Here is a 72,089-nt window from a genome sequence, read left to right as displayed (position 1 = left end):
AGGAATTAGCTCAGCCACTGGAGCCAGAAAGGTGCTTATAGGCGTACCCCTGAGGACGCGTTATTACACGAAATGCGTTGGATGGAGCCCTGTTGCTGACCTATAGCCGCCGCTACTGATGAGCAGTGGCCATTTTGGTACATTATTCATTTATTTATTTATTTTATTACTCCACGTGGATACGTTTTTATGTTACTTGCTATTATTACCTTAAATAAAATACTACACTATAAGCACCTATCTGGCTCCTGTGGTAAGCTAATTTCCCCCAGGACTACCAGGCACCCACCCTGACGGATGGACGGATGACCCCGTAGCTGTCAGCATACCACTGCACCCCCAGATGTGCAATGTATTATAATCAATGCGCATTATAATTTACGGTACGCAAATATGTGGCCCCACGGAAAAAAGCCCAGTTCCGTGAGGCCGCAAATATTTGTGCTATGTTGGCGTGAAGGGGTTAAACAAGAATGCATCATTTAAAAATACAAACATACCATTTTAAAAGTAAACGTCATATGGTCTCATCTAGTGTTCACCACTGTATGTTACAGGACAGACAAACTATTCCAGTTATTTACAAGCAGATTTTAACCTCCCCTCCTTTACTTGTCACTTCCTATAATCACTCTTGTCTACCCTTTAGCTTGTTTTGTGCTGCATGCAACAGTCCCTGCTCTGTGAGCATCGTTATATCTCATTCATATATATATATATATATATATATATCATCATTATATATCTTTATGTGTGATAAGAAAACACAGTTTCTCTTTATTAATTTGCATAATTTCTCCATAGGAATGTTATTTTACTGGAAAGCTATTGTGGCGCATTAAAAAAAAAAATCCTGCTTGCTGCATCTTTTGATGTGGTTTTCAGCAAAACACGTTACATTGAATTCAATGGTAATGCATGCCAAAAACCATTGTTGAGTATTCAAACACAGTAAATTGCTCCTAAAATGTGTAGATGTAAACCATAACCCTTAAAGTAGTTGTAAACCTCTGACACAAAAAATGAACAAAGTATATTCCTCTGTAGTGTGTCTCAATCCAGAGAACTAAGTGTCATTTCTGTCTGCTGCCTTGTTCCTCTGCAATTTTCATGAGCCATTTCGACAAGTATTTTTTATTTAATAAATTCTTGATGTATTGTTCAAGGAATTCAGCAATTCAATATAGTACAAAAAGGAAAGAATACATACAGCTCAATATGATCAAGTAAAACTGAGCATTATAGAACTCAACTAATAATGCAGAGTATACCCACTTAAAAGGCGGATGATTGAGCCTGTATAAAGGTCTCTAATACTGACCAGGAGCTGGAAATGTTCAGCAGTAAAAGTCAAATTCCAAGATCATTTTTGTATTTTACATTTATGTAAATAGAGCATACAGCAGATAAATTACAGAAAAGACTAACCCAAGGAGAGGGTCATAGGAAGAAAACAAAAAGGCAGGGAGGAGGGAGGTGGAAAAGCAAATTAAAGAAAAGGAAAAATGTTCTCCCACTTGGACAATGTCGAATACCAGGTTGCGAGATTCAGACACTAGCCACAAGAGCAATTTATGGTTGAGAAGCAAGAGAGGTCTGATCTCTGTAAAAGAAATACAGAGTCCAAACCTTCCAGTAGTTGTAGTACCTTTCCTTCAGAATCATGGTGAGGTTCTCCATTTCCTGAATCTCCTCTATTCTTGCTTTCCAATGGGCTATGGTTGGGTGGCTGAGGTTTTCCTTAAAGCCAGAATACAAGCCTTTGCGGCTGTTAAGAGGTATTTAAGTAGAACATTTTTTAATTTCTGACTAGATAAAGGAATATCATTCAGGAGGTATGCAGCTGGGTTTTTGTCAAGGATCATTCCTTTTAGGGCTTTGATTGTATGTTCTACTTCATCACAGAAAGTGTTAAGCTTTGGGCAGGTCCAAAAGATATGGAGAATTGCCCCCTCAGACTCCCCACTTCGTGAAGCTTTGTGAGAAAAGAGAATTCTTTTCCTTTGGGCTTGTGAGAAAGAAGTATTGAGATCTCGTTCCCATTGACACAAGAATGGGAGTTCCGGCCTATCGTCCCAGTCAGCTAAAAGGGCATAAAAATAAGATAGAGAGTGAGGAAATGATTGACCATCTAGGCATGTATGCTCAAAAAGAGTAGGCTGGCGTAGTGTGAGATGATCAGCAAGGAAGGATCGGAGATGTGCAGTTAATTGAGCACGGTGGAGAAAATCAAGTGAGGAGTGAAATTCGATGTCATGGCTCGACAGAAGTTTGTAGTTATTGGAGAAATGAAAATGTCTATAGTAGTTTTGTCGCAACAGCTCATCAAATTGAGGGTCTCCAATGCCGGGTGGAAAGACAGGGTGCCAAGTACCAGTATTAGAAGACTCAGATGGGGAGAGAGCAGGGGCGGACTGACCATTCGAGCACTTGGGCACTGCCCGAGGGCCCTGGGTCAGTAGGGGGCCCCATGAAATGCCCCTGGTACCTTTTTTATAGGCTTTTTTGAGTGTGGGCAAGGACACAGGGGCCCCATGATCCCCTATTGCCCGGGGGCCCCATGAGTTGTCAGTCCGCCCCTGGGAGAGAGTGAAGAGGTTCAGAAAAGGTATGTGGTAATCCGCAGAGTGGCTCCCTCTGTGAGGTGCTGCCAAACAGTTGCAGGGCAATATTAGGGTAAAGTCCATGGGAGTACCTCTAGGAGCAGGTTTACCATTGTTTGCTCAAGGTCAACCCAAGGTTTGTGATTTTGCATGATGCACCATTCCAGGACTCTAGTCAAATGAAAAGCTTCATAGTATTTCACAGAGTCAACAAAGGCAATCTCTTCCCTTTCCTTAGGTTGTAAAAGGATAGACCTGCAAACTCTTGCTGGTTTGTCTGACCAAATTAAATTGCAAAATCAAGACCAGAAACAATTGAGTACTGTCCGTGATACTTTTTTTATTTGCACTAACATACAATTTTGAGGACAAGCTTTCTGGGAATGTCCCTTCCTTCAGGTCCAAGCAGTACCGATCACAAAGTTTTAGCAGAATGTTAGAAGAGATGTAGGGGATGGGAAAAAAAAGAGAACAGAGATAAGACACTGCAAAAGGAAAGTCTGGGGGGGGGGGGGACAACACTCACAGAGGCAGTCATGCTTGAGGTGATAGTCATAAAACTGTTGGATAATGATTGAGCAATCTCATTTCCAAATTCAGGCCATTATCTCTTGTGTCAAATAGAATTATCATTCTTAGTTCCTCGAAAGCTTGTCCTCAAAATTGTATGTTAGTGCAAATAAAAAAAGTATCACGGACAGTACTCAATTGTTTCTTTTGCAAATGCACTAATACGGCTACAATCACCTCAAGCAAAATCAAGACCGTAAGCCTTTCAAAATGTTTTGGGGTATTTTGATTGGCAACGTTTGGAATAGGTAAAGGACACACGGCATCATGTTTATTTTTAAGATGTTAGTACAGCCAAACCAGCGAAGATCAGATTTTAGCTTACGGAACATGGGCGAGAAGTTGAGTTCAAAGATTCTACAAAGGTTACAAGTGATATTCATCACCAAGTAGCGTATATGAGAGGCGGTCCATTTAAAATTAAAGTTAGAGCTCAATTGGAGCCTCGTCTCGTGACAAATCTCAACACCCATCGCCTCAGACTTAAGTGTAATTTATTTTAAAATTAGAGAGTCGCCCATATCTGCGCAGTTCCGACAAAAGGGAAGGGAGAGTAATGGTTAAAGAGGTAATGAAGAATGCAAAGCTGCAAGCTTATGTCCTTGAGTTTTGGTGGATATACCCTTAATGTCAGGGTTGGTCAGTACAGTTCTCAGAAAAGGTTTGAGAGTAGGCAGAAAAATAAGAGAAGTGAGAAGTCTTCTGACAAGTTTTCCTAACACCATGAGATGAAAAGGTGACAGGGGAGGGAGCTCCAGCACAAAGCCTGTGATTGACAGCCTCAGCTCTCCTCACTGAGCTCTGCAGAGTATACCTTGAGTTCTCTGCCCCCTGCTTTCTGAAAGCTCAGACAAGCTGTATAAATTGTGAACTTTGGCTGTAGAGAGGAGTGGTGCAGATAAACAAGAGCAACTTACGCTATATTGCCAAAAGTATTGGGATACCTGCCTTTAAACGCACATGAAATTTATTGACATCCCAGTCTTAATCCATAGGGTTCAATTTTGATTTGGCCCGCCCTTTGCAGCTATAAAAGCTTCAACTCTTCTGGGAAGGCTGTCCACAAGGTTTAGGAGTGTGTCTATGGGAATGTTTGACCATTCTTCCAGAAGAGCATTTGTGACCGCAGGCATTGATGTCGGACGAGAAGGCCTGGCTCGCAGTCATCCCAAAAGGTGTTCTATCGGGTTGACAGAACAACCCCTCACCATAATCCCCCGTCCACCAAACTGTACACTTGGCACAATGCAGTCAGGCAAGTACCGTTCTCCTGGCAATCGCCAAATCCAGACACATCCATCAGATTGCCAGACAGAGAAGCATGATTCGTCACTCCAGAGCACACGTCTCCACTACTCTAGAGTTCAGTGGCAGTGTGCTTTATACCACTGCATCTGATGCTGTGCATTGCACTTGGTGATGTAGGGCTTGGATGTAGCTGCTTGGTCATGGAAACCCATTCCATGAAGCTCTCTATGCACTGTTGCTGTGCTAATCTGAAGGCCACATGAAGTTTGGAGGTCTTTAGCTATTGACGCTTTAGACAGTTGGCGAATTCTGCGCACTGATGCTGACCTCACTGTGTCATTTTACGTGGCCTACCACTTCTTGGCTGAGTTGCTGTTGTTCCCAATTGCTTCCACTTTGTTATAATACCACTAACAGTTGACCGTGGAATATTTAGTAGTAAGGAAATTTCATGGATGAACTTATTGCACAAGTAGTAACCTATCACGGTGCCACGCTTGAATTCACTGAGCTCCTGAGAGCAGTCTGCATGCCTAGGTGCTTGATTTTATACACCTGTGGCCATGGAGGTGAATGGAACACCTGAATCCAATGAGTTGGAGGGGTGTCCCAATACTTTTCTCAATATAGGATATGTAGGAGGATTTGTTTCATCTATGTGTATCGCCTGAGGATAGTCACATCACTGGGTGTATGTAATGGCTTGCAACCACTTTAATGCTAACTATAACCAATCAACACAACCTTGAACCTTAAAATGCATCTAGACCCCAAAAACAAATATTTAATATATTGCAGCTTAAAAGTCCTTAGATGTCAAGGCTGCATTTAATTTCTTTTTTCTGGCTTTTCCCCCCTATATTTTCACATGGTAATCCTGTAAATAACATACTTCCTGGCTATGCTCACTCCTCCAGTGTATATATGAGGGAGCCATGGTTGATATTTCAAGCTGGACTTCAAACATAGGTAAAAAACTTCAAACATGCCTGCTTATGTTTATCTTCATTACATGGTGATGATGGATTAGTAGTTTTCAGAAGGAAGGTAAGATTGTTTTTGGTTTTAGTGGTGTTCACAGGAAGACAAAAACTTTCTGTACTTTCTGAAAATGTTCTTAGCCTGAAAAAAGAAAACAAATGCAGCTGTCACATCTAAGGACTGAGTAAATAGATGTTATGGTGAGTAAATAGATATTTAACATGTCACACTTTAAAATTGTGCACACTTGTTGAATGGCACCAAACTACAGTACTTGTAAAAGCGTTTACAGGTTATTAGATTACAAATAATAATGTTCAAGCGAGCGCTATTAAATATATAAAACAATATAATAGAGCAGCTAGCAAAAGGAAAAAACCTTTAAATCCTTAAAAATAAACATATAAAAAATTGCAGCGCTAAAATTATAATATTCTCAAATAACAATAATTGGTGATAAAGTGCAACAGCGCTACCACGGAGAGCAATAAAGTGAGAGCAGGATACGACAAGGATCGTAGTTTCAGGTGTGCATTTGGATATTTTTTTTTTCATGCCAGCAGTTAGTTGTGGGGTGGTGTTGCTAATATTCTAGAGTTGAGCTTTGACATATCTATGTAGTATAAACTGCTGTACACAATAAAAAAAAATGAAGATAGCAGAATGAAAACCTAGTATTTATGTTCAAGAATTGAGCAAAATGTAAAGAAGTAAAACAAAAAAAAAGTATCACCTAAAATTTCAGACATGGAAAAGTAGACATACTTTCCTTTAAAAATTCTTCAGAATAAAACAGCACATAACTGTTCATAATTTATTTTGATTCAGTCATTCTAACTAATAAAAGGTCTTTTTTGTAATATTTAAAAAAATTTTTTAAACATGTCAAAATGTTGCTCACTAATCTTCCATTTCCTATAAAGCTGTTTGTAGATCCCTCGAACAATTTTCCATCTGATTTTGCCAAACAGTCTGGGTAATATTTCCCTGTATAAATATTTATGCTAGATAACTTTCTACACGGCTGGCATTTAGAAATGTTTTTTTTGCTACTTCATAAAGGATCGTGCTGTGAAATGTAAGATACTGTAACACACTCAGGTAATGTATAATGTGTTGCTTTTATGGCCGGATGTGAAACTTTGTAGGACAGGTTACTAAAATGTAATTTATTGCACAATATCTTTAGGACACAATAGACACAACACAGTAGGAACTCAAATGTGAATTTAAAATAATCTTTGGGAATGCAGAGATCATGTTGAAGGAATTGTGGCATTTTATAACCACCATGCATGAATTGTTTCATCAATTTAATTTTACTATTTTTAACCACATCAAAACACCAGAACAATCTTTTAATATAGTGCATTTATCAGCCCATGAACTTGTGCAAGAGGACAACTCTCAGCCAGGGGAGGACTGACAACTTATGGGACCCCGGGCAATAGGGGATAATGGGGCCCTTGTGTCCTCGCTCAAACTCAAACCACACCCAAAAAAGCCCATGAAAGGTACCAGGGGCATCTCATGGGGCCATCTACTGACCCACGGGCAGTGCCTGAGTGCTCCAATGGTCAGTCTGCCCCTGCTCTCAGCCTATGACCCACAGGATTGCCTAACTGGACAACCACAGACAGACAGGAGCAGAGCACCAATAAACAGAAGACTGACACAACAGACAGATAGACAGAAGCAACAGTATGCAAATCCCCAAAAAAAGAAGAGTCAAAGTCAATACAGACATACAAACCAAATCAGAAGCCAGAATAACATGGGTCATATCAGGATCAAAAGCCTGTCAATACAGATTAATAGGATCAGAAGACAAAGCCATTACAGGTCAGATAAGCTCACCCCTGAAGGAGCTGCTTACTGTCAGGTCCCCTTCCCTCTGCACAACCAGGCAACATGCATTTTCCACCTTCCATTCAGAGTAAGTAACCAATCCATGAGTTTGTTTTTGTTGTTTTATTAGGTAGGTAAACAACTTGGATAGGGTTCAGGGGTATATGGGATGCCCAACTTGACTTGCAGTAATAACTGAGGACAGACTTCCTAGTTATATACAAAAGAGTAGATTCTGAACTTTCTACTCCAATCTCTTGATAAATCAATAGCACAGTCTTTATGAGGAGCACCTGGTCCAGTATGAGTAAAGTCTCTTCAGACCCCAGTTAGGAAATGCCCATTCACCTGGCTGTAATTCTAGGATATCCCAGAGCAAGAGATTCCAAGAAAGGTCTGCAGCACTGTCCCAGGGAACACTAGTTGGGTATAGCACCTAGCAGCCCACTCTCTCCGGTAGGCCCCAGGGGGAAGAGGTACTTACACTGTCCTTGTATCCTGTAGCTCTTGGTAAACTGCGTTGAGGCCTCTCACTGAGCCAGTGGACTGTAAGGCAGTGAATCTCCCTCTGTTAACCTCTTTTCATTTCCTCCAGCCTGGAAACAGAACCCCTCTTCTCCAGGGTTTCCTTCCAGGCTACACAGCAGCAGCTTCAGTAATGCATCTTCCACCCAACTCCCCTGCTGGCCAAGCTCTCTCATATTTATGGGCTGGTATTCCCACACAGCCAGGACTTTCTTTCTGGGATTGGACAGACTCCCATGAATATGCAGATCCATGTCTCAATCCCTCCGCCCACTAGCTTACGGAAGGTTCCATGAATCTCCAGAACCAGGGGGAGGCGATAGAGGCCCAACCTGCTGAGTCATCCAGCCTAACCTGGACTTGACCCCTACTCAGACATGCTCACTCCAACTGCTGAGCGAGCCATTAAATTTTCCTAACTCTTGAGTACCATTAGAGCAGGGGTGTCCAAACTTTTTTCAAAGAGGGCCAGATTGGATGAAGTGAACATGGTAGAGGGCCGAACATTTTTCCGAACATTCTTTGAACCATTACAATTAAATGCAAATAAATTATTTTATGCCAAGTTAATTGCAAACGACATACTTTTCATTTCATAACATTAAGATCAACTGACAGCTGAGTTTTCACAATGTATTGAAAATAAATTTTAAAAAAACTTACCTGCACTAATGTGAAGGGTGAAACTGAGATCTGGACTGTAGCAAATCGGTTAGATCAGGTACAAAGGCAGTGGTTTTGATGCACAAAATGTCACGCAGATGAGAGTCACTTAGTCTTGTCCTCACACGGTTCTTGTTAAAGTTCATAGCAGAGAATGTCTTCTCACACAAATACGTTGAGCCAAACAAGCTCAGCATTTTCTTAGCCAATGTCCGAATCTCTTGAAACCTGCCCTTATCCAGTTGGCGGTAAAAGTTCACAAGAGAGAGCTGTTGGTGACGACTGCGTAACTCGCTGTCACAATGCAGCTCAATGAGCTCAAGCTGCAGCTCATCTGGAGCATCATCGGGGTCAACAGAGAATGGAGAGGAGAAAAGGCTGATCTCATTTTCAATAGCTGCAAAATCTTGAAAGCGCTGTTTAAACTCTTCAGCCAGAGATGCGATGTCTGCTGCATACCTGCTCATTTGCGCACTGATATTGTCCTGTGAAAAACTGTTCATTACTTCCTGCAATGCTGAAAAATGTATGGTATTGGGCTGTGTTTGTGACAAATGCCTTTGGAAAAGTTGCAGCTTTGTTTCAAAGGCCTTGAGGTGTGAATAAAGCTGGTTTACCACTGCATCTTTTCCCTGAAGACTTGTGTTTAGTACATTCAGATGCTTTGTTATGTCAACTAAAAACCCCAAATCAGCCAGCCAAATAGGATCAGATAGTTCTCACATCGGTTGCCCCTTTGTTTCCAGGAATTCTTTGATTTCCTTTCTGAGAGAGTAAAAACGCTGCAGCGCAGACCCTCGACTGAGCCATCTTACATCGTTGTGATATAAAACATCTTCATATTCAGCCTGGATGTCCAGTAGAAACTGTTTAAACTGGCGGTGGCACAGAGCTTTAGCGCGAATAAAATTAATATTCTTTACAACCGGTTTCATAACATGATCATATTTGAGATATTTAGCACAGAGAACTTGCTGATGAATGATACAATGGAGTTTAATAGCTTTGCCTCCTTCTTCAATCACCTTGTTACAGATTAGGGTTGATAATCCACTTCTTTCACCAACCATAGCAGGTGCCCCATCAGTAATAACCCCAGTAACTTTGTTCCAGGGCAGTTTCATGTCATCTATTGCGGAACTAACAGCAACAAATAAATCTTTTCCTCTTGTTTGATCCGTAAGGCTTTGGAGGTCAAGTAGCTCTTCAGTCACATTTATTTCATCGTCCACCCCTCTCAAAAAAATCAGCAACTGAGCTGTGTCAGATAGGTCTGTGCTTTCATCACAGGCTATTGAAAAGAAGTCAAAATCCTGTCCTTTGGACATCAACTGTCTCTTAATATCTGATGAAATATCTTCAATTCTCCGTGCTACAGTGTTACGACCCAGGCAAATGTTGGCAAACTCTTGCTTCTTCTCGGGAGAGATATTCTCAACCATTTTCATAATGCACTCTTTAATAAATTCACCCTCAACAAAAGACTTGCAATTTTTAGCAATTAACGTTGCCACCTCATAGCTTGCCTTTGTGGCATTTTCATTTGACTCACGGGCTCTTGTGAAAAATCGCTGTTGTGACATTAAAACCGCTTCAAGTTGCTTCAACTTTTTACTGCGGTCGCGCCCTGTTAGTTTGTCGTATGTGCTATGTCTCGTCTGGTAGTGTCTCTTGACATTAAATTCTTTATAAACTGCCACAGTCTCTTGACATATCAGACAAACACAGTGATTCCGTATTTCAGTGAAAAAAAATAGACTTTCCACCTTTCCTGGAAACGGCGGCCCTCACTGTCAACTTTCCTTTTTTTATTTATAGTCGCCATTTTATAAATTGGCCAGAAGGGGAAGAGTGAATGGTGCAGTGCCAGAGTAAAAATGTGGCCCTTCTGGAAATACGTTTATGAGAGTAATATGGCAGGAATTACATTTTGGAGATCTGTTCCTTGTTCATATTTAGCAAGCATAATTCTGCATTATTCTGCTTCTGTTTGACCTTGGCAGGTGTAAGCTGAGTTATTTGACACGGTCAGACTCTCTGGTAGCAGCTCACACACTTCCACCACTCCACAGCGTCACAGATTCTGCTAGGTCAGGGCCCTACCTACCTCTGTCCAGCTCCCTACATCCCAGCCCATGAAATGGCGGTCTGTCTCACACCCCAAATACAGCAGTCCCGCAGAGGAGGTAGCTGGAGCTGAAGTCTCTGCTCGTCAGCCGGGAGGGGAAGAGACACTTCACGCTGGAAGCCCTGACGTCACCGCCCTCTGTCGCTCCCAGCGCGCTGCAGTCAGGCATGCGCACTGCCCTCTGCTCTCAAGCAGACTGTCTGCCATAGAAGGGAGGGCCGTGGGAGGGCCACATTACGCTGGAAGCCCTGACGTCACCGCCCTCTGTCGCTCCCAGCGCGCTGCAGTCAGGCATGCGCACTGCCCTCTGCTCTCAAGCAGACTGTCTGCCATAGAAGGGAGGGCCACATTACACAGAGCAGGGAGGGCTGTTGGAGGGCCGTATTAAACCGACCCCCGGGCCGTAAATGGCCCACGGGCCGGACTTTGGACATGCCTGCATTAGAGGGTGCTACAGTACATACAAGATGCACCTAGCCCAGTGGTGGCTGTTAGGTGCCTGTAGCTAAAGGGCTGCAGGCACTGTTCAGCTGACATTTTTCAGTCTAGCTCCTTTGTCCAAAGCCAACCGAGCAACTGACTTTTGTCAAGCCAGCAGGCTGCCACGATTTCATCCTATTGCTCTGAATCTGCCAGAATTCTAAAAGTGTATGGCCAGCTTAACCCACATGCATCGTTCCTTACCTGTGAGGTAAGAGCCCCTAAATTGCCACAAAAACAGAACAGATGAGACACAGGTGTCTGACTGACAGAACCAGTCTGACAGATAAAGTACACTAGATGTGTGACATTTAAAGGGAAACCATAACAGACATGCGACAAGACCTTACTCATAGACATGCACTGAAATGGGAAAGCAGTAAAATGTAGACATTGTGCAGTAATAATGTGCAGGGCCTGAAAATATAATGTCCTCAAATACATACGTATATATTTATAAACTGCATAGAAACGTACTAAAAATATTAACTTTAGGATGCAACAGTTACACATAAATGTTCATAAAAGCCGTGTAACATAATACCTGAAAAAGTAATCTATGTATATGCTTGTACTTTGTTTGCTTTAGTAATCAAAGTGAATTCAGATTGTCACAGGATGTCACAGGATGCTACAGGTCACGTGGTGTCCACAATCAGCCTATTATGTAAGAACTGTATGTGGCCAGCTCACATGCTGTTATCCACTTCTGTGTCAGCTGCTGAGGTTCGCTATTTTGAAAGCCACAGAGCAAATTTGCTGTAAATTCAAATTACTTATAAATCTATTTAGATACAAGAGAAACTCTTGTGTACATGTTTATTACAATAATGTATTTGTATAATTATATGTTATATATTTTTAGGTACTTATCATTGAATTTGAACCCATAATAACAGCAAAGTAGAGAGCTACAAGACCTTTAACCAACTACAGAATACATGTGAAGGAGAATCCATAAATGCAGATATACAAGGTAACTTTTGATTATATACATGAATTATATGACTGGATTTAATCTTGCTCTTTCTTCTCCGTGGAACTGAACCTACTGTGATTCTGACAGATTTATGTCAATCTACCAGTTTGTGTGTAGTGTAAAGAGGATAGATAAATATTATCTTAAACATTTATTTAGATTTTCAAACTACATATTTTTTGGTGAAACAAAATCAGACTGTGTCTTGGCACCTCAATGTATATGTCAGGGCACCACATGTAGAGGACAGACTGTTTTAGGATACTGCATATGGACACTCCATTCTACTTTTCCTCCTGCTGCTGCATTTGTCATACAGACAGCACAGCAGAAAGGAGTTTTGGGTGAGCAGAGCCTGATGGGGATTTAAAGACACTAGATCCCCATCAGATCCACTTCCCTTGTGATTGAGAGAAGACAGTTGGCGTATCCTTAGCCAATAGACAGCCTGCTCCCCCCTCTGAGTGTCACTGGTTGTTAGGAGGCTGTCAGCTGTGAAGCCGACAGCATCCTTAACTACCAGTGACAGGTGGAGTGGGGTGGAGATGGCAGCGGCAAACATGCTGCCTTGCTACACAGCATATAGAGACAGGCACTCTGCCTGTCTCTGTTTGCCAAGTTAGAGTTGGTCTTAATTACCTCCAGTTTCATTATCTACAAACATCAGGCACTTGTATTTAAATTTGGTGCATTAGTAAGCACCACTTTGTAACAGTGGTGCTATTAAGAACTACCTGAATCTGCCACATATGGCAGTAAAACTACCAAAATGGGTGAAGGGGATCTTTGATTCTGGCACAGGCCATTTTAAATGGCCATAGTGCCAGAAAAGTGTTGTTAGGAATTGACTAAATTCCTCCAAATGTCTTTTCAAGACCATAACCACTAACTGCTCCCAGCAGGAATTTGACAAACCTTTGCCAATATCACAGGGAGTAAGAAAAGCTGTTTATAACTACAGGAGTGAGGCAAAAGAAAAACAATATAATTTGGACATGCTCTAGAGTGGGATAGTGAGGTTTTGGGGTATTTTTGGGCAATGCCTAGATATAAACTTTATCTTTAATTATTACAAGCTACTGTATAAAGTATGCACTGTTTATGTTCTCATTGACTTTAGTATGGTAAGGAACGAAAAGCTAGTTAGTAACTATTTCAAAAGCCTTGTTATATACAGTATGTTAGAAGTGCTAATATGCTATATTGGATAAGTTCCATTCATTAACTCTAAAGAGAACTCTATGGTCCCAAGGAAACAATACAGTTTTGTTAACAGTTGCATATAACATTTGGATTGAAATAGGAAGACAGCCCAGAAACTTGAACAGATCACAACCACAGCAAGGCCCTTGTTAATATAGCATTTAACAATGTTAGGGTTATTAGTCAAGAATTTATTGGACTTGCAGTCTTGTGATCTCTGAGGCTGTTATCAGAAAATAGAGTATGTTTGACTGGGACCTTTGTGTCAGTGAATATACATAATGTTCTTATGAGCTGTTTGATGTATATTAACCCCTTGGTGCCGGCGCCTCCCGGCCCTTTAAGGGTTCCAGGCAGGGCAGGGTTTTAGGGTCATGTGACTCGCTGTCACGGCGGTCACATGATCGGGAAAGGTAGATCGAAAGAGATCGGGACCTTTCCGTGAGTACCGAACGTGTGTGCTGGGAGCGCACAGGGCACGCGCTCTCAGCACATATGTTTTTTTAATAGAACGCAAATGTGCGGCAGCTCGGCGTCTAGGCCCAGACGCTGGGAGGCCACACATTTGCGTTCGGCCGGCGCCAAGAGGTTAACATATACATATTAGTCTATCTATCTATCTATAATAACAGGATTATTCAATTTAATCTTATATTCATTTTTTAATGTAAGCTTTAAAAATGATGCTGGGGCTGATTGGTTGCTATAAGCAACAAATTATTTTCCTCTAAGCTATTCATAAATTAGTCCATATACTAAAAATGTAATTTAGACTACATGAATACAAACATTTTTATGCATAAAATATGCCTAGCTGTCATGCACCTGTGTGCAGAGTTCAAGATGACGAGGGTGGCATCTTGCACAGTCGCCATCCTAGCACCCCTGGAAGTTGAGACAGGGTCTGCGGGGCGATGGAAGGGCACAAGTGACATGGTTCAGACACTGGAGAGTTGAATTTGGAAATGCTGATGTCGGTTGATCAGGGGAACAGCTGGTGTCACACCGTGTATACTCCAAGTCCAGTTATAAGTGGAGTTATGCCACTAGTCAGTGAGCAAAAAAGCATTGAATCATGGGCAGGAACAGAGTCAGGAATAAGCAGAGGTTAGTAATGGCAGACAGAAAGTTGCTGGGCAGAATTTGGGTCAAAAGTCGAGGCCAAGGTCAAAAGATGGGCTGTAAACCTTGGCAGACAAGTGTACTCCCAAAGCAGGTAAGGTGGAAGCCAGGTCAATAACAAGGTTAGTACAAGTTTCAGGATCAGGAACAGAGGAGCAAAGACCATTAAATCTGTGCAGAATTCAGATTTAAATAGCAACTTGTTGGCAGTGGATGCATGCCCACTCATATGCTGTGATGCGTGCGTTGCTGGTGTGCGTATGTGTGCACAACATTGTGCATTTAGTTAGGCTTCTATGCACATTGGCCTGATGGTTGGCATGACGTTCCTGACACTAATGTCCTTACTAATGTAAGGTAAAGCATACAGCCAGCAAGCCAGCCATAGAAATGAATGACTGTCTGACTGCCCCAAATTATGTAGGCAAAAGACACACACACCTGCCACTCTCCCAGTTGTGTGGACTATGAAGAATTAAAATACATAAAATGATTGCTTAAGCCTATCAGTGCTTTTTTCATCATTACTTTACCCTTTCATCTTACTTTCCAAAATAGCAAATGCAATAATTTAGAGGTTGGGACTTTGCTTCCCTCAACAGAAGAAAGCTATACATTCACTTCTGGCCTAGTCCAAAGAAACATAAAGAATGTAAACAAAAATTCCATGAATTTTGAAAAAAACAGAGAATGTATATGTAAAAAATATAGTTTCAACCAAACCAGACATCAGTTGATTATGCTTTGAGGTTTATTAAAGTGGCAGGCTTTAATATGTTTTTTATCTTTGCATACTGCCTATCTAAATATATGATTAATAAATTGCTAAAGCCAATCAATGAGAAAGCAATCTGAGCTGTAGCATAATTATAATAATGTTAAGAAGACAACATTGATAATGTGACTTTTGAGCTGTTGGAAAGACTGTATCATACAAATATAGCAGGGTGGAGTTCCTTGTAGGCAGGATTCTCCACCCTTGGGAGTGATGTATGCTGCCACTCATCAGTTTTGGCTGGGAGGTATTTTAAGGACGTGCAAGGTGGAGGAAAGGTTTGCGTGGGGCCAGAGAAAGAGAGATGTAGTGTACAAAGAAGGTAAATTCACGTTCCCCTTCAGGGAAAGCTGGAACGTAGTATGTTGCTTAGTTAAAAGAAAAATTAGTATAGTGTCACTTGCTTGAAGTTTCTTCAGAAAATATTGTTAGTACTGGAGAACTCCTCCTGTAGCACTTGACAATAGGATTTTAATTTTAATACATATTTAAGCTTTACCATATATTTGGAAAAAAGACAATGGAAACAATTGACTGCTTATTAATGTGCTAAATTATTTAAACAAAAATCAGTAAATGTTATAAAGCATTGTACCTCTGATATAATATATTACCAAAAGTATTGGGACGCCTGCCTTTACACGCACATGAACGTTAATGGCATCCCAGTCTTAGTCCGTAGGGTTCAATATTGAGTTGGCCCACCCTTTGCAGCTATAAACAGCTTCAACTGTTCTGGGAAGGCTGTCCACAAGGTTTAGGGCTTTTTTTCTCAGAGAATAGGTACAGGAACTCTCTCTTTCCAAGTCATCCCTCATCTTCACCCCTTACCCACCTTCGAGCACTGCTCCTTGGATCCACCCTCTACCCACCTCCCAACAAATATAGAACCAAGTATCATTTTGTGATAAGTAATTTGTATGGAATTTGGTAATGATAACAAGAAAAGCATATCCTCAGCAACAATGGACCACCTTCAGCAAAATACCCCTTCAGCAACAATAGACCACTAGCATCAACAGAGCTCCCCACAGCCAGCATCAATAGACCATCTAGCAGTCAGCAACAATAGACCCGTCCCTCAACAGTAGATTCCCCACCAGCAACAATAAACCCCCCCACAAAAATAGATCCGCTCAAGCAACAATAGATCCCCCAGCAGCCATCATAAATAGACCCTGCAGCACACATCCCTTGACATTAGATACACTCATTGCTGGAGGTGCCGGAACTGCATTCCCCCCGTGTTCCCACTGAAAAAAAGTCCTGAGTGTGTCTATGGGAATGTTGGACCTTTCTTACAAAAGCGCATTTGTGATGTCAGGTACTGTTGTTGGACGAGAAGGCCTGGGTCGCAGTCTCCACTATAATTAATTCCAAAGGTGTTCTATCGGGTTGAGGTCAGGACTTTGTCCTGTGCAGGCCAATTGAGTTCCTCCACCACAAACGCGTTCATCCATGTCCATGTCCATGTCTATATGGACCTTGCTTTGTGCATTGGTGCGCAGTCATGTTGGAACAGGAAGGGGCCATCCCTAAACTGTTACCACAAAGTTGGGAGCACGAAATTATCCAAAATGCCTTGGTATGCTGACACCTTAAGAGTTCCCTTCACTGGAACTAAGGGGCAAAGCCCAACCCCTGAAAAGTAACCCCACACCATAATCCCCCCACTCCACCAAACTTTTCACTTGGCACAATGCAATCAGGCAAGTACTCCTAGAAACCACCAAACCCAGACACATCCATCAGATTGCCAGACAGAGAAGCGTGATTCGTCACTCCAGAGAACACGTCTCCACTGCTCTAGAGTTCAGTGGTGATGTGCTTTACACCACTGCGTCTGACGCTTTGCATTGCACTTGGTGATGTAAGACTTGGATGCAGCTCCTCTGCTATGGAAATCCATTCCATGAAGTTCTCTATGAACTTTTGTGCTAATCTGAAGGACACATGAGGTTTGGAGGTCTTTAGCTATTGACTCTGCAGACAGTTGGCGATTTCTACGCACAATGCTTCAGCATGCGCTGACAGCGCTCTGTCACTTTGTGGCTGAGTTACTGTTGTTCCCAGTTGCTTCCACTTTGTTATATACCACTAATAGTTGACTGTGGAATAAAGTGATACATCGGTTGACGAACTTAATTCGTTCCACGACTCTGGTCACGAACCAAATTGCTCATGAACCAAGGCAAATTTCCCCATAAGGTTCAATGTAAATCAGGTTAATCCGTTCTGAACTTCATGGCACTCATTCCATTTTTCCATAATGGATTTTATGGCATCGCTTCTAACCTCCTCCCTGTCTTCCTTTTCCTTAGTGGGATGCTCATCAATAAGCACATTTCTGCTGCTCACTGTGGAGTTCACAAAGTTCTTCCGTGGTTAGCTCCTCCTTATGTTCCTCAACAAGCTCCTCTATCTCTGCACCATCGATGTCCAGACGCATACTCTTGCCCATGGACACAATCTCCTCCACTACCTCTGCATCAGACCCTTCAAAGTCACGTTCCGTAACACATTCTGGCCACAGTTTGCTCCAGGCTGATTTTAAAGTATGTGACATTTTCCCAGGCTTTGTCAAGGAGGTTGAGAAGAGCAGTGGAGAACATTGAAATGTTTCTTCCAGAATTCTTTCACTCAAGGACATCTCTTCAGTGACATTAAAACACCTAGTGAACAGTGCCTTTGTGTACAGCTTCTTGAAGTTGCAGATCATTTGCTGGTCCATGGGCTGCAGAAGAGGTGTCGTGTTGGGGGGGAGGAACTTTACCTTTATGAAGTCATACTCAGCGTCCATATCATCCACCAAGGCTGGAGGGTGTGCCGGGGCATTGTCTATCAGTAGAAGGCACCTTTCAGGCAGTTGGTGTCAGAAAGATATTTTTTTTTTTACGGTGGGTGCAAACACCTCGTGCAGCCATTCCATGAACAATTGCCTTGTGACAAGCTTGTGCATTGGCCCTCCACATGACAGGCAGTCTGGCCTTGTTCACATTCTGTTCCCTGAATGCACGAGGGGTCTGGGAATGGTACACTAGTAGTGGCTTAATCTTCAGATCAGCGTTTGCATTCCCACACAAAATAGGGTCAATCTGTCCTTCATGGGCTTGTGCCCCGGCAGTGCCTTTTCCTCCTGAGTGATATAGATTCTGTTTCTGCATCTTTTTTTATAAAAGAGCCCTGTTTCATCACAGTTGAACATTTGTTGAGCAATGTATCCTTCTGCCTTCATGAATTCCACAAATTTTTTCTTGTAGGCTTCTGCAGCAGCCTTGTCAGAACTGGAAGCCTCACCATGTATCATCACACTGTGGATGCCACTTCTCTTGCGGAATGCTGTACTTGTAGAGGTTTTTTTTGCAGTAAATCACTGTGCAATTTTCCGGCTTTTTCACAGATCATAGCTTCTCTAACGCTATCACCTGTCAGCTGTTTCTCATTCAACCACTCTAACAAATGTTTTTCCACCTCTTCTAGCACTTGCGTCCTCTGCTTGGTTAACATTGTTACTCCTTTTCCCACATCAGTTCCTTTGATGGCAGCTTTCTTCTTCAAAATAGTCGAGATTGTCGACTTTGCCATCTTGTACTCCGAGGCCAGATCAGTCACACGAATACCATGGTCATGCTTTTATACAATTTCCTTCTTTAACTCATTTTTTAATTTTCTTCACAACCTTATTCTTACCATGCTTGCTCTGCACTTTCTTTTTACCACCATGCTTGCTCTGCATATTCTTGTCACCTTCATTACTGCTCTGCATGTTCTTGTCACCTTCATTGCAGCTCTGCATATTCTTGTCACCTTCATTACCACTCTGCATGTTCTTGTCACCTTCATTGCCTCTCTGCACTTTCTTGTCACCTTCATTACTGCTCTGCACATTCTTGTCACCTTCATTATCACTCTGTACATTCTGGTCACCTTCATTACCACTCTGCACTTTTTTACCACCATGCTTGCTCTGCACATTCTTGTCTCCTTCATTACTGCTTTGCATGTTCTTGTCACTTTCATTGCTGCTCTGCACTTTCTTCTTATCACCATGCTTGCTCTGAATTTTCTTTGAAGCCATACTGGATCTCCAGTACAGTATGTGCTAAAAAGCACACAAAGAAGCTTTACAGTAAGTGTGCACAGGGATGTACAGTACAGTACTGTACAGTATGTGCTAAAAAGCACACCAAAAGCTTCTCAGTACTGTAAGTGCCTTCACAGTACACTTTCAGTGTCTGTCTGTGACCGCGATTTCGCCTACAGGAAGTCACGATCACGTGTCAGAGCAGGGAAGATATCCACGGCTCATGTTCGCTAACTGAAGTGGAGTTCGCAAACTGAAGCAAATTTTTGCAAACTGTTCTGTTCGTGAACCAAGCTGATCATGAACAGCAGCATTCGTGAACCAAGGTATCACTGTATTTAGTAGCAAGGAAATTTCATGGATGGGCTCCTTGCATAGGTGGCAACCTATCACGGTACCACGCTTAAATTCACTGAACTCCTAAGAGCGACCCATTCTTTCACAAACGTTTGTAGAAGCAGTCTGCATGCCTAGGTGCTTGATTTTATACACCTGTGGTCATGGATGTGATTGGAATACCTGAATCCTATGATTGGGAGGGGTGTCCCAATACTTTTGGCAATATAGTGTATGTTTGGTGGGGACTACCAGCACGAATAGGTAGAGTCAGCATGGTGAGAATCTACATGCACCGAAAAAAAGGTTCTGTTGAGGCTGATACCATAAATGCTGGACTGGGTATTTTTTTTTTTAAGAATGTAACAATATAGCAAATAATTGAGGATTGTGTAATTTAGAGTTTATTGAATCCCCTCACTCTTGGTGCTCTATGGCAACTCCATGTATATGGTCCTCTCAATTCTACAATCTGGAACAACTAGGCTAACCCCAAATCTACCCACTAATGGCAAAATCACTGACCAAAAAGGTTTACCCATGCATTACCAGACATTAACTCTTAATTACACAGCATGAACATAATATAAGGGCACCTGCCAACACACTTTTTGTGGTTTAGAGATTGGTTGGATCACTTTGATTCCAATTTTAGAACAACATGAATTATTTAGGTGCCTCTTTACCTTTGCATTGCCTATTACAATTTTAGGAGGGCCTCTTATTTAAATAATACAGACAACTGATTTAATCATTCTTTAATTCTTATGAGTTTGTGGTTTTGGTATCACGTATTATGCATGATTTATTAAAGTAATCAATTCACTTTTTTGAATTGTACTTTATTATAATCATGTTTTATTAATGCCAGCATTATAATATTTGCCTTTTACAGAGCTATCAGTGAACAAATACAAGGATTCGGGTATATGGTATTATCTAAATGCGGCAAAGGGTTTGATACCTAAGTTCTGGCATAGCTCAGAGGTGCCAAGAGAAGAGGATTGGGTGGAAAGAGTGAATCAGATATGTAGGAAAGAAAAACTGTATTATATGCAAGAAGACAAGATGGGGTTATATTATAGGAGGTGGGGAAAGTGGGAAGACTTTGTGCCTAAGGTGAAATATATGAAGCAGTAGAGTGGGATATGTGAAAGTACCCCTTACTTAGGAAAAGATGTAATGGAGAATTGCAGAGTGGGTGGTTTTATTTTTTGGGGCAGGGGGGTAGGTCTTAGGGTGGGAGGGGGTATTAAATAGGAGGGGGGGGGGGTAATGGGAATAATGTTAGAAAGGGATATAAGTGATGGTTTTGTATGTTATATGAGATTAATGATGGAACATGTTTTTTATATGGAAAATGAATAAATATTTAAATAAAAAAAATATATATAATATTCGCCTTTTTTAAATTGCATTTACCTAATATACTTTAAACATATTCAGGAAATTGTTTTTAGAATATCTAAGATTAATCGGTCTGCATTGATTAGGAGTTAACGAATTGTTTTAACTCTGAATTATTTGAAAATTAGATTTTATCATTTTTTTTAGCAGGAATGTAGGGAAATGCAGTTCTGGCACCTCCACCACTAAACATACAGTCATGGCCGAAATTGTTGGCACCCTTGATATTTCTCCAGGAAATCATGTATTTCTCACGAAACGTATTGCATTAACACATGTTTTGCTATACACATGTTTATTCCCTTTGTGTGTATTGGGACAAAACAAAAAAAGGGAGGAAAGAAAGCAAATTCGACATAATGTCACACAAACCTCCAAAAATGGGCTGGACAAAAGTATTGGCACCCTTTCACAACTGCGGATAAATAAGAATGTTACAAGCATGTGATGCTCCTGTAAACTCACCTGGGGCAAGTAACAGGTGTGGGCAATATAGAAATCACACCTGAAAGCAGATAAAAAGGAGAGACGTTCACTTAACCTTTGCATTGTGTGTCTGTCTGTGCCACACTAAGCATGGACAACAGAAAGAGGAGACGAGAACTGTCTGAGGACCTGAGAACCAAAATTGTGGCAAAATATCAACAATCTCAAGGTTACAAGTCCATCTCCAGAGAACTAGATTTGCCTTTGTCCACAGTGCGCAACATTATCAAGAAGTTTGCAACCCATGGCACTGTAGCTAATCTCCCTGGTCGTGGACGGATGAGGAAAATTGATGAAAGATTGCAACGCAGAATAGTCCGGATGGTGGATAAGCAGCCCCAAACATGTTCCAAAGACATTCAAGCTGTCCTGCAGGCTCAGGGAGCATCAGTGTCAGCGCGAACTATCCGTCGACATTTAAATGAAATGAAACGCTATGGCAGGAGACCCAGGAGGACCCCACTGCTGACACAGAGACATAAAAAAGCAAGACTACAGTTTGCCAAAATGTACTTGAGTAAGCCAAAAGCCTTCTGGGAAAACGTCTTGTGGACAGATGAGACCAAGATAGAGCTTTTCGGTAAAGCACATCATTCTACTGTTTACCGAAAACGGAATGAGGCCTACAAAGAACAAAACACAGTACCTACGGTAAAATATGGTGGAGGTTCAATGATGTTTTGGGGTTGTTTTGCTGCCTCTGGCACTGGGTGCCTTGACTGTGTGCAAGGCATCATGAAATCTGAGGATTACCAAAGGATTTTGGGTCGCACTGTAGGGCCCAGTGTCAGAAAGCTGGGTTTGCGTCCAAGATCCTGGGTCTTCCAGCAGGACAATGACCCCAAACATACGTCAAAAAGCACTCAGAAATGGATGGCAAAGAAGCGCTGGAGAGTTCTGAAGTGGCCAGCAATGAGCCCAGATCTAAATCCCATTGAACACCTGTGGAGAGATCTTAAAATTGCTGTTGGGAAAAGGTGTCCTTCCAATAAGAGAGACCTGGAGCTGTTTGCAAAGGAAGAGTGGTCCAAAATTCCGGGTGAGAGGTGTCAGAAGCTTATTGATGGTTATAGGAAGCGACTGATTTCAGTTATGTTTTCCAAAGGGTGTGCAACCAAATATTAAGTTAAGGGTGCCAATACTTTTGTCCAGCCCATTTTTGGGGTTTTGTGTGACATTATGTCATATTTGCTTTTCTGCCTCTGTTTTATATTTGTTCCAATACATACAAAGGGAATAAACATGTGTATAGCAAAACATGTGTTAATGCAATACCTTTTTTGTGTGAAATACTTGATTTTCAGGAAAAATATCAAGGGTGCCAACAATTTCGGCCATGACTGTATGTAATGAAAGGGTTCTGGAGGATCTATTAATGCTGGATGCTGGGTGGTCTATTGTTACTGGAGGGGATCTATTTTTGCATGGTGTTCTATTGTTGCGGCAGAGGTCCATTGTTGCTGATGGGGAATCTATTGTTGCTGGGGGTCAATTATTGCTTCAAGGGATCTACTGTTGAGTTTGGGGCTTATTGTTGCTGGCTGCTAGAGAGTCCATTGATGCTGGCTGCTGGGAAATCTGTTGCTGCTAACGGGGTCTATTGTTACTGGGGGTGGAATATATTGTTGCTAGGGGGATATATTGTTGTGGAGGGGGTCTATTGCTGCTAGCTGGAGGAGATCTATTTTACTACTTTTCTTGTTATCATTTATAAATTCCATACAAATTACTTAGCACAACAAAATGATATTTGGCTATGTATTTTCTAAAAGGGGAGGTCAGGACAGACCATTTGGAAACTCGGGCACTGCCCGAGGGCCCGGGGACAGTAGGGGGCCCCATGAGATGCCCCTGGTACCTTTTTCATAGGCTTTTTTGAGTTTGGGCAAGGACACAGCGGCCCCATGATCCCCTATTGCCCGGGGGCCCCATGAGTTGTCAGTCCACCCATGGGGGAGGTACTGGGAGGTGGGTAGCTGGTGGAACTAAGGGATGGTGCTCAGAGGTAGGTAGGAGGCAGAGACTAGAAGCGACTCAGAAGGAGGGAGTTCTGGCACCCATTCTCTGAGAAGAAAAGCCCTGGATCTTAGCCATCTGCATTATATAAACTGGGAGTGGTCCATATTAATGATGTTTTCTTAACTGTTCAATGGGTTATGTCAGCTTACACTTTTTTTGTTTCTGTTAAAATGTAAGCTGTATAATATGAATGAATAGAAGATTAATTTCTATAACCATATTCTCTACAAAAAACAGAATCCATATTTTTAAGATCCATTGCAAAGCATTGTATTAATGTCCTTTCATGGTCACAGAACTGTTCCCTTGACCAGCTATAGCATTTCCACCATGACCTGTCTTCTCTATGTCACTATAAATGCTGTCTCATCTCTGACCTCCTTCTGTGACCAAATAGCCATCATGCCCTCAATATGTTTCAGCCTGAACTGCATCTTATGAGGTGAATCACTATAGCAAAAAAATATTTATAATAAAGACTTCTGGTGGATGTGACAAGCTTAATATGGTTGTGTATATAATATAATAATAATCTCAGACTGCTACAGCCGATGACTTTGTTCAAAGCAATACGTTTTTTCCATTAGTGTTTTTAAATCAATGTTTTCATAGACCATATTTCTCAAAATGTCACCTATAATTTACGATCTTTACTGGTGGACAGTATCCCATTACAACCAGGAAAAATGTAGCTATATGCAGCTGGTAACATTAAAGCAAAAAAGTAATTAAATTAAACTGCATGCATGTGTAGGTAATGCACCTATCATTCATTCAATGCATTCTATCTGTCCGTTTTTCATTGTCTGTTGACAGATGAAAAACGGAGAGCAATGCATTCCTATGGGGAAACAGTTGTCACCTGTGTACGCTAGGTTTTCAACCACTTCTGTTCAGGTCCATTTTTGTTAAACAGGACAAGTTTGCATTTTTGTTCTGTTTAAAAACTGGAAGAGGACGAAATCTCTTCCCTTCCAACTGTAAATGGATGGAAAATGGATGCAAATGGATGAAAAATGGATGTAAACAGGATGGAGCTAAACAGAAGATGGATGTTAACTGATGTAAGCCGAATCCATTTTTCTTAGCATAAATATGACTGAACAGGTGAATGCATTACAAATTCACTTTCCAAAGAAAATCCAATCGGATCCAAGGGAAATTAAAACAGTGTTGTAGCTTGCACATGATTGGATGATGGAAGTCAGCAGAGCCTCACCTTTTCCACTAAGATAAGGTAAAATTCCTTTAAAAGGATGGCTTTACTTTTAATATTCCTTTCATTGAGTGTTGTAAAGTACTTAAGCCAATAATATATGCCATGGCTTTTTACCGAGAGAACAATCCACAACATTGCTGCAATTGTCGGTGTGTCATACGGAACAGTCCAGGCAATTCTCACGTGTGATTTGAACATGTGCCGTGTTGCTGCCAAGTTTGTCCCCAGGCTTCTGACCCAGGAGCAGAAGGAACACCGCATTGAAGTCTGCCAAGAACTCCATCAGCGTGCCATGGATGACCAGTCCTTCATGTTGTGGATCATTACTGGTGTCAAAACATGGGTGGACAGGTTTCAGCAGAATTTCACGTTTGCTCTTTGTTCTAACTTGCTGTCCATGATGAAATAGCAGACGTGGTAGTGCACGTGGTCAGTGTAACTCAGTTGCACAACTCCTGATGTACACAACACAATGTCTTTTGGCACACTGACTTATGAAGATCGGTGCTCCCTGCGACTGTGCATGCAGCCTTGTGCTGCTATCTGTTGGCGTGTTACAAAACTTGTCTTGAAACTTTTTGATACCACCTAGTGAAGAAAGCTTAAAACAAACAAATAATACATATTTTCCTCTCTACTTACTAGTGCTAGCAGCATAAGGATTTAAAATTGTGCATGTACAATATATTTGTAAAGTGCTCCGTAAATTGATGGTGCTATATACGTACCTGAAATAAATAAATAAAATTGTCAATGTTAATTGAGAGAGTGAAGATCTGCTTTAAATATCACTAGAATAAGTACCAATACATTAGTATAAGCCTGTTATTTTTTTGCACAGCAGCACTAATATTGAGAGAGGGAAGGGTGGTAGGAACCAATCAGGTGTGCTGCTATGCACCTTACTAATAAAGATCATACTGACAAAGGAAGAGAATGATTATCTCATCAGTTCTCTGCTGCTCCTCCACTGTCCAATTACAGGCTGGGGGCAGGGAAGTGTCCAGGCTATAGTTCACAACTGCATTAGAGAAAAGTCAGGTTATCAACCTAGCTGTGTGCTCTGTCAGGGCTGGATAAATCTCAGGACTGCCTGGATAGAAATACAAATGCTTTAACAGGTAAATCATCTCATATAAGCATTTCAATGGTGTATTTGGCTGTTTGCCTGGAGTTAGCTTCAATATGATTGCTCAACTACACGCTCTAAAAATCTCATGTAAATCTAGCTCTACCATTTTTGAATAATCTAGAACTATCTATACAGGAACAGTGACCTTCTTCCATGAATATAAGAACAAATGAGGTGTAGATAGATATATATATATATTTCCTTTAATTTCTTCTGTATTTTCTGTATTTCTCATTGTGTGTTAATATTTTGTAAATATTCCGACTTGTTCTGCAAAGAGTATTTTTAGCTACAGTCCTGTGCTTTCAGTAATTTTGATTTCACACAAAAGGGATCAGTGTGTTACAGAAGGGGATAATGTAAGCTTGAAAAGTGAAGAACAAAAGAATCTTCATAGCTGATGGAAAAAGTGAAAGCTTTTGACTGCGAGCCAAGTCTTATTCTGGTTTTAGGTCTTACAGTGATCAACCTACTGAAGAACTGTGAGAATTTAAACATCTATTTCACTCTATTTGTAAGGCTGGGCTATATAATTCTTAGAAGAAAAAAATAATTTTCTTTGATTTTTATTCATTTAAATGTTAAATTTCTTTATGCATACTTAGGTCTAACCCTGACATTCAAAAACTGATAATGTTGTCACAGCTGTCTGTATTCTCATAGATAGAAGTGTTTTTTGGAATGTTATATTTGATGTTGTCCCACTGCAGGGCACAGGTGGGTGGCACTGATGGGTACAGGTGGGCGGCACTGATGGGTACAGGTGGTGGCACTGATCGGCACAGGTGGGTGGCATTGATCATCAGGGCATTGATCATCAGTGCCAATCACTTCCCTGTGATAGCGTGAGGAAAGTGCAGCCGATAACCAGCAACTGTATTTACCTGGTGATCTGCTGTGTTATTGGACACAGCTGCTCAGGTGGTAAAAGTCCGCCGTGATTGGCCGTTTACCGTATCATGGGATCCGTAGGACACAGCGATCACCGGCGGCGCCGGGTGCACGCTGCTGGGGGAATGTTCTAGAATGATGTCCATGGACGTTGTCCCAGAACCAGACAACTGTGCTGTAGCAGTCCTTCAGCTATAGCGCGGTGGGCAACTGGTTAAAGTGTTACTAAATTCACAACAGTAAAATCAGTCTGTATATGCAGTAAAGCATGCTTGTTATACTCACTGTGGGACCTAAGAGGTTAATCCTCTGCATTGTATAAAAAAGCCTTTCCTCTTTGTTCCCCCTTTTTTTCAAGCAACCACCCCTTATCTCCTGATAAGACAGACTGAACCGTAGATATTTTGCACATGCTCAGTTTAGTGTGTATTGCTAGAGAGGTTTTTTTTTTCTTGAGAGAGTGCATGTGATCAGCACAGGGCCAATCAGCACTGTCCAGACAGAGGTCAGGGGTTTTTCATCCTCCTAGAGCAGAAAGAAAACTCCTATAAGCTTTAGCCAGTGCTGGACTGGACACTGATAGAAGCCACAAGACTGCTCTAACTTCTGATGAGAAAAGGTATTTAGCAGTTTATATTTACTAAAATAATTGCATTTCCATGTTCTGTGTACTGTGGGAGACCAGATATAGTGGGTGCAGGGTCCTGGGTTTAGTAACACTTTAAAAAATGTTAAAACTACTCTCCTGGCTGCCATCTCCCTCATCCTCCTCTGACTAGTCACGGCCATAATCAATAATAAACTCCATAAAAATGCTCCATTCACTTATCTAAATCTCCGGACACTTGACACTCCAGTATCACTTTGCTATCACATCACTGCCTTTGTAATCTGGACACTTTGGGGCTGATGTATTAAAACTGGAGAGTACAAAATCTGGTGCAGCTCTGCATAGAAACCAATCAGCTTCCAGGTTTTTTGTCAAAGCCTAATTGGCCGAGCTGAAGTTAGAAGCTGATTGGCTACTGTGCACAGCTGCACCAGATTTTGCACTCTAAAGCAGTGTTTTTCAACCTTTTTTGTGCAAAGGCACACTTTTTTCATGAAAAAAATCACGAGGCACACCACCATTAGAAAATGTTAAAAAAATTTACCTCTGTGCCTATATTGACTATATATAAAGTAATTCTCTTGAATAGGAATCAAACACAAAGAAATTATTTTATAATTACTTTATTATGAAATAATAAAGTATTTTATAATTGGACCCGGGGGCCGGACCAAGAGTAGATGAATGATGTGTATGTGTCATCCATAGTAAGTATAGTAATATTCCCCCATAGTAAGCATAGTAATTAATCCCCCATATAGTAATTCATCCTCCATATAGTAATTCATCCCCCATAGTAATTCATCCCTCATATAGTATTTCATCCCCCCATATAGTATTTCATCCCCCCATATAGTATTTCATCCCTCATATAGTAATTCATCCCTCATATAGTATTTCATCCCTCATATAGTATTTCATCCCTCATATAGTATTTCATCCCCCATATAGTATTTCATCCCCCCATATAGTATTTCATCCCCTCATATAGTATTTCATCCCTCATATAGTATTTCATCCCCCCATATAGTATTTCATCCCTCATACAGTAATTCATCCCTCATATAGTAATTCATCCCCCATATAGTATTTCATCCCTCATATAGTATTTCATCCCCCCATATAGTATTTCATCCCTCATATAGTAATTCATCCCCCCATATAGTATTTCATCCCCCCATATAGTATTTCATCCCCCCATATAGTATTTCATCCCTCATATAGTAATTCATCCCTGATATAGTAATTCATCCCCCATATAGTATTTCATCCCCCCATATAGTATTTCATCCCTCATAAAGTAATTCATCCCTCATATAGTATTTCATCCCCCACAGTACTATTCCCCCCCCCCCTTCTAGTAAGCCAAGTCCCCCGTGTCAATTCACTTACCTTTTGCGTTCCTCTCGCTGTCTTCCCGCGCCGTTCGGGTCTTCAGGGCGGACTGTGAGAGGAGCCTAGCTCCCCTCCCCTCACGTTCGGCACGCTGCCCCGCCTACACACATCCTGACAGCCACATCCGCAAGCCGGATTAAAAGGTCCGCGCGGACTTTTGGGGCTGCCAACCGAGAGGAGGCAGGGGAGCGGCCGACCGAGAGGAGGGAGGGGAGCAGGCGCCCGGCACACAGAAGAGCCGCATTAGACTGGGTAAAGAGCCGCATGTGGCTCGCGAGCCGCGGCTTGCCGACCACTGAATCATTAGATTCTAATGATTGGTCTATTTGTGAGCCGAAGCCACATGTTACAGATGAAATTGGAATTTTTCCCACGGCACACCAGACAATATCTCACGGCACACTAGTGTGCCGCGGCACAGTGGTTGAAAAACGCTGCTCTAAAGTATTAGTAAATCAACCCCGTTTGTTTGGCTGTTTAATGACAGGGTCCTCTCAAGATGCGATGACGTCAACGTCAATGGTGGAGAACGGCCAGTGTGGGCACATCTACAGCTCTGGATTTCTGGTCCCCTGCACCCAGAAAAGACACAGATAAAAGGCAGAGATGGAGGGCCTAGATGACCATAGAATTTCTTCACCAGGTATTTCAATTGGAAGAAATGCTACAGGGTTGAGATGGGGGTGGGAGGGAAGAGGGAGATTTTTTTGCCTAGAGAAGGCTTTTATTAAAAGTTTTTTAAGGTCTTTACATTTTAATCTGGTCATCAGTGTTCCAAAATGTTTTTTATATTATATTTTTTGTGCCTAATTTTATAGGTACTGCAAGGTGCACCTGCTTGCCATTACACCTGGCTACTTGTCTAGATGCATCAATGAAAGGCCAACAATTACCCTCCAAGAACATTCTCTTCTTTGTTTGTTATCATTTTGTTGCACACACTCTCTAGCATTCAGCAAAAACGCATGCACACAGCCCAGCTTGCATTACACAATCACCAGAAGAATGTACATGACTTAGCATCTTATTGGTACTGTATGTGCAAAACATTCTTGAATGAGGGGCCAATGTATGCACAAAGTGCTATTTTATTCATGTACACCCATTTGCACTTTGTTTTAGTAAAAAATTGGCCCAATTGGCAGACAATTATTAGGCGCCATAATAATAATTTACAATTCACTCACAAGATTTGGAAGCGTGGAATGAAAAATTCATGAAACGTTCTGATCTCAGGGGGCTGGGAAAATATGTCAGTACTGTACAGTTATCATACAATTGTATCTGTTGCTTCATACATCTGTTCTAAGCCGTGACTTCCAAAAACAGCAAAGTTTGTGGCCACTGTGGGTTGTGGTTTTCAGGTACTGGGTAACAGAGATGAGTTTACACGTGTCCAATTAATTTATAAATGTTTATAACAATCAAAATAAAAATTTTTTTAATTTAATTGGATGATTAAGATCACAGATTTATGGATTATTGGGGAACTTTTTTTAGCTGATCACCTTAAATTAAAAATATACCTAGTGACACTAAACTCACAAATTTTACATCAGTCATTCTAACATACAGTATCAAGTATACCACAGCTCTATTTTTTTTTTAAGTCTCTTACCATTGTTTTTAGGCTTCTTTTTTGCCTGTCCGTGTTCCCAATTCTCCGTTGATGCACTTCACTGTTACTAGTGTAGAGCAAGCAGTACCGTTATTTCTGATCACATGATCCGCACTATGCGTCCTACAATTTCCAAATCGCTGAATAAGTCTGCACGTGAATGTTTAGTCTGTCTCAGGGGCAAGCAGAAAAGGGTAGCTGCTTTCACATACACAAGGGGGGAAACGAAGAATGAACGTAACCGCCCAAGAACAGGAAGTCTGAGAATAGCAGAAAAAAAGCTTGCATCTGAGAGATGAAGCAAAGGAAAAAAGATATGGAAGATAAATGCTGTTTATTTTTATAATTGTGTTTATTTAAAAAAAACACGAGTTTAGTGTCACTTTGAATGTCTGCTAATCACAATCTGTATCCACATGGCCAGGCACCCTTTTTCTACCAACGTATTTTTATGGTGTCTACATGTCTTCAGCTGCTATCCATTTCAATATCTGTTTGTATGCAAACAGCCCTGCTTGTCCTAGGTATGGTTCTGAAGCATGTAACTACCATGATGTAGTAAGAGCTTAGATGAATTGAGACAGTAAACATATTTAGGGTATTATAAGCTTTAGATGATAATTTATGAACCATGTCACTTCTGGCAGCAAATGTGATACTGAAGTGTAACTTCAGCCAAACAGCTAAGTATACAGTACAAAAACATACAGTATAATTACTGTTTACCTTTGAGAGAATTTGTAGTTTTGGCCAAGGATCCTGTGATATGTACACCTCTGATGTCAGAATGACACCCTGTTATTTCCTAATATACCATTACCAGAGGGATGATGATGCCAATTCATTGTCTACTGATCAGGCCGAAGGTTGAGAATTTACAGTCAGAAAGCTAAACCAAAATGCTAACTTGCAAGAGAGTGTAAAGCTTGTCATAAATATGCGGGCTGGGTGAAAGGAATCAGAAACAGATTCTTCCATTCACACCACTTGCAGTCCATTGCGTTTTTTTCTGCATCAAAAACACATTGATAGTAGGTCATATGGTTTCCAATGGCAGAGTTCACACCAGTGCAGTCAGTTTCAGTGCGTTCTAGTTCCAGAAAAAAAGTAGAACATGCTGCATTAGTTTTGGCCAAGGATCCTGTGATATGCACACCTCTGATGTCAGAATGACACCCTGTTATTTCCTAATATACCATAACCAGAGGGATGATGATGATGCCAATTCATTGTCTACTGATCAGGCCGAAGGTTGAGAATTTACAGTCAGAAAGCTAAACCAAAATGCTAACTTGCAAGAGAGTGTAAAGCTTGTCATAAATATGCGGGCTGGGTGAAAGGAATCAGAAACAGATTCTTCCATTCACACCGCTTGCAGTCCATTGCATTTTTTACTGCATCAAAAACACATTGATAGTAGGTCATATGGTTTCCAATGGCAGAGCTCACACCAGTGCAGTCAGTTTCAGTGCGTTCTAGTTCCAGAAAAAAAGTAGAACATGCTGCATTTTTTCTGCACTGAACTGTACTGGAACATGGTAAAAAGCATCAAAAATATACCAGAAGGCACCTAAACACACCAGAACACACATGTTCTTATTTAACCACTTCAGTACCGTACACTTTCACCCCCTTCCTGCCCAGACCAATTTTCAGCTTTCAGCGTTGTCACACTTTGAATGACAATTGTGCGATCATGCAACACTGCACACAAACCAAATTTTTATCTTTTTTTTTAGACAGATAGAGCTCTTTTTGTGGTATTTAATCACCACTGGGTTTTCATTTTTTGCTAAACAAAGGAGAAAATCTGAAAAATGTGAAAAAAAAGTTTTTCTTAGTTTCTGTTATAAAATTTAGCAAATAAGTAATTTTTCTTCTTCACTGATGTGCACTGATGAGGCTGCACTGATGGGCACCGATAGGCTGCTCTGATGGGCACTTATGAGGCTGCACTGATAGGGACTGATGGGGCTGCACTGATGAGGCTGCATTGATGAGGTGGCACTGATGGGCACTGATGAGCTGCACTGATGAGGAGGTACTCATGGGTAGTGATAGGCGGCACTGATAGACAGCACTGATGGGCACTGATAAGCCGCACTGATGGCCACTGACAGAGGCAGTGTGTGAAGAAAGGACTGCCGATAACTAGCAAGTCTGTTTACATGTGACCAGCTGTGATTGGACACATCTAGTCACATGGTAAAGGGCCACTGTGATTGGCCCTTTACCATGATCTGTGATCAGCAGGGGGCATGCAGGAGGCATGTTTGGGGAGGATGTCTGTGGTCGCCCTCCCAGCCCTGGAGAACCGCGCTGTAGCTGTCCTTTGGCCGTAGTGCGGTTGGGAACTGGTTAAGGTGAAGAAAAGAAAAAAAGAGGGGAAAAATGCACCGTAATACATAATAAAACAAGCATGCAGACTGTGTTTCTATGGTGTGAACTGGCCCTAACAGTGTGAATGGACAAATTGCTCCTGGGGAGCTATTGTAAACAATGCCTGCATCTGACTGCACTGCTGAACAGACCAGTGGCAGCAGAGCAAAACATTGCTTGAATTTTACCCAGCCAGCAAGTGTTGGCCAAAATCTGAGCAGTGTATGGCTAGCTTAGGTGTGTCATCTGTCTATGTGTGCATTGTCTGAAGACCTGTGAAAATACCAAGATTGGCTAACTAAAAATACTTTCAACTTTGTATTTTGCTGTTCTAACAGTTCTGTTTTAGTAGAGGCTGTGACAAATGAAGGAGCAGTGGTGGATTGCTGGAGAGGTTAATATCAGCAGGTCAACTGACAGTTTTATACAGACAGGGTCACTTTGCCCTCAATGGACAAAGTTATGTTGTCTCTTTAGGGGACAGAACAATAGATGTCCAGGGAAAAAAACAAATCTGAAAATTTAATTTATTTGCCAGTTTAAAAGGCCAAATAATTTTATACAAATGTACCAAAGAAAAGCAATTAATTCAGCGTACTGTCAGTTAAAATATACTGCCATAAATATGCTCATAAATAAACTAGTCAATTCAGTAAATTTACCTTTACTGTGCCTTTCACAGGGTATTTGCTATGCAAACGAAATGCGTAGCTAAATGTTGGTTTTATACATCAGCATAATATTATTTTCAAATGCACTAAAACAACGATTTTCCGAGGGCTGTCTTTAATATTGATAAGTCCCTGGGCAAACATTTTCTTGGGCCCCCCTCTCCCCCATGCAATTTCACTCTCCATCCCAACATCCCAAAAAACTAACATACACATAGACTTATCTAAAAAAAAAGTTTAAAAATGTAAACTCTAACGAGCAGGGCCTTCTGTTTCCTCTTGTACCAAATTGTATTGTAACTGGCTAACTAAAAATACTACCTTCATTTTATATAGCACTGTATAATCCTTATATAGCGCTATATAAATCCTGTATAATAATAATAATAAACATAAAGAACTGTTCCACACTCACTGACCAGGCTCACTGAGGTTACTGCACATCCTTATTGCTCACTGATTGGTTGCTAGAGGTTACTGCACATCCATACCGCTCAGTGATTGGTTGCTAGAAGCTACTGCACATCATTACGGTTCACTGATTGGTTGCTTGAGATCACTGCACATCATTACAGCTCACTGATTGGTTGCTAGAGGTTATTGCACATTATTAATGCACACTGGTTGCTATAGGTTACCAAAATTATAATCAGCATAAATACATATACCCACCACAAAAATGTATACCAAATTAGATGAATAAATAAAATTAAATAAATTGGATGAAATTAATTAAATAAAATATGCTAAAATAAATTGAACCAATATTATATTACAAGCTGAACACTTGTTAGTGAATTTCACCTCACCCTGACATAAACTGATACAAAAATAAAAGTGCAGCACAACATAAACATTTCTACCCTAAAACAGTGTATAAATTCATTAGTGCAAAGACATGTATAACCAAAAGTCTGAAATGTGAAAGTTCAATTCAATCCCTATGGCACATACACCACCACATTCAACTTACGTGTGTTCACTCCTTCACTTCTTCCTTAAACAATAAGTGCACCTTCACCACAACAGGTGAAAACCTGCTCACCTCGAATATATCATTGCAAGCTCATCTTATGATAAAATTATCATAAATTATACAGCCCTTCTGGGCCAGGGATAGGCTTCTTGTCCAGGCAATATCACCCTTCTCCTCAGCTTGAACTCAGAGATTTATCGATGTTTATGCCATGTAATAAAAAGGCCAAAACATAGTGCTCTCCGTTTGAGACTTTATTCTATCCCCACAATTAAAATGACACTTACATAATCTTCATATAAAATCATCATGTAAAGCCAGTATTCCAACTGCTCACCACTCCGCTAGCAAGATGGTGGTAAACTATCATGACAGAGATCAGCTCCTCCTCCCTAGATGCATTGCACCCTCAGTATAGATTCTTCAGTAGGCTGGGGAATTGATTTTGCCGAGCCTTAAATAGTCTCCAATTGATCCCCATGGAGACACACAGTGTGGTATCCGGAAGGGTGGTGTCTAGCACGGGACCAGAAATGCATCATCCCTGGACACACACTGGATGCAACAAGGGCACTCCAGAATGTAAATGACACCTTCCGTGGTGCATGTCATAAAATCCTTAATTCTATATGTCTTTCCTGTGGCAGTAGCGAGAAACTCCTTTATTCTTTTATGATTAACCCTAGAGGTTCTGCACACTAGGCATTTCCCACAAGTATAAAAGCTTTTTAAATAAATAATCCTATCACTCCATTGGAGGGGTATTGGACCCTCCATTAATGGAGGGTCCAATACCCCTGGAGAGCTTATATTACGAAGACTAGAAGCTCTTTATACACGAACTTCGGGGATGCCGGTAATACCTTCTGTAAAATTTTATCTTTTAGTAATAGATTCCAATATTTCCAGAAGATATTCTCCACCTTCTTCCATTGAACATTGCAATCCAATACAATCCTATATTCATTACTTCGCCCATGGTTCTGCATATACCCCTCTTTTTCTACTCCTTCCTATCCAAATTCTTAACTTCCTCAACTTTTTGTTAATAAACGCCTCCCTATAACCTTTTTGTACAAATCTCTTCTCTAAAATCTCCGACTGCTAAACATAATCCTCTATATTCAAGCAGTTCTTTCTCAAACGAAATGGACTGCCCCTTATGGATGTTAAAGAGCCAGACAGGGGCGTATTTACCACAAGGCATTTGCCTAGGGTGGTATTTTTCATGGGGGCAGAAGCATTTTTCAAGGGGGCAGCGCTGTCCCCTGAAAGAAAGGATGGAAGAAGGGACACGTTCAGCATGGGGATCAGGTGGGATCTGAGAGAGGCTGCGGGCTGCTTGATGGTGTATGCAGAGACTGCCTCTGGTTCCCAGAGATATCCATAGCTGTGAAGGGGAGTGTCTTCTCTCTCACCGGGGTGGGGGGAGATTGCCACTGTATGGGGGGCAGTGGTAGTGGAAGGCTCTTTAGGGTGGGGGGGGGCTGGGGTGTTGTTTGTCAATGTCAGGCTCTCTTCATGGGGAAGGGGGGTGTTGGTTGGTGTCAGGGTTTCTCCGTGGGGGGAGCCAATTTTTGTTTTGCCTAGGGCAGCATGAAACCTAAATACACCCCTGGAGCCAGGGCTTATGATGGCAACGATCTATAGCAATATATCCATTTCTATCTGTCGGCTTATAATAGTTTTTGGTGCTCACAGCCCCCCTCCACATAATTTCTAGGTCCAAGTAGGTTCAAGAACACTATATTTGATGTATCATATTTCCATATTGGACAAATGGGAAAGAGAGGCTAAAGAAAAAAAGATAAAGAAATTTCTCAGGGACATAGGTGATTATAAGGAGAATGTGGTGTTTAAGTGACAACAAAAAATGGAAGAACAGGAGATCCCTTCCCATAATTCAACACCTAGGAAGACTGATCACTGGGACTATGAATAGAAATACACAAGGGGAAGGTAGGAATTTGCAAGGTAGGAGAGAGGATAAAGGAGGGGTGGGAAGGACCACTGGTTCTCCAGAATATGGAAGGAAGGGCCCCGTATGGGACAGGACATATGGGCAATAATAGGAGAGGATGGTTTAACGATCATCGGTTCCCCCAACAGAACTAATTCACTCAATGTGGTGGACAGCAGTTTGGTAGACAACAACAACCTTCACAAAATTTTGGACATAGGGGAAACAGACCCCCCTTTAAGGACAGGAACCACCAACAGTTCAGAAGGGATGACTGGGTCAATAATGGTGTCCCTCTAAATAATAGGTTTGCTCCCTTGGGTAGAGAAGGGGATAGGGAGTATAGGGATGATTTTTTTTAGGTCCGATGAAAACCCCAAGCATGGGATATATTGGCAACAGAATTGAAGTAGAAGGAGAAGGCGAAGGGGAAAGAGAGCTGGAAAAAGGATCCAAAAAAGAAAACACCAATAGGTGAAGCTATTTACAATATCAGTGGTGCACCCATAACTGTTGAAGATGTGAAAGTTTTAGACAAAGGTTTGAAATATGCCCCAGTTAAGAATCTTAATAAATTCTGCACATATATAGGTATCCATAAGTACATCAGGTCTTTGAATATTAAAAAGTATTTTTTTATCCAATCCCACGAGGAAGAATGGTGATATGGGGGAGTTGAGTGGAACTAATTTAGATAAAAATCTACATTCAATCCTCCCATTTCTGATAATAAATACGTTGAGGTCTTTAAAAATATGGTGATAAATTATATTGAATATCAAAATAGTGAAGGATCCGGCACATATTAGGAAGGGTATTAAAACATTGGAGGAGAAAAGGGATGTAGAAATTAGACCAGCAGAAGGGGGGGGGGGGCAGACGGGGGGTAGGGGAGAATCATGCTCATGTCCAAGACATATTATCATCAGGAGATGGGTAGGTTGTTGGGAGATAGGGATACCTATACATTTAGTGAGTAAGAATCCAGTTACACGATATAAGGAAAATCTAAATAGGTTAATTAAGAGAGGTTTAAATAAAAAGTTATTGAATAAGAAAGAGGCCCAGTACCTTATCCTTCTGCTTGTAGGACACCAGTAATATAGTTTTTGCCTAAAATGCATAAGGATGATAAAACCCCTCCAGGGAGGCCTATAGTCAAAGGTGTGGATTCCTTAACTTCAAGATTCGGTCAATATATTGACACTTTCTTGCAGCCTTTAGTGTCCTCTACACAGCGCATTTGAAGGACATTAAATATTTAGTGCAACTTTTAGATACCATCCACAGCGAACTTCTCTGTTATTTAGTGACAGCTGATGTCAGCTCACTATATACCATAATTAAGCATTCGGATGCTATCGAATCAGGTAAATGGGCATTGGGGAATTCTGATTTTACAAGAAAACAATGTAAATATATTATTGAGTGTCTGGATTTTGGTTTACATCATAATTCTTTTTGGTATGACCAACAATATTTCCTTCAGACCACCGGAGTGGCTATGGGGGCACTGTTTGCTCCCAGTTTGGCCAACTTGTTTTTGACACACTGGGAGGAAGAGGCAGTTTTTAAGGATAACCTGACCTAGCTTATCTGCTGTAAAAGATTTATTGACGATCTGTTCATGATTTGGGAGGGGGACAAGAAGAGACTCCTATCTTTCATGAACAATCTAGATTGGAACAACAAAACATTACTTTATCGCAGAAATATGATAGTTTGAATATAGTGTTCTTGGACCTAGAGATTATGTGAAAGGGGGGGGGGGGTTGTGAGCACCTAAAACTATTGTAAGCTGACAGATAGATGGATATATTGCTATAGATAGTTGCCATCATATGCCCTGGCTCTTTAACATCCCCAAGTGGAAGTTCATCCGTTTGAAAAGGAACTGCTCAGATATAGAAGATTATGTTCAGCAGTCAGAGATTTTTGGGAAGAGATTTGTGCAAAAAGGTTATAAGATGGAGTTTATTAAACAAAAAATTGAGGAAGTTTAGAATTTGGATAGGAGGGAACAGGGGCGGACTGACAACTCATGGGGCCCCCAGGCAATAGGGGATCATGGGGCCCCTGTGTCCTTGCCCAAACTCAAAAAAGTCTATGAAAAAGGTACCAGGGGCATCTCATGGGGCCTCCTACTGACCCCGGGCCCTCGGGCAGTGCCCAAGTTTCCAAATAGTCAGTCCCTGGGAGGGAGTTGATTTAAGAAAAAGAGGGGTATATGCAGAACCAAGAATAGAGGGTTGAGTATAGGATTGTATTGGATTACAATGTTCAATGAAAGAAGGTGGAGAATATATTCTGGAAATATTGGAATCTATTACTAAAAGATTGCATTTTGGGGAAAGTATTACCGACATACCTGAAGTTCGTGTGTATAAGAGCTCTTCGTAATATTATCTCTCCAGGTATTGGACCCCTCCATTGATGGTAAGAGTGATAGGAATGTTGATTTAAAAAGGCTTTTATACTTTTGGGAAATGGCTAGCATGCAGAAACTCTAGGGTTAATGATAAAAGAAGAAAGGAGTTTGTTAATACTGCAATGGAGAAGACATATAGAACACCACAGAAGGTGTCATATACTTCCTGGAGTGCCCTTGTTGGTTCTAGTATGTGGGATGTGCCTCTAGACCTTTGTATATTAGAATTCGTGAGCATATTAATAATATTCAAAAAGGAAAGAAGGAACACAGTGTTTCAAAACATTTTTGGGATTTTCATGGTAAGGATCCCAAACTATTAAAGTTCTGGTGGGTAGAGAAAGTTAGTAGACATTGGAGGAATCCTTTTGGATTTTTTAAACCAAGGTGCTGTCTCCTAGGGGTTTTAATGTTGATTTCGATTTTAATTGTTTCATTTCAAATAGTTGAGTAAAATATTTTTTAATGATTTAGTGTTAATTCATGTTTTTTGTTTGTATTTTTATTTTTGGTTATTTTCATTTTATTTATTATTCTTTTATTTGAATAGGTGGAATGTTATTGAGGTTGATATAATTTGTAAGTAAGGCAAGGGATTTTATATAACATGATATAATTTAGAGATTGTGTTTTATACCTTTAGTTATCGAGGTGCATATCCCAGAAGTGGTGTATTGTATATGCTTGGGGACACTGGGGTAGTGTTACCGGAGGGATTTATTGATTGGCTTATCTGGATAGCAGTTGTCTTCCGGACCAGGGAGCGGTTGATGGCGCGGTTTCCGGTTCTGGTAAGAGACTTCCGCTGTGGGGATGATGCACTTCAGTCTCAATTGGAGACTATTTAAGGCTTGGCATAATCAACTCACCTGCCTAATGAAGAAGCCCTATGCGTCTAGGGAGGGGAGCCGATCTCTCTCACGATAGTATGCCACCACCTTGCTAGCGGAGTGGTGAGAAGTTGGATTACTGGCTTTACATGCTGATTGTCACGTACCTTGCTTGTGAGCCTGACAGCAGAGGAAGGCCTCTCGTACAACTCTGGCTTGAGGGCCACTGAAGGTGAAACAGCAACCATAATAGCATGGTGGAGTAGTCCTGTAGTCTGTGCAGGAATCGCTGGCACTTCGCTGGCAGATGGGACAGCTGGACAGGATGGCAGCGGAGCAGGCTGGTAGCACGCAGAAGTCATGGCTGGAAAGGCTGGTGGCATGCAGGCTGGCAGCGGGCAGACGTCACAGCTGGGCAGGTTGGCAGCAGAGCAGGCTGGTAGCAGGCAGACGTCACAGAAGGACAGGTTGGTTGCAGAGCAGGATAGCACGCTATATGCAGGGTCAGACAGGCCAGGTCAGTAACATAAGAGCAGTGGTGTCCCAAGGCAGGTGTGGGGGGTGCACGCAGCACCGGGTGACACCTACCGCACGGGGTGACACCGGACTCACTCCACGAAAAGGTAAGTTGTAAAGCAAGCCAACAATCCCCGCAAGATGGATCGGATCTGCGGATTGGGAAGCATAATGGATCGGAGTCCAATCCATTATGCTCAATCTGCAGATCCGATCCATTCTGTGGGGATCGTCGGAAGGGGTGTCACCGTACCGGGTGACACCAACCCTAGGGACGCCCCTGCATAAAAGGATCAGGTGTAAACGGCAGGTAGAAGAGTAGTCGGGTCACAGGCCAAGGTCAGTAATGGTGGGAGCAGATCAAGCAGATACAGAAGGCAGAGGCGGAGTTTAAAAAGCAAGCCGAAGTCAATCACAGGTATCACTCACAGGAACAGGCACAGGAATATGAGAGGGGAAGCTGCAGATCAGACAGCACAGGCTAATGATGCGCATGACTATGCACATCAGAACTGGCCCTTTCACACATCTGCCCCTGCACCACCGTGTAAGTCCAGAGTCTTCAGCCGCACAATGACAAGTATCTTCCTCACACTGATTTTATATGAAGATTATGTACTGTAAGTGTGATTTTAATTGTGGGGATAGAATAAAGTTTCAAACGGAGAGCACTATGTTTTGGCCTGTTTATTACATGGCATAAAAATCGATCAATCTCTGAGGAGAAGGGTGATATTTTCTGGTCAAGAAGCCTATCCTTGGCCCAGAAGAGCTGTATAATTTATGATAAAGATGAGCTTGCAATGATATCTTGGTGATGAGCAGGTTTTTCACCTGTTTTGGTGGAGCTGCAGTTATTGTGTAAGTGAACACGCTTACGTCGCATGTGGTGGTGTATGTGCCACGGGGATTCAATTGGACTTTCACATTTCGGACTTTTGGTTATGCATGTCTTTGCACTAATGAGCTTATACACTGTTATAGGGAAGAAATGTTTATGTTGTGCTGCACTTTTACTTATGTACTACTAATTACCGTTCGCTGATTGGTTGCTAGAGATTACAGCAGATCACTACTGTTCACTGAATGGTTGCTAGAGGTTACTACACATTACCACTCACTGATTGGTTGCTATAGATTATTGTGCATCATTACCATTTACTTATTGGTTGCTAGAAGTTACAGCACTTCATTACAGTTCACTGATTGGCTGCTTAAGGTTACAGCACATCATCACAGCTCACCGATTGGTTGCTAGAGGTTACAGCACATCATTATGGCTAATTGAGGTTACAGCACATCATCTCCTCATTACCTGCACACCATGGACTGGGGAGGTGAGGGGACCCACCAATAGACAGAAAACTCCTAGAACTTGTTATTAGCAATTAGCAGAACAGTGCAGACACAGCTATGAAGGTTAACTGAGTGCAGGTAGGAACAGAGCCCAATGTGAGAAGCATCCCCGAGGACGGACTGCCAGCAGTAAATAACTAGTCATGCCACCTGCAGTAGAAGGACTGGTCGGGAATAGAGAATTCATACAGAACCAGAGAGACAAGTGGGACAAGTGTGATACAAACTTTGTCCTCCCGGTGCAACTCATTGTTGGATGTCCAGAGACAGCCAGCACCTCTCTCTCTTCCGCTGTCACCTTTCTTTCCTACCGCCAGTTCAACCCACACAAGTCAGGCCAGTGTGACAAAAGGACACTGGAGCCCCGCCCTCTGTTCTGCCAACACTGGCTATGGCCACCCTGTTATCTAAGCCAGGCAACCCCTCTCACTGGCCCTTTGTGCTGTCCATTTACCATCGGGCCACTGCTGATTGGGCAGGATGCTGTAGACTCCCAGGGTGGAGGCTACATGTGTTGTGTGTCTGCACATTGAAGAGTGTGTGCTCTGGAAAAAAAAAAAACAGGAAAACTATTTGCAGACAGCGCGGGCTCAAGGGGCAGCTTCTTTGGACCGCACAACAATGGCTTGGCCCAGGGTAGCTGCCCCTTTTGCCCCACGTTGAAGAGGACCCTGATTTTACCTTTTACACATAATCTGTCAGGCAGAAAAACACCTAATATCCCTCACTATCTGAATAGGATCAGCTTCAATGCCTTGGAACCAATATGCATCCCAAGACCAGTTGGCATAGCTCATGCCTGTGTTTCATTAGGAGAGAATGTAATGCTCCAATCACACTAGGGTGTTTCAAATCATGGGCGAAATCGCTGCAATTCTGCCCACGATTCTGCCTGTGATTTGAAAACGTGCAGTGAAAGTGTGAAAACATGTGATCGTGTGTTCAGTACCATTCATTTCAATGGCAACTAAAAACACACGGCATTTTTGCTTTGATTGCAGCATGTTTTTCCATGTGACAAATGCGCTGCAATCACGAAAACAAAATCGCACTATGCGCAATGCCCAAAAAAGGTTCTAGAACCTTTTTTGGGCATCACGCATCCCTGTGATTTTGTTTGCGTGATTTCGGTATGTTTGCCACACGGAGAGAAGCATGCCGCGATCGCAGCAAAAACGCCCTTCATTTTCAGGTGTCATTGAAATTAATGGCACCTGAACATGCAATTGCACGTTTTCATAGTCGTGTTCATTAGGGCGCAATTTGAAACACCCTAGTGTGAATGGATTCTAATGCTTTTGGAACCAAATCCCCCTGCTCACTTCTGCCTCAGGTGGCCCCTTTTTTGATCTGTCATATAAAAATGTACTATTTTATCACCAAAAGTCTTATAATACAATAAACCTTTCATACAAACTCTAAATTATAGCATTTGTTAATTTGAAAAGATGGTATATAAAGAAATATAGTGGTTCAAAAAAAAAAAAGCAGTTGTGTGTTTAACCAATATTTGTTTCCTAATTAGCTCTTCTTTGTTCCCATAACTTGGGGATTGACAGTGGTACATTATTTGTCTAATTTGTGTCCCTTTCTGAAAGTTGCACTAAAAGAAGATGTAGGCAAATTAAAGACATTTTTTTTTAATTCTCATTTTTTTTGCATCTCATTGAATTGAACTTCTCCTTAAAGTAGAACTGCACTACATTTGAGCACTACAAACCAAAAATGCTATTTAATTCATTGTTAATGTTCAAAGCAAACTCACCCATCCATCGATGTCTCCATGCTTTATTTTACTAAGAAATCATTTTGAAACACACCCCCTGCCATTTCTGGCAGTGACCATCTTGGGTAAGGGCAGATGATTCATGTAGCATTTACTTTCTGGAATCCATCTGCCCTTAGCTCAGATATTGACTGAGCTGAGAAGCCTCCCATCCCCTCCTGAAGACTGCTGGGATGTGTGACATCATTTGCCTAGGCATGGAAACCAAAAAGTAACTGAAGAAATGTTAAAAAATAAGTAAATATTATATGCTTTCCTATCCATTTACTAATGCTAGCAGTATAAGGATTGAAAATAGTGCATGTTGATTGAGTGAAGTACCACTTTAGGCAACTCAACCCCACAGAAAGTGCCATCTGAGACATCTGTTTTACATTGTGAAATGTTCCTTTTATTAGAACTAAAGTCTCCTGTCTCCAGACTGCAGTGTGAATAAAGGACAGAATCTAGCACATTTCAGATCATCTGTAACTTTTGCCTACTGAGTACAATGAGGGTAAAGTAAACAATTTTCTAATACATTTATTAAACAAATTTAAGACGACTGATCACAAAAAAAAGTGTATTTTGTAATATATAGTTAACTACTTATAGTTTATTTTTAGGAAAATAAATGGCCAGCCCGAGGGCAAGCTTTACTGTCACACCTCAGCTATTTAGAACTACACCCATTTTGACAATAACATCCTCCTATCTTTTTAAGACATCTTGTCTATGTCTGACTGCTTTGTGACCTAGTTCGGCATCATTACCTTGTCTAGTGGCTCCTGTTACAAACACCACATTTTTTCTTGTTTGCTGAAACAGGAAACAGTCTGTATTTAGCTTTTCATTTTTTTCTAAAAAAAAAAAACAGCAAAACATTCAGTTCATCTCTACAATACATACACATTCCCATATGGGAAAAAAAGTACATTAATATACAATTAATATGTCATAAATCTAGTGTGTTCCTAACTGCTTCCTATTTGGGTTATCAACACAGTACATTTGCTGCACTGAAATCCCAGCAAGTATTGTCAGCTCTGCGTGCTCTATCCCCTACATACCAATCCCCCCCCCCAAAAAAAAAAACCTCAACCCCCTCTGTGTCACTCCACTAAAACTGGCCATAGCAGTCTGAATTAAAAAAACTGACTTGATTCACCCATCCACACACTCAGTGTTAATGGGGGAATCCACCCTGTTGAGCTATTTTATTTTGACAGTGGGGAGACTTCCCCAACATCAGAATACACCGATCAGCATTGCAGGCTATAGCCAACACCGCTGATTAAATGAGGAAAATCCAACAGGGTGGTTGTACAGAAGTCAATTGATAGATCAACTTCTGTACAACCTCCCTGCCTATACATGAATCGAAATTTGGCTGGTACATGAAGAACTGACTGAATTTCAATCCATGTATGAGATTGGTACTAAAAGAGCTGTGTTTACCCCTTTAAATCCAATAAGTAAACTCACTAAGTAAATAACAAATACAAATGTGCATCGCACTGTGAGATAAGTAAAAAATAAATAATCCAAATATTAATAAAGTACATATCCATAAAAGGGCTTCACAACAGTGCATGAAAAAAAGCACTGCCCACCTCAGTGTACAGTTGGAGTGTCAACTCCTGCGGGCAAGTGCATACACTGCTGTGGCGGCATTTCTGAATACACAGAGCACTTGTGAAATATTTATTTAAAGGGACAGTCACCTGATGAGCTTATCCACAGTTGCACATTTAATATTTGGAGCACTTTATGATGGAATTTTTTTGCCATGCACATTTGTAAGGCACTTTTATGGCAATTAACTTTATTAATATGTGATTTATTTATTTTTCACTTACATTCATGGCCAAAAACATTGGCATCGCTGCATTTCTGTCAGATAATGCACCACTTCACCAAGAAAATTGTTGCAATTACAAATGTTTAGGAATTCTCATGTTTATTTCTTTTGTTTGTATTGGTATGACACAAAAAGAAATGGAGAAACAAAAAGCCAAATCTGACATATTCCACGCAAAACCCTCAAAATGGACTGGACAAAATTATGGGCACCTTCTCAAAATTGTAAGAAATAATTGCATTCCAAGTTTGTCTCTGTGTGCCACATGAAGCATGGAGAAGAGAAGGAACAGCAAAGAATTGTCTGAGGACTTGAGAACAAAAATTGTGGAAAAGCATGGACAATCTCAAGGTTGCAAGTCCATGTTCAAAATTCTTAATGTTCCTGTGTTCACTGTGTGCAACATTGTCAAGAAGGTTACAGCCCATGGCACTGTAGCTAATCTCCCTGGATGTGGATGAAATAGAAAAATTGATCAAAGATTGCAATGAAGAATTGCTCAAATGGTGGATAAAGAACCTTCGCTCAACTTCCAAAAAATTCAAGCTGACCACAAGGTACAACTTTGTCAGCTTGAACTATACGTCGCTATCTAAATGAAAAGGATGCTATGGTAAGAGACCAAGGAGGGGGTAGGGGCAGCGTGGGCGGAGCCTGAACATGGCGGCAGGGGAGAGCTCAATGTAGGAGCTCGTGGACGGAGCTCCGTTGTCTGACCTCCCCAGGCCTCCAAGCTTATCCCCTGGGGCATGTTAGAGCCCTGCGGCGGGGGACTTACCCGGTCTGAAGGCTCCCGGCGGAGGAGAGACAGATGCGGGTGAGGGAAGAGAGAGGAGCGGCTGGTGACTGGGGAAGAGAGAGTCCCTGGACGCTGGGAGACGAGAGGGGCCGGCGCGATCACGTGACCGGCCGCAAGGCACCTCTGGGAGATCAGGAAGCCGGCCGGCCGGCGTTTTGCGGGGAGAGAGCAGCGCCGACCTGTTTGCCGGGGGCCGACACACTCTCCCCCTATCCCCCTAGTAACCCAGGAGCCTAAAAGAATGTGGAAGGAGAACCATTGAGACCTGGACAAGGAGTCTGAAGAGACCCTGGGGAGTTCCCCCCCATGAACAGACCCTCAGAGGAATCGACCGAAAAGGCACTCACTGGAAGAAGACATAGGAGGAGGGTGAGTGACAGATGTGAATTGCATTTGAAGATTTATTAGGCTGACATCCAAGAAATAGAGTGTATATGAAAGGGGGGACCCCTAGAGACTGTATAAAAGGTGGAAGAGGCTCGCAGAGAGAAGAGGAGAGGCTCGGGGGGAAGGAGGGGGAGAGGGGTGAAGGAAGAGGAGGAAGAGAAGAGAAGGAGAAAAACCAGCAGGGGGACAGGGCAGAGACTTGAAAGTTTAAAGAAATAATATCCCGCCCTACCCACAAATTTATAAAGGACTATAAGAAGGATAAGCGCCACAGAGAAAGATGAAAAACAAGAATGTAAAAGGAAGTGGGCTTAAAGGGTCCCAGACTGGCACAATTAAAAAATATACATCCCAAGGAAACGTAACCCCAGAAAGACCTCAGAGCAGACCTGAAAAAGGAGAAGCAGACCTTAGTATGGAAAGAAGCCCTAGAGTATCAATAGGCCCTGATACTAGTAACCAGCAAATATCAGGCAATATAGAGGCGGAAAAAGACCTACAAATACCTAATAAAAAGGAAATGGCAGAAATGTTTAAAGAACTGGAGAAAACAATAAAACAAGAAATGGTAAACATTCGCAGTGATCTGGGACACCTCTTGGAGAGAGTTGAGGAAACGGAGGAGAAAGTTAAAGGTCAGACCCAGGCTATCTCTGAACTTGAAAAAGAACTAACTAATATAGGGAAAATCCAAGAAAAACTGTTATATAAGGCTGAGATACAAGAAAATAAAGACAGGAAAAGAAACATCTTGATACGTGGGGTCTCAGAAAACTTAAAGGGAGAAAGTCTGCAAGAGGTGGTTTGTAAAATATTTAACATTATAACAGACAGCTCTGAAATGGAAAGGTCTAAAATAGAAGGAACCTTTAGAAAAGGAAAAATCCTGAGAAACCTGGGGAAAGAAAGGCCGAGAGATATAATTGTTAAATTCTATGAACTTCGGGACAAAGAAAAAATCTGGAAGAAGACTAAGGGAAAATCAGTAATTAAGTATGAAGGAGGAGACATACAGATATATGCGGATCTGGCTCCAGAGACTTTGTGGAGAAGGAGAACTTTGAGACCCCTACTGGAAAGGTTGAAAGAACAAAATGTGCAATATAGATGGGGGACTCCCGAATGTTTAATAGGATGGAAAAATGGGACTACAGCATACCTTAGGTTTCCAGAAGATATGAAAAATTTTTGTGATAGTTTAAAAATTCAAAGAACGGAAATCCCTGGCTGGGAAGAAGAACAATGAGAAAGTAGAGCGAAGAGAAAAGAGAACTGGCAATGTGTGGGGGGGAGAGGTGGAGGGGGGGAGAGGGATGGGGAAAGAGAGAGGTTTTTTTTTTTTTTTTCTTTTTTTTTTTTTTTTCTTCTCCTCCTCTCACCTTCTACCCCCACTCTATTGCCTTAGTTATGGATTTCTCCTTCTTTTTTTTTTTCTTTTTTTCTCTTCTCTTTTCTGCCGGTGATAAATCCAGGGAGGCTTGGGAGGTTATGGGGAGGTTAGACAAGGGGAAAGTCGTCCATGGACGGAGTCTTAGCCCAAGGACCAAATCAAAGGTGGATTTTTAATCCATAAATGATTAGTAGGCAAATGTTAGGCCTAAAAAGAGGGGGGAGGGGAGGGGGGAGGGGAGGGGGGAGGGAGGGGGTTGGAGGGTTGGAAGGGTGGGAAATGGGAGAGGGAGGTTGTTTTTTCTGCAAAATAAAAGATGATATAAAAGCAAGTGAGAAGGGAGAAGGAGAGAGAAATAAAAAATATAGATGGAGGAGAAAAGAGGAAATTTAAGGAAGATGGAAGAGATTCAGTTTATAACATATAACATAAATGGGTTGAACTGTCCCGGGAAAAGATATAGATTATTTAAAGAATTACACCATAGAGATGCCTCAGTGATATTTTTACAGGAGACACATCTGGAGATAAGTTCAAATGTTAGGCTGAGGTCTAAAAATCACCCAACATGGTATTATGCAGATTCCCCGGTTAAAAGAGCAAAAGGGGTAGCAATAGGCCTGGCAAAGAACGTTAGGTTCGAGTTGGAAGACAGAAAAACAGACCCAGATGGGAGATTTTTGTTCTTAAGGGGCAAGTTACAGGAGATCGAGTGTACACTGGCTAACATTTACTGTCCTAATAAAAAACCGGAGGAGTATCTGAAAAAGGTGTTGAGGAAGTTGATGGACTTTAAAAAAGGACGTTTGATCCTGGCAGGGGACTTTAATTTTTGTATGGACCCACAAAGGGACGCCACCTCCCATATAAAGACAGAAGGAAGTAAGGCCCTGAAATTATTGAAAAAAGAACTACACATAAGTCAATTGGTAGATGCCTGGAGAATTACACACACGCAAGATAGAGATTATACTTTTTTCTCAAATATGCATAAGAGATATTCAAGATTAGATTATATATTAATAGAACATCAATTAATTGACCACCTGACCCAGGTAGACATAGAGACAATATCTTTGTCAGACCACGCTCCAGTTACTATGAAAATGGAATGGGGGAGAAGGAAAAGCGGAGGGCTGGGATGGAAATTGAATGAGACACTTTTAGTGGAAAGGGAAATAGCTCAGAAAATAGGGGAGGAGATCGAACGCTTTTTTAAGGAGAATCAGACAGGGGAGGTGTCAACAGCCACAGTGTGGGAGGCACATAAAGCTTATATAAGAGGAATATTAATGGCGATTGGGGCAAGAAAGAAAAAAGAAAGAAGGGAGAAAATGAATGAGCTCTTAGAAGAAATAGGTAAATTATAACAAATACATAAGAATAGAATAACAAAAGAAATAGAGCTGAAGTTAAAAAAACAGAAGGAAGAACTGAAAGAAATGATAGAAGAGGAGAGGAGAAAAGTATATAATAGAGTCTTAAGTGAGAGATATAGATGGGGAGAAAGACCTGGAAAGTTTCTGATGAGAGCCTTGAGGAAAAAGAAAAATAGAAATTATATAGAAAAAATAAAAGATGCTAAAGGAAACATGAAACACTCAAATAAAGATATCACCAAAGCCTTCATAGAATATTACAGGAAACTGTACAATATAAGCCCCTTGGAAGGTTCAGAAACTATAGACAGTGAGAAAAATCAGAAAAGAAAGAAATATCTGGAAATGGCTAGGTTATTAAAATTAAATGAGGATCAACTAAACTCCCTAGATGCAGATATCTCACAGGAAGAAATAAAACTAGCATTAAAGGGGACAGTGTCGGGGAAAAGCCCAGGTCCAGATGGTTATACAGTGAGATACTATAAAAAATTTTGTGAAATCTTAGTACCAAAACTCAAAAACTACATGAATGCACTAGGTGGAGAGATGGAAGTAAGAAGAGAATCATTACAAGCCCAACTCGTGCTCATTCAGAAAGAGGGAAAAGATCCCTCTCAGTGTTCTAGCTATAGACCTATTTCACTATTGAACACAGATACTAAGCTGTACGCAAAAGTCCTAGCAAACAGATTGAAAGAGCTAATGCCTGGATGGATACATGAGGATCAGGTGGGTTTTGTTCCAGGGAGGGAAGGAAAAGATAATGGAGTACGATCATTGATGCTAATCCAAAAGAGTAAAAAGGGAAAAGAACCGGTGGTACTACTGTCTATAGATGCTGAAAAAGCGTTTGATAGGGTAAACTGGAGATTCATGATGGATACTCTGGAAGCTTTGGGAATCGGGCCTAGGATGAGAGAGTGGATAGGAAAGCTGTACAGATACCCCTCGGTGGTCATTGGGGTAAATGGGGAGAGGTCAGAACCCATTGAGATGTCAAACGGAACAAGACAGGGATGCCCATTGTCCCCATTGCTGTATGTTATATCTCTAGAACCTCTATTGTCAACAATAAGATTGAATAGAGACGTAAAGGGAATCCTGATAGGAGATACGGAACATAAAGTTGCTGCCTTTGCAGACGACTTGTTGTTCTATGTAGGAAACCCCAGGATAACACTTCCAAACTTAATGAAGTCACTAAAGGAGTACGGAGAACTATCAAATTTAAAGATAAATCCAACAAAAACGGAGATTCTAAATATAAACATCTTAAAAAACGAAAAAGAAAAGATACAAAAAGAATTTCCCTTTAAATGGAAAGACAGAGATATAAAATATCTAGGAGTAAAACTCACAGCCTCACATAAACATCTATATAAACTAAACTATATTACACTGATTAATGAGATTAGAGATGAATTAAAAAGATTGGAGGGAGGAACCCTGACATGGATGGGTCGTATTAATCTGGTAAAAATGGTAATAGTACCAAAAATCATATATAGATATCAAATGATCCCAATTAAACTCCCAGAGATTTTCTTTAAAATAATTAAGAAATTGATAACAAGATACATATGGAGGAATAAAAAACCAAGACTGTCATACGAACTGCTAAGTAGGAGGAAAGAAAGAGGGGGTTTAGGGCTCCCAGACTTTAAAAGATATTACAAAGCGGTAATACTGGCAAGAACCATAGATTGGATATTTAATAATAAAAAAAGCTGGGTGAGAATAGAGAATGAACTCAGTGGAATAGACTTGGGAAGAATGATATGGGTGCCAACACAGTATAGGGGTTTAAATGACAATGTAAATACATACACTTTGAATGTTTTAAAGATTTGGGATAACTTACACAGAAGTATGAAATGGACTTTTAATTCTACACTGATTCCACTAAAAAATACAGAGTTTTTCCCCCCAGGTAGAGAAGAAATAGGAGGGAAGTGGTTTAAAAAAGATAAGGTGCAATTAGGAGATATCTTGGTGGGAGACGAAATAGGAGCATTTGGCGAATTGAAAAAAAAAGAGGGAGAGATTTTCACTAAATTAGACGAATGGCGGTATTTCCAATTGAGGTGTTTTGTCGGAAGTTTGCCAAGACCTTTAAGGACAAGAGACAATTGGAACTTGTTCGAAAAGACATTGGGAACACAAGGTGATGGGAAACACGGGATTGCTAGAGTTTATAAAATACTCACTGAACTAGACACAAACACGAAACCAACATACTTAACAAAATGGGAAATGGATATGGGAGTTGTGATAGATGAGGAAAAGCAGAGGAGAATGTATAGATTAACTCACGAAAATGTCTCTATGAGAGAAGTAGAGATGAACTATAAGTGTTTGACAAGATGGCACATTTCACCAATAGTAGAAAATAAGATGTGTGGAGAGAGTACACCGCTGTGTTGGAGGGGATGCGGAGAAATAGGCACAATATACCATATTTGGTGGGGATGCCCAAAAATCCAGATATTCTGGAAAACAATAATCCACTTAATAAGAAAATTGACAGGAATAGATATAAATCTAGATCCAGAAGTATGTATCTTGCACATCACAGATATAACGGTAAATAAATATAAAAAATCAGGGATATGGTACTATATAAACGCTGCAAAAGCCCTGATACCCAAGTTCTGGAGGCAAATAGAGGCACCAAAGGAAGAGGACTGGATTGAAAGAGTCGAGCAGATTAAAAAGATGGAAAGGTTGTGCCATACCCAAGAAGATAAGATGGAGGTTTATTATGGGAAATGGGAGAACTGGGAAAAAGCTAGATTATATATGAGATGTAGGAAAGAATAAAGATAACAGAAAAATTTCCACTTGCTGATACAAGAAAACGCAGAGAAAAGACAGAATAGGCAGAGGGGATACGGGGTGGGGGGTGGAGAAGGGGGGGAAAGGTTGCATAGAGTATATAAAGTAGAAATGTTGGTTAATATAATATTATAGAATATATTTTTATATATATATATTTATATTGTGATGATGAAATGTAATTAAAATGGAAAATTAATAAATATTTAAATTATAAAAAAAAAAGAGACCAAGGAGGACCCCATTGCTGAAACACAAACATAAAAAAGCCAGATTGGAGTTTGCCAAAACTTATCTGAGGAGGCCAAAATCCTTTTGGATGAATGTGCTGTGGACAGGCGAAACAAAATTACAGCTTTTTTGGTAAAGCCCATCATTCTACAATTTTCAGAAAAGAAATGAGACGTGTAAAGAAAAGAATGCAGTCTCTACAGTCAAACATGGTGGAGATTCACTGATGTTTTTTTGGGGTTGCTTTGCTGCTTCAGGCACTGGATGTCTTGAATGTGTGTATGGCATTATGAAATCTGAAGACTACCAGAGAATTCTGGGGTGCAATGTAGGGCTCAGTGTCAGAAAGTTGGGTCTCCATCAGAGGTCATGGGTCTTACAGCAGGACAATGACCCAAAGCACACGTCAAAAAGCACCCAGAAATGGTTTCGGACAAAGCGCTGTAGAGTACTGAACTGGCCAGCAATGAGTCCAGATCTCAATCCCATAGAGCACCTGTGCAGAGATCTGAAAACTGCAGTTGGGAAAAGGAACCCTTACAATCTGAGAGACCTGGAGCTGTTGGCGAAAGAAGTCATCCAAAATTCTGGTAGAGAGGTGTAAGAAATTCATTGATGGTTACAGGAAGCAATTGATTTCAGTTATTTTCTTTTCAAGAGGTGTGCTAACAGATATTAAATTGAGGGTGCCAATAATTTTGTCTAGTTAATTTATGGAGTTTTGCTTGGAATGTGTCAGATTTGGCTTTTTGCTTCTCCACTTTTTTGTGTCATACCAATAAAAACAAAAAAAATAAACATGACAACACCTAAAGACATGTAAATTGCATTGGGTGAAGTGGTGTATTATCTGACAGAAATGAAGGGGTGCCAATATTTTTGGTCATGACTGTATCTCACAGTGGATGAACATTGTATTTGGTATTTACTTAGTGAGTTTATTGGATTTATAGGGGTAAGCGCAGCTCTTTTAGTAACAACTCTCATTGAATGGTGTATTTGTATATACCCCATTGAGAGCAGCAGGGACTCAAATACCTAATTTCATTTTTCTTTTGCACTAGTGTTTTTTTCCACATTTCTTCAATTTCTACCTGTGTATGGCTGGCTCTACATACATTCATTTTCTTGTAAGGCAAATCAATGCTGCTACCCTGACTCCCAAGAGCTTACCAACCTCCTGTGTGTGTGTTGGGGGGGGGGGGGTAAAGGGCTCTTGTGATATGCAGTTCTGAGGGAATTCCTAGAAACTGACTTCCCAGTAGCGGCATCTGTAGAAATGTTTCAAGCCTGATCATCACAGAGTGTAATAAAAGCTGATGTTTGCTACAAGAACTAGGTAACAATCAAATAAATGTAATGCTGACTAACAAGGGATTGGGTGAAATTTGGGCTATACCTTAACACATCTTTAAAACAAAAATTTATGAATTTAATTTTATCTCATTAATTCTTTGTATTTTGCTGTAGGCATCTATAAAAAAAAAAAACACATTAGTGGAATATAGAAGAGTGTCCCTGTGTCCCCTTTTAATGGTGTTGAATGGTGATAGTGTCCCTTACACACTGGCTATCAGGAAGGGACATGCACCATCATAAATAGAGAAAATGTACAAAAACAATATATTCCTTTAATCCTTGTATCAAGTTTCACATTTATAGTCTATTTTAACAAACTAAACATGACACAGCTTACTGGCCCTTTCGGTCAAGTGGCACAGTGACCTGCATTTTCTTTTATAAATCAGCTCACATTGAGCTCAGTGCAGAGATAGTGCCATTTCTCTAACCTTATCTTTTAATTCTCTTTTCTATTTTCTACTGATTGAGCATATTCCCAACATTTCGCATATTAAAATTTTAACTCCAGAATTACCGAAATATATTCAATATGTTATTAAATATATTACATTTTTTTAGGTTACATGAAATATGTGGAAAGTGTGAAATGCCTATATTTTTCATATTTACCCTAAAGCTAAATTGGAATCAGATTTAGAGACAACAATATTGCAGCTCTGTATTCATTCATACATTGTGAAGTCCTTTTTTGTTTTATGTAGTTTGTGTGAGTACTTAAACTGCATTTGGCTTGGTATCAGAATTTTGCAGTCTCTGCGAAGCAGAGATCAGACACAGGGAGGGAAAAGTAGCACAAGGAGTCAGTCAGTTGTGGTATCTCACAAGGAACAGGCTAATAGGAGGTGAGAGCAGAGTGACAGGGAGATCATCAGTCTTCTGCTTTTCCTTTCTATTTCCAGTCACAAGCTGTTGACAGGACAAGACCTGTTAAATGTTACTTAAAGTTGTAAAGGCTCAAGGTTTTTTTTACCTTCGTGCTTTCTATGCATGAAGGTAAAAAACCTTCTGTGAGAAGCAGCCCCCCAAAACTTACCTGAGCCCCATCACGATCCTGCAATGTGCACAGGAGCCTCAGCTCTCTCAGGACTCTCCTTCCTCATTGGCTGAGACAGTCTGTCAATCCCATTCAGTGAGCCAATGAGGAGAGAGGGGACGAGGTTCTGTGTGTGAATGGACACGCAGAGCAGCAGCTCGGGAGCAAGTCTGCTTCGGTGCCCCCATATCAAACTGCTTGCTCTGGGGGCACTTGGCAGGAGAGAGGGGTCAGGAGGGCCATTGGGGGACCCAAGATGAGGAGGACCTGGGCTGCTCTGTGCAAAACCACTACACAAAGCAGGTAAGTTTAATTTTTGTTTCTTTTGTTTTTTAAATTGCCATTAACATCACTTTAACTGCAGAAGAGAACAATCTAGTCTCCCAGTCTGCCAGACTGGGCTGTGTTGCATGACAATGCTGTGTAAAGATCAGAACTGGATGGGCATAAATACAAATTCTTTGACAGGTTAAACAACCCTGATATGTATTTATTTCATTTATGTATTTCATCTCTGTGTTTAGCTGTTTGCCTGGAGTTAAGCTTTAAAACCCAAGTCCAGCCAAAACTGTTTGTTTTGGATGGAACTAGGAAGATTTTAATTGCTGCATCCCTAGTGGGAACATTTTCCCTTATTTAGTGTTAGGACTGGAAGTTATGGGAAAGCTTTCCAACATGGAAACAGCCAAAAGCAAAAATCTATTTTCTTCAGGTTTTCATTGGAGGACACAGGACTCTGTTTTTTTAATGTGTGGGTATAACCCTGAACAGGTAGGATATCTATCACCAGCCCTGCAGGATCTAGACCTAGTTTCTGAAGATTATGCATCCTGCTTCTCAGTGGCTGGCTTTAATGTTATGGCTATGGCCATGAACCCCATGAGTTGAGAGAGAGAAATTTCAGAAGCAGTATTTCTACCATACTTCAGGCTTATAAACCTTCTTGGAAGTAATAACTTTGCCCTCCAATATGCTCAGTTGCTTGGATTCTGCCCTCAGGTATAGATCAGCACCTAGCAGTTTTACTCCAGCAGCACTTGGCTTCTCACTGCTTGGTTGGTACATTTGTTTAGGGTTTTACCCACATCGCTTCTGTTAAGTACCCTTCTTTATGACCTAAACTCAATAAACAAAGATTTGATATGGGGACATTTTCCCTGCGTTTCCCCACAGGTACAACATCCCATTCACATGAAGTGAGCTGCACAAAATGCAATAGTGTGAACCTAGCCTTAAGAACTCTCTATAAGCCTTCTTGGGAAAATAATTGTATGAGCTTATCTCAAAAAGTGACCTTCATTGTTGCCATTACATCAGCTAGAAGAGTTGGCTGCTTTATCTTGCAAAGGTCCTTTCCTTACCCTTCACAGGAAAAAGGTTGTCTTGTGACCTAGACCTTCCTTCTTGAAACCCATGTTTCCATCCTAATGAAAACATCATATTTCCTTCCTGATTTCTGCTCATTCTTCAGCTAGTGTTCTATACATTTTTGATGTGGTTCAGGGAGTTGCAGATTATCTAACTGCTACAGATTCCTTTTCGAAAACTGACTTTCTCTTTGTGATGCCAGGTGGTCCCCACAAGGGTTCTTCAGCATCAAGTGGTACCATATGGATTTGTTATATTATTTTTCAAGACTATTCCCTAAAGAACCATGTACCCCTTTTCCCTGTTCCTGCTTACTCTGCCAGAGTGGTGAGCACTTCCTGGGTCTTTGGGCACCAGGCTTCTGTCTCCCAGGTTTGAAAGACTGTTACCTGGGTCCTTGATCACACCTATAATATATTGCAGGGTAGACGTGGTTGCATTGGCGGATGCTACCTGTGGATGTAGTGTACTACAGGCAGTAGTGTGCAGGGGCGGACTGACAACTCATGGGGCCCACGGGCAATAGGGGATCATGAGGCCCCTGTGTCCTTGCCCAAACTCAAAAAAGCCTATGAAAAAGGTACCAGAGGCATCTCATGGGGCCCCCTACTGACCCCGGGCCCTCAGGCAGTGCCTGAGTTTCCAAATGGTCAGTCCGCCTGTCAGGAATGGACTTGCCAGTAATGGTGGGACTCACCTGCCTTGTGGGCTGCAGTACCAGGGCTGGCCAGCGGGTGCTCTCAGCAATCAGAGACTCAACCCTGCAAGTCAGCCAAACACCTGAGGCTGATTGCAGGTGTATTTAAGGGATGGCCAGACCTGCAGTCTGTGCCTTGGTGTGTGTTTTTCCATGGGCCCCTGTATCTTGTTACCTGCATTCCTGTTCCTGTCTGACTGCTTTGTTGCTGACCCTGCTTGATCCTGACCTCTGCTGACTTCTCCTGTTTGATCCCTGGCTTGTGACCCTGACCATTTTCTGCCTGACCCCCTGTACCTACCTGCCCATTAGTTGCTGTACCCGGCTCGTGACCTGACTACTCTCTGCCTGCTCCTCCTGTCCCTACCTGCCCGATTGCTATTGACCCAGCCTGCTTGACTACGCTTGCATTGTATGTATTGTTATCTGTGGGTGGTTTGGTTTGGTTCGTTTGCACTTTGTTTATGTTTTAGTATTGCACTGCGTTTTGTATTGTTAGTATTAATAAATTATATTGTTTATAACATATCTGAAGCCTGCGTTTCCCTGCGTCAGTTCACATACCTCTGGTCATACCCGGAGCCCTGACACCGCCCATGGTAGTGTGTACTGTCGTGCTACTTTTGGTTTATAGGGTTTGAGGGTTGCTACTGCATGTTTGCCCCTTTTTATTGGTGCCCTTGCCCACCTTTCATCTTTTCTGGACCTCTTTGGACATCCCACATGTTGGAGAGGTTAGTCTTGTATCCTTGTTGTGAACCCTTAGAGGAAATAGGATTTTGTTTGTACTCACTGTAATAAACTTTTCATGGGAGAATGCTCTCCCCTTTTATGGATACTTTTTATGCTGCTGGTCTGTTGCTACAATTTGGTAACTGTGTTATGTAATTTCTTTTTATTTTATTCACCACTTTTCTACTACTGAGCTTTCATGCAAGTGTACTGTGATAGCCACTACATAGGGAGGTGCCTATTTTGAATTGCATAGTGTCCAAACCACCCAGAATGGCTCTGAACCTACACTGCAAAGAATAGTGTCCTGTGTGCCCAGTTAACTACTGAAGAAATTCATTTTATAGTGAGTTAAATAATCCAATTTTTAGCAGAGTGTAAATGGTTTGAATGTCTGATAATGTTTCATTGCTCTTTTGTCTTCCTTTCCTAATGACAACTATGCTTCATTTCCTGTATAGATGTCACAGGAACAGAAAGTGTGGAAAAAAATAGGCATAAGAAAAATTTAGCAGAAAATTTAACTCTATCCGACTATATCCAAAACTACAAAAAAAATTTAATTAATCAATTGATTGTGTCTGAAGTTAAAGAAGTACTGACAATGTTTTTTTGGCTGTACTTCTCCTGTGGATCACAGGAGTGCAGTTCGTTCTGCACTTCTGTGACCCATTTTCAGCTGACAGCAGGCTGAAGCCTGCTGTACACTGGCATCACTCAGCCGGACCAGCTTGGGGAAAGATCCCGACTTTAAAGTTGGGATCCAACCCAGAGTCTGGAGTGAGACAGCCTGCTGTCAGCTGGAAACGGGTTACAGGAGTGCAGCAGGAAATCCAATACTCCTATATACAGGAGAGCCTGAGCCAGCCTCTCCCTTCATCTCCACAGCCAAGCACTCCAGTGAGTGCAGGGGGTCACAGAGCAGACAATCACCACTCCCTGCTCACAGTGGCGGTGAGAACTCAGCGATCAGCGGTCATATGATTGCTGAGTTCTCACACTTAGGGCCAGTGGGGGCAGACTGTGGGTAAGGGGGTACCACCAGTCCTCCTGTACAGGGACTAGGCCAGCAGGGGGGCCAGGCAGCTGGGTGAATTGGATGTGGACAGGGAGGGTGATCGGCACGGTGGAGGGGCAGTTACTGGAACCTATCCCCTGTATGGCTCTCTGCAGTAGCTGAAAGCTGGCTTCTCCACTCTCCTGCTGCAGAGAGCCATACAGAGCACTGTTTCCAGTAGTTACCCCCCCCCCCACCACACCCATCACCCTCCTTATGCACCCTTCACCCTTCCCGTGCACTATATGTTTCCCCATGCTGTTTAGGCCCTCATGTGTGCCCCCACCCCCGCAGTGCTGCCGGCTTCCCTTCTCTACTTCCCACCAGCAGCTGCGAGCACACAATAGGATGCTTCAGGATGGAGAGTAATATGTCACATTAACCATCCCCTTTCTTTCCCGAATGAACACAATGAAGCATAGTAAACTGTTTTTTTTTTTTGGGGGGGGGGGGTTTAGGTTAGCTGTATTGGCCCTGTGGTTTCTAACAGCAGCCCTGGGTGGGGGATAGATCATCCACTTAGATGAATACAATTTTGGGGGAAAAAAAACAAACTTCTCTTTTAAGCTCTAAAAAGAGAAGTGAAGTGAGTGATGGCTCCTACCTTCAGTCTGCAAGTACACCCAACAGGCCATGTTTAGGGAATTTCCCTAAAATAATTGTCATTAATACAAAGCACTAGAAATTGATTTAAAGCACTTGCGCAAGGTGAAGAAAATTCTGAAATTATGACCTGTTGGGGGTACTTGAGGACTGCAGTTGGGAACAACTGCTCTTCAGGAAGGCAACAATCCTTTTATTTTGCATAAAATCCATTTCAACACCTACATTAGGTGAAAAATGTAATGGATCCCAGGGAAATGTAATCAATGAAAAATCCTCACCATCACTCATTACCATAGGGTTCAATATCGAGTTGGCCCACCCTTTGCAGCTATAGCTGCTTCAAATCTTCTGGGAAGGCTGTCAACAAGGTTTAGGAATGTGTCAATGGGAATGTTTGACCATTCTTCCAGAAGCACATTTGTAAGGTAAGGCACTGATGTTGGACGAGAAGGCATGGCTTGCAGTCTTTACTCTAATTCATTCGAAAGTTGTTCTATCGGGTTGAGGTGCAGGCCAGTCAAGTTCCTCCACCCCAAACTCGCTCATCCATGTCTTTATGGACCTTGCTTTGAGCACTGTTGTGAAGTCACGTTGGAACAGGAAGGGGCCATTCCCAAACTGTTGCCACAAAGTTGGGATCATGAAATTGTCCAAAATGTCTTGGTATGCTGACACCTTAAGAGTTCCCTTCACTGGAATTAAGGGGCCAAGCCCAACCCCTGAAGAACAGCCCCACACCATAATCTCCCTCCACCAAACTTTACACTTGGCACAATGCAGTCAGGCAAGTACCGTTCTTCTGGCAACCGCCAAACCGAGACATGTCCATCGGATTGCCAGATAGAGAATTGTGATTCGTCACTCCAGAGAACACGTCTCCACTGCTCTAGAGTCCAGTGGTGGTGTGCTTTACAACACTGCATCTGATACTTTGCATTGCACTTGGTGATGAAAGGCTTGGATGCAGCTGCTCAGCCACGGAAACCCATTCCATGAAGCTCTCTATGCACTGTTGTTGTACTAATCTGAAGTTTGGTGGTCTTCAGCTATTGACTCTGCAGACAGTTGGCGACTTCTGCCCATGCGCTGACCCCGCTCTGTCATGGCCTACCACTTCGTAGCTGAGTTACTGTTGTTCCCAGTTGCTTACAGTTTGTTATAATACCACTAACAGTTGACTGTGAAATATTTAGTAGCAAGGAAACTTCATGGATAGACTTATTGGTACCAGCCTATCACGGTACCACGCTTGAATCCACTGAGCTCCTGAGAGTGACCCATTCTTTCACAAATGTTTGTAGAAGCGGCCTGCATGCCTAGTTGCTTTAAATTTATACACGTGTGGCCATGGAAGTGATTGGAACACCTGAATCCAATGATTTGGAGTGATTTAGAGGGGTGTTCCAATACTTTTGGCAATATAATTTATAATTTCCCTTCCAGAGGATTGGGTACTCATAGTTAAGCTTTTCATCTACTTTACCAAACTAAAAAAAATGTGACTTTGCCAGGTGAACTGTCTTTGTTCCTATAGTAAATGAACCACGTATAGGTCTAATCCCTTCGCTTACCAACCAGAATCCTCCCACACCTCAACTTTTTAGACAACTTTTCAGTATACAGTATTGTTCTTGGTTTTTCAAGTTCTCAAGACTGTTCAAAATTAATTAATGTGGTCTGTATTTTTGGGTGTTAACAATTTACATGTTTTATATTATCAAACAGGAAGTACATTTTTTCCTTTTAAGTACATTTTTGGTGAAACTGTGACTTCATGGTACAGGTATGGAGACTTCAGGAAACACTACCTGAAAAATGTATGAAAATAACCCTCTTTAAAAAAGAGAAATTACTTCTAGATAGATGTTTACAAAAATGGAATTTACTTAGAAGACCTTTGTGCTCTTAGAGGGAATTAACTAGCATATAATTGTGAAAAGGTACATTTTTGAAGCTTCAACCTTGTATACAAGGGAGGCAGAATTGCAAAAGGCTGATATGTTACTAAGAGAACGTATTTGTAGATTGGACAATAAGAAATTATTTGTTTTGCCTGTAGTTTACAGAATGATTGTGTTGTAGGCGTATGATTTTTTTAAATGCGATAACACAAACCAGTACAAGGAAAACCACACTGGCTGCTTCTGAGTTTTGTGGTCATTTTCATGTGACCTGCTAAGCTATCAGTGGTGAAAGCAGCTTACTGAATCTAATGGATTACAATAATGAAATATAAGGGTGGTAATTACTGTAGCCACTTGAGCTCCGTAAGATTTTAACCCTTTCATGACCAGGTAATTTTTGGCTATATTGCACTGGGCTACTTTGACTGGTAACTGCGTGGTCATGAAATGCTGTACTAAAACAAAATTAACAAAAAAATTTTTCACACAATTAGAGCTTTCTTTTGGTGGTATTTGATCACCACTGGGTATTTTTATTTTTTGTGATATAAACGAAAAAAGAACAAAAATTTGGGAAAAAAATACATTTTAAAAATTTCTGCTATAAAACATATCTAATAAAAAATAGAATACTAAAATTTCTTTATAAATTTTGTCCAACATGTATTCTACTACATGTCTTTGATTTAAAAAATCCCAATACGTGTATATTGATTGATTTGTGTGAAAGTTAAAGCACCTACAAATTATGCTATATATACTATCATACTACTAATGGCAGTGATCAGCGACTTATAATGGGAGAGCAATAGTGCTGCGGGCAATTTGACACTAACTGACGCTGGGAAGAACTAACATCCACTGACATTGCAGGGATGAGAAACAGAGATTGTGGAATGTCAACACAGAGCTCTGGGTTGTGATTGTAGACAGCCGATCAGCAGGTCCCTGCCTTGAATCATTGGCCGGGACTTGCTGACAGGCTCCCACTGTGTACAATCACAGCGGGTGCTGGCTTGGGGGCACCCATGCACACTCCCGAAACACAGAAGTAGGCAGCAATCTACGGGTATGTTGCTTTACCTAAGCAACCACCCATTCCCAGTACATTGCGGGCGGGTAGTCAATAAGTGGGTAGAGTAGCAGAGCTCATCTAAAACTCAAATGTATATTAGATTAAATACTTCATATTAGCATTTTCGATACCAGAAAGGCCATTATGTTTTTCATCTTCACCATTTGCCATAAACCTTTGAATATGTATAAATGTATTTGTAACACTGATTTTTATTAAAGAATATCTTTGGTCAAAATGTAAAATCATATACTAATTTTACATTGCTCTTCAATTATTTCTCACCTACTCCTAATAATCTGAGAGTTCTTGAAGTTTGAAAATGTACTTTTTGAAGAACCCCACACATTTACTTCTCTGAACACAATGACATATAATCACTATGCCCTTTGAGTAGGCACTGCTGTTTCACACATTTCACAGAGCCTGCCTTCTACTACAGAGGTGCTGAGACAAGGAGTTTCAGGAGGTGGAGTCAGTACAAGAATCACTGCTTGCAAGCAGCAAGGTACCATGGGATATGTAGTCTATAAAATTTGAAAGTAAACGACCAAGGAGAAACTGCAAGGGAATCCAGGACGTTGTGGAAAGAGATGACCAGCAGACATAGGAACTGGATGACTCTAAGGACCTTGATGTAGTGGGGGGAGACTCTGGCGACCCTAATGTTGGGGGGGAGACTCTGGGGTCCCTGATGTAAGGAGGGGGTGCTCTGGGAACCCTAATGTAAGGGAGGTGTAAGGGGGCGGTGACTCTTGGCACTCAGATGTAAGGTGGGCAACTATGAGGACTCTAATGTAAGGGGGGCTGTTGGGACCCTGAGGTAAGGGGGGGAACCCTGGGAACCTTAATATAAGAGGGGACTCTATGGACCCCAATGTTAGGGGGGATGACTCTTGAGGTACTGGTGTTGGGGGGGGGCGGACTCTTGGGACCCTGATGTAAAGGGAAAGGACTCTGATGTAGAAAAAGGGGGACTCTGGGGGCTCTGTTTGAGAAGGAACTATGATGGGGATTCTTGATGTAAGAGGGGATTCTTGATGTTAACAGGTGGGCTTGCCCAGATGCTTTACTTTAGATGTTGTTTTGTTTGCTACTTACTCCTACCCCTGCACTCTACACATTACATAGTCCTGACCAGGGGCGGACTGCCTATTCGAGCACTTGGGCATTGCCCGAGGGCCTGGGGTCAGTAGGGGGCCCCATGAAATGCCAAGGTACCTTTTTTATAGGCTTTTTTGAGTGTGGGCAAGGACACAGGGGCCCCATGATCCCCTATTGCCCGGGGGCCCCATGAGTTGTCAGTCTGCCCCTGGTCCTGACCAAAATGTTCATTGTCTCAACAGTTTCTGGTTTAATGAAGTTCTTCTGTAAGGTAGGCTCAGACGGACAAAGTGATCACTTTTGGTGTGGATAAAATCATATGTGATGGAAATATTTACATTTTTAAACATGATCCTTCATTCTGTAGTTTATGTGTATATTTGAGACTGTCACTTGTGACATAGTAAGTAGAACTATTTTGTGGGTATACAGCCACTAGGCACAGATTATGTTTAATTATTCCTCTTTAAGCCCCTCCCTCTGTTAGGCAAAATCTGACTTCTGTGTTACTTGCTCCTGACCTCTAAACTCTGCCTCATCTACTACTGACCCCTTTCCCCTGCCTCACTGACCGCTGTCCTCCGCCATGCTGACCCCTGTACACTGCCCTACAAACGGCTGATGCTATCCTCTGCCCTTCTTACCTCCTGTACAATGCCCTGATGATCTCCCATCCTCTGCTCCCTTAACATTTTTTACTGAACCCCTACATCAGTCAGACTAGATCTGGCTCTGCTTGCCACCCTCTTCCTTCATTTATGGGCAGCACAGTGGCTGAGTGGTTAGCACTTCCACCTGGCAGTACTAGGGCCGTTGGTTTGAAACCCAACCACGGCAGCACCTGCCTGGAGTTTGCATGTTCTCCGTGTACCTGCTAAATTTCTTTTAATTTGCAAAAATAAGTGCTATAAGATGCCACCAGCACCAATATTAAAGATTAAACATATATTAACCAAATATAAATGAACTGTATTAACCAATCAGAGAAACAAAAAAAAAAAAGACAAAGTTACAAAACTCCACAGTGATCAGCAGCCACCAGCCGGCTTGCAGTAAGGGACTAAGTCTGAGAAGAACACTGGAAGGAGCGGCAGCTCAGCTGCTACAGTGGCCAAAGACACCAGGAATCTTCCTCTGTCCTTTCTTCCTCTCCCTCTGCCGCCCCTCCCCTCAGCTGAAGCATCATTCATGGTGTGGCAGCATCCCACATGATCAATCAGCATCTTCTCCCCCCCCCCAACCATAGTCCGCCCCCCTCCTCCTCCTGTCACCTCTATGACCCACCATCTTCCTAGGCTTGGCTCACCTATGATGGCTCCTGCCAGCGTGTGGAGTCCAGGCTGCGGCTCTCAGTGAGGACAGTGAGGATGGCTCATAGTGAGGACAGGTGAGGACAGTGCCTCCCAGCACTACACCGCTTCCCTCTCATACACATCGGGTCCCGATCATCCTACTCACATAGAGTTAACCCTGCAACCAGAGCACACCCCGCCTATTGATTGGCTCCAGCTGTGTAGAAGAAGGTGGAGCCAGCACTGGGCACATCCATTTCTGTCACTAGCTGGCTCCCTGTTACAGCTAGAGCAAGGGTAGGCAACCTGCGGCTCACCAGCTGTTGCAGGACTACAAGTTCCATCATGCCTCTGCAAGTCATAGCTGTAACTGTCAGTTTTGTAATGTTGCAATGCCTCATGGGAAATGTAGTTCCACAACAGCTGGAGAGCTGCAGGTTGCCTACCCCTGAGTTAGAGGATCGTGTGTGCCAGTGTGTGTACCGGAGATGTACAGAGCTATCCTCCGATCAGAGACTGCTGACTGCCCAGAGGTCCTGGGCTAATGTCATCACTTCCCATCCTAGGGGGAGCCAACACTTCTCTGCTATATAGAGTACTGTCATATATTTTATATATAAATATATATATATGTGTATGTGGACAGTCTGTGAGGCATTTGTAAAGATACCATCATTCCCTGTGTATGAGGACAAGGCGACTCTGCAGAGAAATGAAAAATTCATACAAGAGGTTCATAGGCCACACACAGAGAGTGCCGACCTGTGCTGCACCAAGGTGCCCTTGGGTGGGCGTGCGCCCTAGGCGGCTGCCTAGTTTGCCTAGTGGAAGCACCGGCCCTGAATGCACCCACCACATCTAAGAATCAATATGCTGCAATACAATCAGTGTTTTGACTAGAGATACACTTTAAACTAAATTTCCACAATCCCCTGCATTCCAAAAATCAGGCTGGGAAAGGACGGGTGGTGTTAAAGAAAGAAAGTTGCCACTAGTGGAATGATGCTTATAAACAGTCATACAGGCAGGCTGGAGGCATGAATGTGTCACAGGGAGGATAGGCTTTGAACATCACCCTCTGGCAAAGCAGTGTGAATCACAAGTGTGGCAAAACAAAATGACAATTATCCTGGAAAGGAAACATGCTCACATACAGTATATGTGTACCAAATTACTATTTGGCTGTGAGCCTGAATCAAGTAGAATTATCTTTGAAAATGGAAGAAACCCTGTTTTAGAGGCAGGGACAGGGTGTGGATCTTATTTCCTAAAATTCCTGAAAGAGCTGTCTATGTTACATGTTGACCAGCACAGGGAATCAATCGGACAATGTTCAAACAGGGAGTAACTGTAACTTTCTGTTTACTAAACGAATGCAAAGTTTGAATCAATAATCCAAAACACGTTTGTGATGGCAAAGAGCACACATACACTCACAATAATAAAAGCTGCACAAACATGGACTCTTCACAGCAATGCCACTCTGGCTCAATCATTGTAATGTGGATTCACAAAATAGTCTCTATAAGACTCTATAACAACAGAGGTCAAGTTGAGATTCCCTACTTAAAAAAAAAGAAGTTCAGAACACAAACATGGTTTTATGGTTGAACTGGGTGGACTTTTGTCTTTTTTCAGCCAGACTAACTATGTAACTAGGTAACAAACAGCTACAGGCATTTTTTTTTTGTAATAAACAGCATCTCTGACAGTGACATTCTGGTAACACAGGTGAACAGCTGGAGGAATCCAAGGCCCAAAGTTAGGGGAAACTTCACTGGAACTGGAGTGCTCTGGTAGCAATTAGGAGAGGCTCCCCATAGTAGCTGCATCTTCTGGAGAAGCTGCACGCTTTTTGGCTCTGTTCTGGCTGCCCACACACAGATTCTGATAGTTGAAAGCCACTCACCTGGCTGTAAAGCACTCTCCCGGCTACTTATGATTCATCAAGTGTTGCCCTGTTTAGTTGATGAGGAATTTATACTCCCTGCACTTGTCCAGGAACCCAAGAAAAAGTATGTGAACCCCTTGGGATTATGTGGAGTTTTGCATGAATTGGGCATAAAATGTGCTCTGAACGTCATCTAAGTCACAACAATAGAAGAACACAGTCTGCTGAACATAATACTACGCAAACATTAGATGTTGCCATGGTTTAATTGCACATAACATGTAAACATTCACAGTGCAGGGAGGAAAAAGTATGTGAGGCCCTAGCTTAATGACTTCTCCCAGAACTAATTGGAGCCAGGAGTGAGCCAAACAGTGTGATGATATTTGATATGTTGCTGACAGCTGTCCTGCCCTTAAAAAACACACACCTGTTTTGGGTTTACTGGTTTCAAGAAGCACTGTCTGATGTGAACTATGCCTCGCAGAAAAGAGCTCTCAGAAGACCTACGATCAAGAATTGTTGACTTGCATGAAGCTGGAAAGGGTTACAAAAGTATCTCCAAAAGCCTTGATGTTCATGTGTCCATGGTAAGACAGACTGTCTACAAATGGAGAAAGTTTAGCACTGTTGCTACTCTCCCTAGGCGTGGTCGTCCTGTAAAAATGACTGCAAGAGCACAGCGCAGAATGCTGCATGAGGTAAAGAAGAATCCCAGAGTGTCAGCTAAAGACCTACAGAAATCTCTGGCACATGCTAACATTTTTGTTGACACATCTACAATAAGGAAAACATTAAACAAGAATGGAGTACATGGGAGGACACCATGGAGGAAGCCATTGCTGTCCAAAAAGAATATTGCAGCACGTTTGAAGTTTGCAAAAGAGCACCTGGATGTTCTACAGCACTACTGGCAAAATATACTGTGGACAAATGAAACCAAGATTGAGTTGTTTGGGAAGAACACACAACACTATGTGTGGAGAAAAAAAGGCACAGCACACCAACATCAAAACCTCATCCCCACTGTAAAACATGGCGGAGGGAGCATCATGGTTTGGGGCTGCATTGCTGCCTCAGGGCCTGGACGGATTGTTGTCATTGATGGGAAAATGAATTCCAGAGTTTATCAAGACATTTTGCAGGAAAACGTACGACCATCTGTCTGCCAACTGAGGATGGGTGATGCAACAGGACAATGACCCAAAGCATACAAGTAATTCAACAAAACAATGGCTGCAACAGCACAGAATACGCCTTCTGGAGTGGCCCAGTCAGAGTCCTGACCTCAACCCGATTGAAATGCTGTGGCATGACCTTAAGAGAGCGATTCACACCAGACATCCCAAGAATATTGCTACACTGAAACAGTTTTGTGAAGAGGAGTGGTCCAAAATGACTCCAGATCGTTGTGCAGGTCTGATCTGCATCTACAGGAAACGTTTGGTTGAGGTTATTGCTGCCAAAGGAGGGTCAACCAGTTATTAAGTCCAAAGGTTCACATACTTTTTCCTCCCTGCACTGTGAATGTTTACATGTTATGTGCAATTAAACCATGGCAACATCTAATGTTTGTGTAGTATTATGTTCAACAGACTGTGTTCTTCTATTGTTGTGACTTAGATGACGTTCAGAGCACATTTTATGCCCAATTCATGCAAAACTCCACGTAATCCCAAGGGGTTCACATACTTTTTCTTGCAACGGTAAAGCAGCCTGGCCTGCATCTGAGTATAGTGAATAAATGGGTATGCCACTACACATATACCATCCTATCTAAACAATTCCAATAGTCATCTTTGCAGGGCTGGCATCTGACTGGTTGCTATACAGTTCTTTTTTCGGACACCTTGATCACAGAGATTATACTTGCTTTGTGCCATTAAACTTTATTAGAATGTTTTAAAAATAGTCCACCTCAATTGGGAGTTATTTTGTTTATTATGTCACTTCTTGTGAGCGCATACAAACATTCCGTTACAAAGAGATAAGTAGATGGAACATAAACACTGGAAGTGGGAAGTACCACCAAATTTGTGTCATGTTTTCATATGACTGCATTGTACTTTCCTAAAATAAGCGTGTTACGTGTACCCAAAAATACATTTCAGCTAGGGAGCATTGGGTGGGTTCACAAGATCATTTACATTCCAGTTAAGAGTACCCAAATAAAAGCTTGCTACATATAAATCATCAAGGTTGATAAGAACAGTGGCTTAGTAGTTAGCATGTTTCCTAATGCTAGAGCACGTGTGTCAAATTGGCGGCCCTCCAGCTGTTGCCAAACTACAAGTCAAATGAGGCATTGCAAGATTGACAGTTACAAGAATGACTCCCAAAGGCAGAGGCATGATGGGACTTGTAGTTTTGCAACAGCTGGAGGGCCACCAGTTTGACACCCCTGATCTACAGTTATCAGTTTAAATCCCAACCATGACACTACCTGCATGGAGTTTGCATGTGCTCCCTGTGTTTGTATGGTTTCCTCTGGGTACTCCGGTTTCCTCCCACACTCTAAAGACATGCTGGTAGGTTAATTGTCTCCTGTCTTAATTGGCCCTAATGTACAGTGAAGGAAATAAGTATTTGATCCCCTGCTGATTGTGAATGTTTCCCCTCTCACAAAGAAATGATCGGTCTAAAAATCGAATGGTAGGTGTATTGTAACACTGAGAGACAGAATAGCAACAAAAAATTCAAAAGAAATGCATGTCTAACAAATTATGCACTGATTTGCATGTTCATGAGGGAAATAAGTATTTGATCCCCTATCATTCAGCAGAATTTCTGGCTACTAGGTGTCTTTCATACAGGTAACAAGCTGAGATTACAAGAAGTCTCTTAAAGGGAGTGCTGCTAATCTCATTTTGTTACCTGTATAAAAGGCACCTGTCCACAGGAGCAATCAAACAAACAGATTCCAAACTCTCCACCATGGCAAAGACCAAAAAGCTGTCCAAGGATGTCAGGGACAAGATTGTGACCTACACAAGGTTGGATTGGGCTACCAAACTATCGCCAAGCAGCTTGGTGAGAAGGTGACAACAGTTGGTGTAATCATTCGCAAATGGAAGAAACACAAAACAATGCTGCCTATGACCCCAAGAACACCATCCCAACTGTCAAACATGATGGTGGAAACATTCTGCTTTGGCAGTGTTTTTCTGCTAAGGGGACAGGACAACTGCACCGCATCAAAGGGACGATGGACGGGGCAATGTACCGTCAAATCTTGGGTGAGAACCTTCTTCCCTCAGCCAGGGCATTGAAAATGGGTTGTGGATGGGTGTTCCAGCATGACAATGACCCAAAACACACGGCCAAGGCAACAAAGGAGTGGCTCAAGAAGAAGCACATTAAGGTCCTGGAGTGACCTAGCCAGTCTCCAGACTTTAATCTGATTGAAAATCTGTGGAGGGAGCTGAAAGTTTGAGTTGCCAAACGTCAGCCACCAAACCTTAAAGACTTGGAGAGGATCTGCCAAGAGGAGTGAGCTAAAATCCCTCCTGAGATGTGTGCAAACCTGGTGGCCAACTACAGGAAAGTCTGACCTCTGTGATTTCCAACAAGGGATTTGCCACCAAGTACTAAGTCATGTTTTGTGAAGGGAATCAAATACTTATTTCCCTCATGAACATGCAAATCAGTGCATAATTTGTTAGACGTGCATTTCTTTTGAATTTTTTGTTGCTATTCTGTCTCTCAATGCTACAATACACCTACCATTCGATTTTTAGACTGATCATTTCTTTGTGAGTGGGCAAACATTCAAAATCAGCAGGGGATCAAATACTTATTTCCTTCACTGTATGTATAGCATGCATGCATGTGAGATAGGGACCTTGGATTGTAAGCTCTTTGAGGACAGGGACTAACGTGAATGTACAATAAGTAAAGTGCTGTGTAAACTGTAGGCTCTATATAAATAGATATATGTATAAATTAATAAATATGATAGAAAAGAAGATTGTATTCATTTTGGACAGATCAAATCCAGTAGTATTCATCAAGTTAGGATGACATCACAGTCATATAAGGGAATATGGCAGAGCTGGGAGTAACATACATTGCCTCCAAGAACAGGGAACTGAATCTGAAAAATAAGGTGCACGCCATTTGTTACTAGCTATGTAGGGTCACAACTTGTTCGTGTCCTCTAAATAAAGGTATGTTTCCAAGTTCTGATGTCCTACACTACCAGAGGCCCATATTGATACCCTGACAATTGTTTGAAATAAACTTTTGAAAGAATACAAGACCAGAATAAAATGCCATATAAAGCTTGTCTGTAACTTTTTATTTGCTATCTTGTGTTATTGTGATAAGGTAACTTTACAACATCCTGTACACTCACCGTTTGGTTAGTCACACTCACATGGATTGAACTGAGCTCAGTAGGCATTGCACATTATGTGAACAAGAAAAATATCTGAAAGTGTACCTAAATGGGTGTGTTTGTAAAAGATTTGTAAAGCTATTCGTCCTGCGAAACCATGCTGTCGCTTTTTCTGTTTAAATGGGAGCAAAACTGAATGTATTAGGCTATTATCTCTCCAGGCCAATGGTACCCACTGCTGTCTCAGCCAATGAGAAGAGAGAATCCCGGGAGTGCCGCTGCTCTCATGTATATCGCTGGATGAGAGAGTTCTCAAGTAGGTATTAGGGGGGCTGATGCACACGAGTGCAGGAAGGTTAAAAACTCTCAGCCTTTACAACCACTTTAATACAATTTTAAATACATTGTGCCCAGTTCTGTCCCTTGTCTTTACATAACATTTAGCCTAAACAATAGAAGCTGTCCATACAGTCTTATGTGTAAATCTGCTCCACAGAAACAACTAGAAACGGGCGTATTTACCTTAAGGCAAATGAGGCGTTTGTCTAGGGCAGCATTTTTTATGAAGCAGCGCCGCCCCAACGGAAGAAGGGATGGAAGAAGGAACACACATAGCATTGAAACCAGGTGAGATCCAAGAGAGGCTGCGGGCTGCTTGACAGTGTATGCAGAGCCCAAATCTCTTTCCTGGAAATGTCCAGAGCTGTGAAGGTGAGTGTCTTTCTCTCTCTTGCCGGGAGGGGGGGGGCGGAAGGGAGTGGTTACGGTAGTATGTGGGATGGTGGAAGGCTCTCTAGGCCGGGGGGGGGGGTTGGTATTGGCTGGTGTCAGGCTCTTTCCGCGGGGGGGGGGGGATTTTTGTGTTGCCTATGGCAGCGCAAAACCTAAATATACCACTGCCTATTTTTATTTTTAGGTATGCTGTGTGAATGGAAACACATGCCAAACATATAGTAGGGGTATCTCAAATCTGACTGTAAAAGTGGAAATACACTTAAACCCCTTCCTGCTGCCGCATCCCATTCATTTAACTGGATTGAAATGCTGGGAATGCCCGGGGGGGGGGGGCATTCTGATCATATTACTGCTGTGATTGGCTGGTCACATTACTGGAAAGCTCCCGATTGCAAGTATGAATCTGGAGCTTTCTGTTACAATGTAAATTGTTTACCCATAGACGCATATACAGTTGTGTCCAAAATTATTCAACCCCCAATGCTGTAAAGGGGTTTAGGGACTATAGTGTACATTTGGAATTGTATTCAGAATCAAATCCTACAAGGACGTTGTAACTACCCAAATGCAACTAAAATGACATCAATTGTTTATGTAATACAGTAGTAAATGGTTCTTATGTGGTTTCTTCATTGCCACAATTATTCAACCCCTTAAAGACTACCACTCTGAAGAACAGAGGTTCATACAGGTGCTTTCCATCAGGTATTGAAAACACCTGTGGATGTCACCGAGCAGCAATCAAGCATAATAAGCACCAATTAGGCAGCTTTAAAATGACTGTGATACTCAGCTCCTTCTAGACATTT

This window comes from Staurois parvus, unplaced genomic scaffold (assembly GCF_062004578.1).
Source record: "Staurois parvus isolate SC_StPar_1 unplaced genomic scaffold, SC_StPar_1.0 ptg000025l, whole genome shotgun sequence".
Lineage (NCBI taxonomy): Eukaryota > Metazoa > Chordata > Amphibia > Anura > Ranidae > Staurois > Staurois parvus.
Note: the sequence above shows the minus strand (reverse complement) of the source record.